Source organism: Abramis brama (assembly GCF_963993115.1).
Source record: "Abramis brama genome assembly, chromosome: 10".
Classification (NCBI taxonomy): domain Eukaryota; kingdom Metazoa; phylum Chordata; class Actinopteri; order Cypriniformes; family Leuciscidae; genus Abramis; species Abramis brama.
The window spans coordinates 31,795,471-31,867,559 of record NC_139972.1 but is presented as its reverse complement, the minus strand read 5'-3'; the positions used below and the strand labels follow the sequence as shown (position 1 = coordinate 31,867,559).

The following is a 72,089-nucleotide window of genomic DNA, read 5'->3' as shown; positions in this document are numbered from 1 at the left end:
TCTCCCGATATTTTCGGGATCATCTTATCTTATTCATGCTTTGTTTTAATTGTTTTAAGTTTTAATTGTAGTGCAGCTTTCAGAGCGTTCACGTCCGTAACATTGTTTCTTCCTCATAAATGCGAACACGAAAAATAAAATAAAATGAATATATTATGTTCTGTGAAGAGCCAACCCTTCTTCATCCAGTGGGTATATTACTTTTGGTTTGCGCAGTGTAATTCATAGAATTACTAAAACATATTTTACCACCTAAAAGTTAAAGATTTTTTGTGTCACATCCGGACCGTAATGCAAGTGTATTTCCCTCATATTAAATATAAAACGCATGTGTATACTGATATTTTTCTAACGTCTGGACAGAGATGGCAAAAGTACTCACTTCTCGTACTCAAGTAGAAGTACAGATACTTGTGTTAAAAAATACTCTGGTAAAAGTAGAAGTACTGATTTAACTTCTTTACTCAAGTAAAAGTAACAAAGTACAGGCATGGAAATTTACTTAAAGTATGAAAGTAAAAGTAGCCTTGCGAATGATAATCATTTTTTTTATGCAAAGCTACCTGGACCACACAAATGTTACTAGAGAGCAAGCTGATAAACTTAAGTGGATTTGGAAAAAAGGTTCTTTATATGCCATTGCCTACATTTTAAATGGATGTCTGCCAATAGGCCTAAAACATCACATAGCCTATATGATTATTGTGACAGAGACTGGGACTCCAGGTTAATGAGATTCTGTGAACTCAATTGTGAATTCAATTGACCCTTCGCTAAGCCACGCCCGAAAACCGCCACAGGCCAATCGTGGCTTAGCAACCGTAACTAGGCGCGGGAGGTCTGGCAAGCTTTCGAGCGAGAGGGAAACATGCCGCGTTGTGCGTATGGATTGTGCAAATCTGATACCCGGTATCCTAAAATTTTGGACGGGGTGGTGGATTTTGTTCCCTTCACGAAACTTAAAACCCAAGGGGAGAAATGCCGGGCGTCATCTTCATTTATATAGCGCTTTTAACAATGTAGATTGTTCCAAAGCAGCTTTACATTGATAATAGGAAATTAAAAGTAAAGTGTTTTGGCTTTATAGCAGCTCTAGAATAAAGTTATTGTCCAGCTCGTGGATCAAGCAGTGTGGTTAAAGGCAAGACGGAGGCTCACTGACATAACTTAACGGTACTTAAAAATATATTTCAGCATTTTGTTAATCGACGGCCAAACTAGTAACGTTACCCCAATCCGATCGCGACTCTCCCGGTGTTAGTTCTAGTAAAAGTAAAAGGTAGTTAGTAAAAGGAGGGAACATCAGGGGGCTTGCCGGAGATCTCCAAGGAAAAGTTTGGTATGCAAACTTAATCAGTTCATAACAGTAGTCACTATGTGATCCACGACGTGTGAGCAGTAACGTTAGCCTGGCGCACTACAAATATAAGCGGGAGAATGTTATCATTGCAAAGTGGTCAGGCTAATGTCTTGTGTTTATTCCACGATACATATGGATAAGCTGTTTGATTTATAAATATTAGAATATTTTCACATTTCACTTACCCTGCTGTGCATGCACAAAGCTGTTCCTCAATTTGTGTGTTTCCCATTTGAATGGTCAGCGTATGAGGCGGCTGCTGCTTGCGCTGAGACCTAACGTTATAGACTTTAGCTTCAATTTTGATGAAATTATTCTCTAATCGTTTGCATATTATGTCGTGGATATAGCCCTCGAATGCATACTGCAGTCTTGTTCTCTCAAATTTTCACCTGTCCGCTAAAAATGACTAATTATCTCCTTAGGAATGTCTGAAACCAGTGCATACATACTGTAATAGACGTGCCAGGCGCAAAAGCTTGACAGGCGTAGCAACAGTAACTAAGGAGGGCGGGGCTTAGCGAAGGGTCAATTGTGATTCTGTGAGAATTTACAGACCCAGTTTCTCTTTTTTAAACTTCCCCTTAACATTTAAAGGAATCTACATGTAGGCTATGTAATGATTTTTCCGCGAATGAATGCCGCCGAATCTATCGAGTCGTCTTGTAGTGATGGGTCAAGTGCAACTATATTCCCATTCAATTGTCCTTCTAGTTAATTTATAGCATCAAATAAACATGGATGAACATAAGAGGGAAAGATGTTTTTACGCGCAAAGACGTCGGTACACTTCGTTTTTCAAGTTTAAATCCTCCAATGTTAATCTACTAACTCTCCTGACTGCTTTGTCGGACAAAAATGATCTCAAGCTGTCTGGCGGACATCTCGACATGGATGAAGGAACATCACCTGCAGCTCAACCTGGCAAAGACTGAGCTTCTCGTCCTCCCTGCCAATCCATCTCTACAACACGACTTCACTATCCAGCTAGACTCATCATCAATCACCCCATCAAGGTCGGTCAGAAATCTTGGAGTAACGTTTGATGACCAGCTGACTTTCACAGATCACATTTCAAAGACAGCTCGATCATGCAGGTTTGCACTGCACAACATCAGGAAGATCAGGCCTTTCCTTACTGAGCATGCAACACAACTTCTCGTCCAGGCCCTGGTCATCTATAGGCTTGACTACTGCAATGCTCTTCTGGCCGGACTTCCATCATGTGCAACTAAACCTCTACAAATGATTCAGAATGCTTCAGCTCGTCTTGTCTTCAACGAGCCCAAAAGGGCCCACGTCACTCCTCTGTTCACCTCTCTGCACTGGCTACCTCTCTCTGCTCGCATCAAGTTCAAGGCATTGACGCTTGCTTACAGATCTATCACAGGCTCAGCTCCCTCCTACTTTCACTCACTCCTACGAGCCTACACCCCTACCAGAAGCCTACGATCGGCCAACGAGCGACGTCTCGTGGTTCCATCACAGAAAGCCACAAAATCTCTTTCCAGAACATTCTCATTCACAGTTCCATGCTGGTGGAACGCTTTCCCCACCCTCATCCGGAATGCAGAATCCCTGACAACATTCAAAAGACAACTGAAAACCCATCTCTTCCGTGAGCACTTAACCTCTTAAAAAAACAAAAAACAAAAAAAACCTTCCCTTTCCCTTTAAAAACCTCGCTTATCGGGCTTATGCTACTCTGAATAATGCCTGAACTTCGTATTTTGAGCACTTCTTGCGTTGTTTTTGCCTCTTCATGATGACTCGCTTAACTTAGTCCTAATCTGTAAGTCGCTTTGGATAAAAGCGTCTGCTAAATGACTAAATGTAAATGTAAAATGGTGGATTATGATTGGTAAGATCGCCTGTCAATCAGACTCCCTGCGAAGGGTTGATGACGCAAAAATAATAACGACTCCACTTAAATTATTTGAAACTAAAGTAACGAGCCAATTTTTTTAAATGTAAGGAGTAGAAAGTACCGATATTCATGTTAAAATGTAAGGAGTAAAAGTAAAAAGTCGGCACAAAAATAAACAGTAAAGTAAAGTAAAAATATCTGAAAAATCTACTTGAGTACAATAACTAAGTATTTGTACTTCGTTACTTCCGATCTCTGCGTCTGGACTCCTTTATTAAGGGAGTATGGATGTATAAACAGACGTTTCAATATATTAGTATTAAACGCATTTTCTGATATTTATATTTCAAGTTTTGACTGTAAATGTCACGTCCATAACGCTGGAATTGCGCAATAGTAATGTAAAGATGTGGTAGTGTGACCTACGGGTGTCATATGACAAAGGTCTTGACTTTAGAGTACTCGACTACGCCACCTGGGGCCTTTCACACCAAGATGTACTTTAACTAGACCTCCAGCACCTTGATTTAGACAAGAGGGCTCTCACACACAGATACTGAATTAATGACAGAGACGTGGTATTTCAGTATAAAAGTATTACAATATTTATTAACAAATAATTCAGTAAAAAGCAGTATGGAGTTTGTTTTTCAAAATATTTTGAGGCGATACAGATTAGGCCCCATAGGCCAGCCAGAGGGGGGTAGTGGCTGCCACCAGAAATATCAAAATACAAACAAATAATGGTTTCAATGGGTCAGCTGTTCGGAGAGGTTACCTGTCCTGGAAGAGGAGTGAGACCGACACACCACCCATGCTGCTGGTTTTGTTGCCTATTCACACCGACACACACACACACACACACACACACACTCATAGGCACAGGTACTACAAAAAGTGATCACTGCAAATAGTGAGGTGCACGTTACCACTACAAATACTGGGTGCAATGTGTGAAGAGGAGGACCCAAATCCGGCGACCTGCCCCACGAAGCAGCTTCAACACTCTGGTTCTCCGGAGAGAAGGAAAGCTTGGTGTTACTATTAACCCTAAATGGCTGGATCAGGAATAAGCAAAGCTAGATGTTAGTATTATCACCATACCATAGCAAACTACTGGGGCAGCCAATACCACACCTGTTACTGACACACAAAAAAATAAAGAAAACAAAATAAAGCAAGAGCTACAATTACATTAAATTTGCAGGAGGCAAAGCAGCAGTGACAATCTTTCTGAAGGGAGAAACAAACACAATTAAAATCCATACAGTAAATACAACCTAAACCAGTATCAATCAATGATAGATGATACAGGTACAATAACCAAGATTTCCTTTTACCTCTAGGAATACAACACTCAACATAAACGAAAATGGGACTCCCTGGTTACCTCCCCCGTATGCAAACCTACATGAAATCACACACAAGCATAGTTCACATACAAAATAGCCCATCATGCATTAAGGTTATTGATTAGTCACATTCCCAAGGATTTACAGGGAAACATGGTTATATTATAGTAGATCAACTTACTATAAACATACATATACAAACACGTTACATGGCGAACATTACTCTATTGCTGTGAGCCATACGGCCAATGTTACCTCAACGCGTCTTCCAACAGACAATGACAGACCGCGCGCACACAGCGTCTTCCAGCCAAGACCTTCGGTGGATCAACAATATGCTACCCGGAAGCGTACACAGTCAAACATCTGTTGTCAAACAGTTACATTTTACACACAGCTAGCTAGAATAACGTTTGCAATAGAAATGAGTATACCTTTCATAGGCGACAGCACAGCGCACACAGTGTAAGGAGGACATACGAGCCAAGGGATTACTTAGTTTTCCACCCGATGTGCCAGTTTTATACAAAGTGCCATTGACGCTATTGAATGACTAGCCACTTGCAAGCTAACTGGAGGGCGTGGCTGAGGGGAAGAGGGATACGGTGGGAACAAGGGGACAAACTTGCTACAGCCGTTACTCTGCCGGTTACAGTAGCATTAGCATTTTTATTTAAAAGAAAGAGCGTAGCCTATGCTTGTATGTAGACCTATGGGCAATTTATATTCACAATACTTACTAAAATATAATTAATATAATTTTTATTGCATTTGTATTAGTTGTTCGAAGAGTAAAAAAAAAAATCCGTCGGTCTTAACGCAAGTTTACAGCCGGCAAGTCGGTCGGACTAAAATGGAAAAAAAAATAATTAATTGGGTCGGTCCTAAATTGACAGGGTCGGTCGGGTTACGGCAAACAAGAATATTTTTAAGGATGGCCTAATAGTTATTTGCAACTTGTGAAGCTTGTGAACATATTAGCAACACAGCTAGTAATGACAGCGTTCGGTTTTATTGTTGTCATCAATTAATACACGTCTTAATTACATTACATTACATTTGGCTGACGCATTTTAACATTAATACATTATGTTGTCAATAAATTACCTTTATCGGTAAGTTTTGGCCACTGCCTGACATCATCTACCCAATGTTCCCTTTCACCAGACATTTTCTTTCATGAGAAGGATCCGCTTTCATTGAAATGTCATTAGAGGGCACCGGCAAGTGTCACACCGTTACACTTCACAGGCACGCAGTAATGGCGGCAGGCAAGATGGCGGCGCCCATAGAGTTCGCGGCGGATTTGTGTATAGGGTTGTTCGGCAGGTGTCAGACCTGAATTATTTACTTTCTCCACTAAATCGTAGGCGTTCCACCCAGCCCTGTCATATAAATCTTTTGAAGCCCTATTACAGCAGGTCTTCGGTCTCTGGGGCAGCAGAGTCTGATGACCTGGTTACGCCTGTTTCTTTAGCCGCAGCTGTTGAGACTCCTAGGGCCTCTCCTTACATGGTGACAGCAAGTAGTGGTGAGGATGTGGTAGTTTCTGATGACTGTATGCTGCAGCCTCGTTTGAGGAACTCTGAGAAACTGGCGGAGTTGTGTACTTTGTTTGGGCATTTGCCAGATGAACGGGCATCAGAAATAACGTCTTTGTTGTCTGCTTTTCCTTCCTTGTTTTCAGATACACCATCATGTACTCATTTAATTGAGCATGATATTGATGCAGATGCCGGTGATGCAGAACCGATAAGACAGCGGTTCTATCGGGTATCACCAGACAAACAGTGACATCTAGAGGCAGAGGTGAAGTACCTGTTAGATAATAGGTTGGCAAAGCCCTCCTATTCAAGTTGGGCTTCACCCTATATATTGGTCAGTAAACCTGATGGGACATATAGGTTCTGTACTGATTACCGTAAACTGATTAACATCACAAAATCAGATTCTCTTCCACTCCCAAGGGTTGAAGATTGTGTTTATCGGGTAGGATCTGCCAGGTTTGTGTGTAAATTTGACTTGCTCAAAGGTTATTACCAAGTCCCTTTGTCATCTCGGGCTCAGGAGGTTTCAGCCTTCATTACACCATCTGGTTTGTATTCCTACTCTATTATGAGTTTTGGTTTACGCAACGCACCAGCCACATTTCAACGACTTATGAACCGTGTCGTTTCAGGTTTGCAGGGGTGCGCTGTGTACCTCGATGATGTGGTTGTGAATAGCGATGAGTGGTCTGAACATCTGGACCGTATTCGCGCTCTCAACTAGGCTTGTGGACGTTCGCCTCACTGTAAATCTAGCTAAGTGCGAGTTTGCCCAGGCCACAGTTGTATACTTGAGGAAGATCGTAGGGCAGGGCCAAGTGAAGCCGGTCCATGCTAAGGTGATGGCTATTGATAATTTCCCTGTTCAGACCACCAAACCCGAGTTGTGGCGCTTCTTGGGAATGGTAGGGTATTATCGTAGCTTTTGTTCCAACTTTTCCACTGTAGTATCCCCTTTGACTGACCTGTTAAAGGCTAAAGTTAAGTTTGAACGTTAAGTAAGTTAGATCAGTCTTTCCAGATGCAGGTTGATGCTAGCCATGTGGGAGCTGGTGCTGTGCTCCTGCAGGGTGATGAGCAGGAGGTGGACAAGCCAATACGTTTCTTCTCTAGAAAATTGAATTGTCATCAGTTGAATTATTCAACTACTGAGAAGGAAACATTGGCGTAAGTATGGGGTCTGCAACAGTTTGATGTGTATCTATCTGAGGGCACTGTTCCTATTATCGATTACTCAGATCACAATCCGCTTACATTCCTCCACTCTTTAAAGAGTCCTAGTCAGCGCCTTATGCGCTGGGCTTTATTTTTACAGCCATACAATTTACAGATACGGCACATTCGGGGCGTGGACGATGTCATGGCTGACGCTTTGTCCCGTGCCCCGGGTGGGCTGGAGTGACTGTGTTTGTCTTGTCCTGTCTTTCTCTCTTAATGTTTCTCCACTCTCTTCTTCTGCCTGGTCTCCTAAAATGTAGCTTTCCAGGTACCAGGATTTGCTGGAGCCTTGGGTGTGGGGGAAGGTGGTTGGAGCTGCTGGAGGGTAAAGGGGATGGGGCCTGTGGACAAAAGAGTTCTTCTATCCAGGTCATGTATATGGGCTGTCAACACCCCTGGACCAAAGTTAAGTGCTCACTTTTAGTTCATGGATTATTTTATTTTTTTATTCAAAATTGTTTGTCATTTTGTTGGGTGCGGAGTTTTGAAGGCTTTAACAGAGGCCTTTTAGGGGCCTCTGTCTTAAGGGGTGGGGTGTTACGGACCTGCCGGACTCCTCCTCCACTTTGCTTTTTTCCTGTTTATTGCGTCTCCCTTACAGGCGGGCGAAGCACAGGTGTGGCGTGGTGCGTGTGATTGCTTCCTGGATCTTGGGCTTTAAAATCTGGTTGTGGGAGGCCGCCGCTTCTCCTCCTCTCCTGCACCTTTTTGGCGTTTTTGTTTCTTTATGCACGACACCTCATTTCTCTTGTTGCATACATTTTTATTTCCCAACCTAACATCTATACTGACTTTATTTAACCTACGTTGTTAATTCTTTATCTTTAATAAATATATTTCTTTATATGGCAATTCCGCGTGGTCTTCCCTCTCTGGTTACATAGCCTAGAATAGGCAGGATGTAACATACCATTGTAGCAATTTGCAAGTGAACTGAATCGGTGACAGCAGATCTCAGGTGGTAGTACTCGACTCACTGAACTGAGAGCAGAATCTCTCCGATATGAACAGAGTGCGCTGTAGTGTACAGAGGATTTGAATGACGCTTCTTAGCAGACTGCATAACAACTTCCTGGAAGCTTAAGTCATTAGTCTTTGTGTATACATAGCCCTCATTTTACCGTTGTCTCTTGTCTAGCTTTGTTCCCTGTAACCACTCTTGGTGAGTGTTAGGTTTTGTTCAAGTCCTTGTTTATTTTGTTGTTTATTTGAATAAAACTGGACATGGGTTCTCACTGCAACCTGCCTCAGTGGACTTACATTACAAGAACTGACCTCTTTTTCAGAATAGTAGGCCACAACACAATTTCGCTTATGAACACAACACCCATCATATGAGTCTCCTTAAACTTTGAAATCATGCCAATTGCTTCATCTACTGCATCTTTTTACTAGATTTAACATTGTATCATAAACGTAACACATAAGTTGCATTGTGATTCCTCTGTCAATGAGTTTCACAATGAAGGGTATGTGTAAATGTATCTTTAATGTGGCTTCTGTGTCTTGGAGGTGTAAAGTGGTTGTTTAGGAGACTTTGACAGTCTCGATCAGATTTTAATTAGATGAGTGAACCCCTCTGGGTGCCTGTCAGAGCACAGTTTAATATAAGGATGAGGAGACAGTTGAGCAGGTTTAGATGATGTATTAATATAAGATCAATCCACAGAGGTACAGGCAGGGGCGTTGGACTGGGGGGGTAAAGGGTACCGAGTACCCAGGGCCCGAGGCAGGGGGGGGGCCCCCTTAGAAATCAGTTTTCTATACATACATATACATGCACTAACATTTGTATAGCATTTATGTACAAATAAAAAAGTTCCTGTGCAAAACTAAACTTGTAGTTAGGCACTGGTTTGGTATAAAAAAAAGTCATTTTCATGCTGTGCAGGGCCCCACCACCCTTCTCGAATCAATGTAAATGGTACGACCCGCAGGTCAGGTGCTTCTGCTGCAGACCTGCGGTGAATCAGTTGATGAGACAGGAGCTGGAGTGAGCCGTGATAGGAACTAGGAAGACAGGGGAAGCATGTCTTTCCTTAGGAAAGGAAAATCAGGGGCTCAAAAACGAAAAGAAAAGAAGATTAAAGAGAGAAAGGCAAATGAGGGCAAGCAGTTGCTCACTCAGTTTTTTTGAAAAGAAAGGTGAGCTCCAAATGCATCATCGAGCATTGACATTGTTTTAACATAAATGTCTACTCCAGGTAGAATAGCATGCATTTATGTTCGTACTCTATTTGAATAATATACCAATACTTTATAGTATCACACCCTACATAGCGAGCAAACAATGTTTCTGGGTAAATAACAGGGAGTGAGAAGCAGACGGAGGCGGAGCTGGGAGCTCAACACACTGCCACTCCAGGCAGCTGCGCAGCTTGTCTCCTCTTCTGCTGCAGTTCTCCCCAGAGTCAGAAGTTTACATGAAAACACTGTATATTTCCCTCCATTGTCAAAATCTAACACCCGCGAAAACACAGATTGTTAGCGCCTATTTTACCGCATTATTATGCAAATTAGCTTGCGCACGCTCTTACATTAAGTACAGGATTGTTCTCAGTTTAATGCACATCTTAATGATTGAAAATTACTTATTTTAAAAACGTAATTCAAAGACTGAATGTCTAGTTTGGCGGTTAGTGTACCCTGTGATTCTATAGTCTGCATTTATTTGAAACAGACAAATAATCATCAATTAACTTGTACTTTTGACAATAAAACAAAAATATATTAATCAGAGTGTGCTTATTTTGTTTACATTTTAAGTGTTTTTATGATAAAAATGCAATACCCCACCCATTGGTATCACTATGGTATTTGGTACGGGGGCCCAGCAAGATGGTTTGTACCAAAGTCCTTTTAGGCAAGTCGTGCCACTCGGCCGCCATCTTGGCAACGCCTCCGGGCAGCTATTTCGGACTAACAAGACCAGGCTCCTATCTAAATGAATGGGCAGAGAGTCAGAACTGCACTTTCACTGGTCACCGGGACATAAAAACTGCATGTATAGAAACAGCAGTAAAATATGATAAAAATCGCTGAAAAAGTTTGATGACTTTGCCCCAAAATAAGGTTTAAAACGCCTTTTTCCCCACAGGTTATACTTTACTACGCATGCGCAAGGGTTCACGACACCAACTTCATTTACGTCTCTATCCAGAATGCCGTGTTGTGCAATAATCAATGTCAATATTGTTCTCCATTATTTAAATATAAGCAGGTTTGCACTTTATCAGTAATAACAATGTATTGTATAGATCAGTTGTTTTAACTATTCATTCAAATGAATCGGTTCAAAGGAGTCTTTAGTTCGCGAATTGGACGTGTCATACGGTTGTGTGATTTGATTATCCCAGCAGTTAGGACATGGACATCCCACAAGGTTAGTGTCATCACAGAAAACATTACATCACTGGATAGGTTTTTTCGTTTATTTAGAGAGTAATTTTATGTCAGCTGAATGTGCGGAACGCATTTCAGAGAAGATAAGGCAACGTATTTTAGCACAATTCACACCCAGCGGTAATTCAGGAAAAACAAAATCTCAGAATGCTCCACATGAAACTTTGGTCTTCCGACCTTTTACCATAATGTCGTTTTATTTTGATTAATATGCGTGCGGGAGAGAGAGGAAGACAGCGCTTAATTTGGAGACGGTAAAGTCTTGTTTACACTTTCGCCTGGCTCCGAAGAGAGAGAGAGTGCGCGCGCGCGACCGGGGCTCTCTCTCAGCTGTCGCAAAACCTCCACTGTGCGCATGTGTCAGTGGAACCAGACGATAGGCTTAAATGTTTCCCGGCTTGACTTTTAAAAGCAGATGACTGGCTTTCCAGCGGGAGGGGCGGGACATGTGCATACAACCGCCATCTTTGCCGTTACGGGTTTTCCTTATATAGTTGTATTGAGGATTGAGGAAGTGGCATGTCTCTTATATAAATTGTCTCTGTTTGTACCCAGGGCCGAAAATTTGGTGCTACGCCCCTGGGTACAGGTATGTCACAGGTAGGTATTACAAGCAGTAGAGGAATTAGTCTGGAAAACAAGAAACACCATAAAAGGATAGTGAATAACAAGGTTAAGATGGGCATACCATATTAAACATCCATTGGTACATAAAGGCAGCCAAAGCATACTAAATCCTCATTAGTGACATTTCTCCATAGAATATACAATTCAATAAAGGAAAATAAGGCATCACATTGTGAATTATAAACCATAAGCAACCATTTAAGATGATAAACATCACTATATGAATAAGAGAGCACGTCAGATTTACATAACTCATCTGGTATAAACAGCTCAAAATATTGAATTAACATTCCAAAGGAATTTCCATCAAAACCAAAAAACAATGATATACATCTCAATAAAGAAGAATAATCACATACAGAACAGTGTCACTAAGCTAAACTAAGAGAAACAATAGCTGAGGGCATGTCTGGACATGCGTGCGTGAGGCAGTTATACATAACTAAACATTTCGATCTCTATAAACTCTATAAACTCAAACATAAGACAAACATGCTTACTTGTAGGTCAATGACTAACACCTCAAGGTAACTTAAGCAGCAAATATCACAGGTAACAATGTCCCCTCAGCGATCGGCGCAACATAACTGTTCAGCAGGCAACAGCTACTTCACTCGAGCGCTCAGTCCGAGAACGATTTTCGGTGTCAGAATAAAAGTCCTCTCTTAAAGGAGCCTTTACAACAGTGGTTCAGAACAGGTTAGTGTTCAATGTTACAAACTGGTTTACTGATGTACTTTTTGTAGATTGTTATTCCAATAAAACACATCATGACCCAGTGTCGCCTTTTCCCTATTGATGGTTGCCACAGAGATTATAGCAATAATCTTGACTTCCTGCACTCTTAAAACAAATATGTTGAAAACAACAAAACGTGTCGTTTTCAACACATGTTCTGAGTGTGCTCAGGGACAACACATGTGTTAAAATACAACACAGAATATGTGTTGTGAAAACACACAGACAAATGTGTTACTTTAGTTAACACATTAATGTGTCCTTTTTGTGTACATCTAACACACCTATGTGTTATAGATTTATTTTATTATAAAATATTATTGAAAAAGCTAAATCAGAATACAATATGTACAGTTATCATGAAATCACACTGAAGCATCGAATACGGTTCACATACTGTTTATTTTGCTTTTTTTTTTTCTGGTTTTAACATGGAATTCATACTGTAAAAAATACTTTTGATAAAAAAATAAGCATTTCAAAACATTAATCATATAAAACATTCATCAAACACTTTAAACAAACTGTTTCAGACATTTCGACATTCTCTCCTAGATTATTTGTTCTGCTTTCATCAATTTGACAGAATACATCAGCTTTTTTCAGTGTGTCCAGACTCTACGATAGGGCTTGAATTAGAGTGAGCTCTGCTAAGATGTTTAGAAAATGAATTAAAACTATAATATGTTCTGAGGCAACCATTTTTACTACAGATTAATGTTAGGTTTTGGCTATCAGAGAGTGCATGTACTTCCCTTAAATGCCAAATCAACTGTTTTGTTTCAACAAAAATATTTTGCAAGCACTTTGGACAGGTATACATGGTCTGTTTCAATTAGGCACGAGACTGCAATTTGGCAATCAATTCCATAACCTTTGATCGTTTGCAAGTGGACTGGGACAAAGGCAGGTCATATACATACTCAAAAAATGAGAAAACTGAAGACAGTTGGCATGGATATTGAAGATTACACAGCCAGTAGAATTTGAAAAGTTTGTCTACGGCACAAGTGAAGTTTTTAACATCAAGTGGAAAAGCAAGAGAGTCATTCTTTGCCACAATTACATACTGGGCTTCATGTCCTGAAGAGCCGATGGAAACCAGCTGAGGTTGTGTTGACTTTAGAGACCCGTTCATGCCTTCTCGAAGCAAAGACGTCACAATGGTACCAGCCTATAGAAATGAAACAATGAAAAGCATCAGAAAATGTTGTTGGATGTGACATTTTAACTTTATAAAAAGCTAACAATGCATACCGGCACCAGTTCCAACAAGTATGAGAGAGCAGAATTGACACAGCATTTACTGCCGGCGACGCTTCTCCTAGATGCCGAGGGTGGAAGAAGGATCCTTAACATAGTGTAACACAGCTCATCTTGATGGAGTAAAGATGCAGGTCACATAAAAAAGATTAAAAACAAAATTCTGTTTGAAATGATTACCTTTAAATCATGAATTGAAGGATAAAATGTACATGTCATTTTCACATAAACCCAATTTAGAAATGAGTGCACATGCTACAGAAATAAAAGAAGAAAATCTTACCATCCTGCTGATTTTCAGCTTTCTCCAATAAGTGTCTGATGTCCGTTTTTTTCTCAAAGGATGCTATTTCCTTGAGTTTTGGGATAATCGTCCCCTCCCATTTCTTGATAAACATGTCTTCTTTCCCATCTGTCATCTTGGAAAATTCAATGTCCACCTGCAGTGCATAAAACAGAAACAAAGAAATTATTAATATTAACAAATTATGAAACACAACCTTTGTGTAAAGTTCTCTGCAGCTTAGTTTAACATGTATTACCAAGGCTGAAATGTCCAGAAATCTGGGATATTCCTTGAAGATTTGACCAACAGTTGTTGATTTCGTCATTATCCATCTTCTTTGGTAACTGAAGGTTTGGTCAATTGCAGTCTTTATTGACGATGAGTTCTCTGGTGAGGGTCGCATCCTCTTCATCAAGGTCAACCACTCAGTGGGCACTGTTTCATCAGTAATCGGCAGAGAAGGTTGGTCTGTAGAAAGACGTTGTTTCAAATTGTAGATCCGCTGGCTCTGTTGAAGTTTCCGTCTGATGTTCCGTAGTCTCATTTCTATAAATCTACTGTGTGATGGCCCATCAAAAAAATGCTCCTGACATGAGAAATGGACAAATAAAAAGTTCAAGTATACTTCTGCACTGCCAAGAAATTTCATACTCATAAATTAATAATATAAAAACATCCTTACATGTCCTTCATTTTCACTGAATGGGACACTTCCTACTGTGAATACTTTTCTCCATATTTCCTTCCCGTCTATGAAGACAGTCGCGAGAACACTGTGTAAAATTGTCAGAGTAAACGTGATTTGACCCTCGTCTTCCATTACCTAGATAAAAGATATAATAACACCATATTATAATGCCGTAATCATACAAGAGTCATAATTTAATAATGAGAAAATGTAAACGTTAAGTGTATCGCGTTATCAATACATTTTAAATAGTCAGTGGCAAGCAAGGTAGCACAAAGTGGCGCGCTTTTAAAAACCAAACAACACTCATCACCACAACCTTCCTTTTAACCACTGCATATTTTTTGGTAAAATGACTGTTAGGAGTTCAGACTTAAGGTGCCATGTATATTAACCTTTAAGTCTTTTTAAAAACAATTATTAGCAGTCATACCCAATAAATAAATACCTAAACAGCTTTGCAAAGCGTGAGAGCTCGCTTGCCAATAGGGCTTGGGCGTCGTGACGTCATACTTGGCGTGGCGGCCATGTTGATGGCCTCGCGAATGTAAACATACAGCAAGTCGAACGAGGAGAAGCAGAGTTGGGAGAAAGAAACCAGTAACCGGACCAGTAACGTTATGTGGACAAAATCGGCAAAAAAGTGTAGATAGTAACTTAGCTGTCAACCCTACAAAACTGCAGCATTAACTAAGCGAGTTGTTAAGCTAGATCTAACGTGACTTTGCTTACAGATTGGCGTGAAATCGTGCTCTCACAACAACCACGCTGTTATCTTAAAAAGGCCAATATCACGCTAAGGTTGCCTTCAAGTAAGCAAAACGATGCTTTGAAAACATCTGTTTCGCTGGAAGGGCAAGGGGGTAGCAACAGGACAACAGTACAGAGACTGACAGGTCCGATGGAAGGGCCAACATTAATGTTATGAGAGAGTAAGGTATTAAAATACGGGATATTTTACAGGAAAATTTGTCCACATACTGGTCCCTGGTTTCCCTAACGTATCCCGGTAAATTCCACATCCTTTTCGGGATTTTAACATCTTTTTTCTTTCTCCCAACTCTGCTTCTCCTCGTTCGACTTGCTGTATGTTTACATTTGCGAGGCCATCAACATGGCCGCCACGCCAAGTATGACGTCATGACGCCCAAGCCCTATTGACGCTAACTTAACACACAAAACATATTCGGCTACGGAACATGAAAACGGCATAAAAACGGTTAAAACAAACAAATTATATTTCCTGGACATTTAACACAACTCTTTCTCATGCTAGGTGGAGAAATATTTATTATTTCACACGTTTAATTATATTCACTCACCTGAGGCAGACAGACGCATTTCTGATGGCTGGCTAGGTCGGCGTCGGTTGGAAAAGAACGCCACTGCGCAGGCGCAGCAAGAACATTCGCGTAGTCCCAACAGTTGTTTTCCCCCAGCGAGTTAAAATGCTTTATTCACATTTGCAACATGATACATAAATCCAATCATTAAAGTTGACATCGCCCGTTGAGTATTTGCAACAGAATATGTGCCTTTTATATAAACATGTACTACTAAACGTGTTTAACACAGTAATTGTGTAAACAGTTAAGGACAATATTTACACATCATGTGTCTGTAGTAACACAAAATGTGTTACAAATCCTTTTACACATATTTTGTGTTCATTTTTAACACATCAATTTTAAGAGTGTGTCAACACAAATGTCTAAAGTATTTATTCCCTCGCTAACTTTTAAATTCTCAGTCTAAGAATTTGCATTTAATGTGTTGAATAAGTGGCACCTGTGTTGTTTAGTGTCAGGTAAATGAATATGATTTGGGAGGACTGAACAAAAATTGTTCCAGTGCTAATTTCCCTTTTACAGATTTGAGTAATTATTGATTTGAACACTTATACTAGCAAAATGTATATACTGAATGTGTGATAAGTCACTGAAAGGTCTGCCAAAAGCTTTAATATAAAATGCAATGTAAAACAACAGTTGCTGTCGGACATTAAGGAGCTGATAAATATTGTGTAAAATGTAAAGTCAAGTCAGTGACATTTAGTGGAATTAAAACACAAGTCTGCAAAATAAAATTTGACAAAAAGTGTCTGCATTTGCTGTTGAAATTAAAATCAAAAAGACGATCAGACGGTCTTTTTGATTATAAATGTTATCTTTTGCATACCTGGTGTTTTACGTGACGTGCAGCAGAACTCATACACACATACGTGGCATCTGAAGTCAGTGTACAAAACACAGCACAGAGATTTATACACATCCAGAGAGACTGACATTCACTCTTCAGGTGATAAACTCACATTTTTGAGTCAATTACATGTTTTTACAATTAATAAGCAGAAACATTCCTACTGTGTTGATTCGGTTTTGTTGTAGGGCAAGTTTAATGAGTATTTCACTGAAATAACAATTTATTTAAAATTCATTCAAGGGAAACAAGAAAAGTAAATGGTAAGAATAGAAAGAGGTTGTTTTTGTACTGCCTTTGTATAACCATTTTTTGCAGATTTAACAATGATGTGTTCTGGTTCTTTGAGTTTAAATTGGAAAATTTGTAGACTACAGATTGGATGTGAACTTAATTTGCACGTCTCTCTTCCCATAAATCATAGTTACATTATTATGTTTTGTCGGCTGCTGAACTGAGGAAGACAAACACAGAGGAGATGAATAACTTTAGAGTGAACTTCACAACTGAAACATCTACAAACTGCACAACTCAGTCTTTTGAGTTAATGGACAGTCTGGACATCTGTGGATACACCATTTCTTTGTTGTTTGGTCTTCCAACACACTCCTATATTATATGGCTCATCATAACAGGAACAGAAAGTGGAGTTGCATCAGAGTTCTTCAACCTCAATCTCTCTGTTTGTGAGCTTGGTAACTGTCTGAATAGTTTGATCAGTGCACTGTCATTTTGTTTTTTTAGTCTCTCAACATTAGAATCATTTTTACTAGGTTTTGTCATCACTGGCCGTCCTCTGTTTCAGTGTCTGATCTGTGTTGAGCGTTACCTGGCAGTGGTTCATCCTGTAACCTTTCTGAAGTACAAACCTCTCAGATATCTGCTGCACTGCAGCCTGGATAACTATTCTTGGCTCCTGTTTTCTGTGCCTGTTATTTTCTGACTACTTAGAACTTACATTGTTCTTGTCGGGGCAGTTCTTCATCTTCTTCTCCATCCAGTTGTTTTTTGTTGTGGCTGTTCTCAGAGCTCTGAAGCAGTCAGGACCAGGAGAGAGAAGGAGAGAGAAGGAAAACTGCATGAAGAGAAGAGCATTTAATCTCATTCTAATAACTACTGTGAGCATGACTATTATGCATGTCCCATATATAGTCATAGGAGTTGTTGCCATTCTGAAAAAACAGATTATTAAGGCACTTTGGTCCATTGGTTTGATTTGTTATGTGCTGGCTGGTTTTGTTCAGCCTGTTCTCTATCTGCACCGGGCTGTAAAACTCCCTCTTTCTTCGAAATAATAGAGTGTTTGATTCTACCAGAATGGGCAAGTTAAAGCAGCTTAATGATCCCTCCAAATATTTATTTAGCTGTGTCCAAGAATTAACACAGCTTTTTGTGTTTTAAATGTAACATGCTAAGTGTGTAATACATTGTGATTCCTCTGTAAACACTTTAGTCTCACATTAAATTGTTTTTAAATGTACAGTATGACTACATTTTTGTGGAACATATGCTATATATCCAATATTTTCAACATGCTGATTCTTAAAGTTTGCTTTTTTTATTTTTATTAATGGATTCATTTAAATAATTTAAATAGGGCCTAAACATATAAGAACACAACACCTCAAATACATTCTAAAAATGTAAACATAAGCAATGACTGTATCTCTGTTAATGTGCATATTACAGATTTTCTCGATTGTTTAAACACTATAACCAGGCTTTTGAACTAAAATTTAAAAACCATAATGCCATTTATCAAAAATCACACCCATTTCCCTAAACTATAAACACTATTCCCTGTTTTGACACATGAGTCAGATTTGTTGAACTGTCACTGCAAAACTCTACACACATATCCCTTCATTTCTCATTGCCTAGACCATGTTGTCATATAGAAAGCACTAGCATTTAATATTGTTCACTCAAGTCAGCACAGCTTCAGCTCAGTTAGCACACAATTACCCAGGTGGAAACACTAAGAGTCAAAATTGAACACACATCAATCAGATCCTTCAGTAGATTGATAAAAGGGCCCAAATCAGTTTATTGAGTTTTGGAACAATGGATCCAGAAAGACATGAAGGAAGAGATCGAGGAGGGATAAGAAGGAGGAGGAGGAGGAAGGGCAAGGGTAAGAAGACAAGCAGTCTCAGATGAAATTCAAGCCACTCTAGTTGCCCATGTCTTTGTCAATGGTATGACTATGAGGGAGGCTGGGTTACGAGTAAGGCCAAATTTGAGTCGCTTCACCGTCGCCTCGAGAACCTTCAGGGAGGTGTGGTGGCAAACAAAATTCTATCATTGAATAAGAGACAAACATTTCCAAGAAAAGGCCAGCAGTCGTACAGTCACACAGTGTGGCTGCAGTGACAGTGAAGGGAGGGCATCCTTTCTCCTTTATAGTCTCGACTCCCAGAATGTTATCTTTCTAGGCCAATGACGGTATTTCAACCATACGTGGAACATTCTTAGACGTGTTCATCATATTGTCTCCTTGAGTGGAGGCCCTCACTCCAACCAACACTCTTTACCATTCCAATACACTTTCATATTAGAATATGGTTTGTGTGTGCTCTTTTACTGTCATATGATGGTCACACACATCTTAAGTAAATATGAAAAAAAAAAAAAAAATTAGAGGAGAGAAAAAAAAAGAAAAAATGAGTAAAACAGCCCTTTTTTGTGTGTGTGTGTGTGTGTGTGTGTGTGTTGTACTGTGTAGTACATGAATGAATAAAAATGTGCCAATGTATCCATTGGTTGTGTCTTTTGTGTTCATCATGTGAAAAGGTTTGTGAGGGGGGGAACCACAAGCAACATAACTTACCAGTTTTGGAAATGTTGTTTTGAATTTATTGCACCAGTGTGTTAGACTATGTTGTAGTGTGTGTGATTTTGAGGGCTTGTGTGTGATGTCTGAGGGCAAAGTTTGGTTTTTCAACAAGAGTGAATGGTTTTGAGTCTAGAGCTTCATTTTGACCTGAAAATAGGATGTTTGGGGAATTGGGTGAGACGTTATGGATTTGTGTTTACAGTTTTGAGAATACGAGGCATAGTTTCAAGAAATGTGTTTAAGCAATCGAGAAAAACTGTAATCGCTCATACATTTATTCTGTGGGACTTTTTGTGTCTGTATGTCAGCAGTGTTTGAAATCGCTGCCCGTAATTATTCTTGAGAAAACTATAAGTTTTGTCCATTTGAAAAAGCTGTCAGTCAAATGTGCATTAAAAACAGTAAGCATCTCAAATAGTCGTATATTATTTTCTTCTTGAACTATTTTAATTTCTGATGAACTTGAGTATTTTTAACATGTGGAATTTGTGGATGTGAGATTACGAGGGCACACAGATTCAACTAAAATAATGATGTGCAAGGATAGATCATCTGTAGCATTCCATAAATAATAGGAACTGGAATTGTTCATTTTAATTTCATGGTGACTTCAATGTTGTTTTTGGTTGCCACTGTCATTGTGGTTTGTGCATTAAAAGATGAAGTCTATGCTCGTCCATATCAAACTATTTAACATGTTCATGGGCATGATTAATAAAATTAATAAACCCTTTGAATATTTGTTGTTTTGTTTTTTCTCAGTAAGTATGGTTTACCAGGTGACTATCTATATTGTGTGTGGGACGGGGAGGTTTTGTCGATGACCCAGTGTCACCTTTCCCTTATGCAGGCTTTCCACTGAGAATGTTGCATTAAACTTGACATCCTATCATAACACAGATGATTAAAGAGTTTGTTTCTCTCCTTTTCAAATGCTTGGTATAAAGATATGCATATTTGGTGTTGATTGAGTGGCAGGTGTGCTGGCCAGTGTCAGAAATATGGATCATTTCTTTAAAGATTTATGGATTTGATTTTCTACTGTATATATAAAAAACACATTAATTTAGCTGGCGTGAGTCCCAGTTTTTCTGTGAAGGCCAGCTTGTAAAATGTGGCTTGTTGCACAATTTTAAAGTCAAATCAACTCAGTAAAGTCTGGAGAAATTAAAACAAAAAAGATGGTCCTGTTAAATAATATACACACAAGACAGCAAATTAAATTTGAGACAAAAGTTGTCAACCAAACACAATTTAGTGTTCTTCCTTCTAAAAATTTTTTATCTGAAAATCACTGAGCTTCTAGTGGGATCCTTACCTGGGAACTCAGAAGGCCTTGGATTCAGTGCTAGAATGAGGACAGGAATTTACATTAAAAAAGTTAAAGTTATTGCCGGATAATAAGTATTCTGATGAGGCCACCATACTTACTTTTACTTCATTAGTTCATTTCCATTGCATTGTTTCCTGCCTATGGCTCCAACACCTACTTATTCAATTTGGGACACAGGGAACAAGTTATGTCCAGGAGTAAAACAAAACAAAAAAACATGAACTTTCTTTTATTCCTCATGCTCTTCAATTGTTTTATAAATGAATTGATTGTGTGATGTCTGATGCATTTTAGGTTGTTTCTAATAGGAAATGTATCGGTGCTGTAATGTCCCACAAAGATTAATGAAGTAAATCTTCTTTTAGTCCAAGTGCATTTAAATTGCTTTTTTATTTTATTTACATATGGTTGTTTGAGTATGTGTTATATTTAATGCATTTCAGGGTGTCCTGCTAAAAGGAAAAGGAAATGTTATCCTTTTTTTTGTGCTGCAATATCCTGCCTTGTTAAACTTAAAATAAAACTGAGAACTAGACAAAAAAAAAAAAAAAAACTTCTCTTGATTTATGTTTGTAAGTAAATGTCAATAAAATATCACAAGCTTTCAATTTACTTTATGTTTAAATGAAAATAATCAGACAGTCTGTTTTTTTTCTCTCTCTCAATCATTTTATGATTTCAATATATTTGCATATCTGGTGTTTTATGTGACGTGTAGCAGATGTCGTGCTCATATATTCTTGTGACAGCTCTGAAGTCAGTGTTCAGAACACAGCACAGAGATTTAAACACATCCAGAGAAACTGGACATTCACTCTTCAGGTGATAAACTCAATTTTTTAATCAGTTTCTTGGTTTAAGCCACAACAATATGGAAAAATGTTGCTGTTTTTCAATATTGTCAAAGGGCATGTTTTGTTTAGCAGTTTTAGCTCTGTTTACATTGGAAACTTTCTTGAAATACATATTGGTTATACTTCTCTTTTTTCCTCTTTTTCATATGATCTGTGGGTTACTGAACTGAGAAGACAAACACAGAGGAAATTAATAACTCTACAATGAACTTCACCACAACTGAAGCATCAAACTGCACAATGCATTCAATTGGGCTAATGGACTGCCTGGAAATCTGTGTGTACAGCATCAATGTCTTATTTTGTCTTCCTACACACTCCTATATCATATGGCTCATCATCACAGGAAGAGGAAGTGGAGTCGCATCAGAGTTCTTCAACCTCAATCTCTCTGTTTGTGAGCTTGGTGTCTGTCTGAATAGTGTGGTCTTTGTATTGTCACTGTGGTTTACAACTCTTTCAAGTTTTGAACTATTTTTAATAGGTCTATCCCATACTGGCCGTCCTCTGTTTCAGTGTCTGATCTGTGTTGAGCGTTACCTGGCAGTGGTTCATCCTGTAACCTTTCTGAAGTACAAACCTCTCAGATATAGAGTGATCTGCTGCACTGCAGCATGGGTAATTAATTTTGGCTCTTGTTTGAGTTGCATGTTCAATTTAGCCTCACAAAACAGATATATACATACATGGCTCTCGTCGCTGCAAATGGTACTGTTCTTCTCCATCCAGTTGTTTTGTGTTGTGGCTGTTCTCAGAGCTCTGAAGCAGTCAGGACCAGGAGAGAGAGGGAGAGAGAAAAAGGAGGAAAACCACATGAAGAGAAGAGCATTTAATATTATTCTAATAACTACTGTAAGCATGGTTATCCTATATGTTCCAAGAATAATCACAGGATTCTCTGAAATCCGGACATCAGACAGTACTCCGACAACCGGGTTTACTGCTTTGACTTGTTTTATTATGGCTGGTTTTGTTCAGCCTGCTCTTTTTCTGCACCGCACTGGAAAACTCTCCTGCCTCTGTTCATCATAAAATTTGCAGCACTAGATTAAGTTAAGCTTGTGCAAATTATTGATAACTTTTGATAAAGTAGAAATGCAACACATGGGCATGAGCACATTTCTGATGATTGTGACTACAGTGCAAATACATTTGTCATCTGTCACAATAAATAGTATGTGTAAATGTACCTTGTCATGGTATATATCTCATAATTTAATAAATGCTGAAGATTTGCATATTAGGTCTTTCGATTTCATTTTCAGATGTATAAAGATTGTTTGTGATCTCGGGACATTCATTGTTCCATTCATCATTTCTCCTTTAAAAGCTTGATTGACATTTGATTATATTTTCTTTTACTGTATATGAACCATTATACCACATGAGTTCAAACTGAGGTCATACAATAAATCAATTTCTTCGTGATCCCATGTTTCAAACTTTAGTGTGTAATGTTGTTAGAGTATAAATAATATCTGTAAAATTATAAAGCTCAAAGTTCAATGCTAAGCGAGATATTTTATTTAACAGAAGACGCCTACAGCGAACGGCCGATTTGTACTACATCCCTCTACTTCTGTTATGAATTGGAAGACTCAGTAGGATCCATTTGCAACTTTTAATGAAGGAACGTCAAAACAGGCAAGGGTCAGGCAACAGCAAAACAGGGTGATCAGAGAACAGACACAGAGAGTAGTCAGGTCACAGGCAGAAGTTCAGGGCAGGCAGCAAGAGACAATAATCCAAGATCAATCCAAGTCGAGACAGGCAGCAAACAGACAGAAACGAGATAACAATCCGAGGTCAATAAACAGATCAGTAGAATAGGGGAACCCGCTCAGTGATTACAGTACGTGGCAAGGCAATTCTTCGCAGTGATCTTCTGTTTGAGTGTGGTTTATATGGAGTGTCTGAATGAGATGCAGGTGAGTGCGCAATCAGTCCCAGGTATGAAGCATTATAGGAATTGTAGTTTTGTGAGGTGGTGGCTGAAATGGGTAATTGCATTTCTCAACAAAAATAAATAAATAATTGCATTGTTTAAAAAAAAAGATATATTATAAATATTTTAAATAACACAAAACAACTAAATGGTGGTAGGTAATAGGCCTACATCTGATTTCATATACTGCTTTAGTAAAATAATAATAATAATAATTCAGGGCTCTGGGTCATGTTACAAGTGACAGGCTAATGCAAGTCCAGCGATTCTCAGCTAGCGTTGTAGTTATCTGGTCGGACTCGTTACACCAAAACTGTAAGTTTTATTTCTCTTCCAAATAACTGCTTAAGCTGGAGAAACTCAGCACACTGCTTTCAATATGCTGTTCAATATGTTTCAAAAGTGGAGAGTATTGAGTGTTGAGTGTCTGTTAATTTTTCCCGTGTCTCAAAATGTTTTAAATGTTTCATGAAGTACAACAAAATGAGAAATATATCTTGTTTTTTAATCACTCTCATTGCCACAATGTATGCAAGCTTGTTTCCGCCACAATTCCGTCAGAATTGCGAGATATAAAGTCAGAATTCTGACTTTATTTCTCGCAATTGCAACTTTATATCACGCAATTCTGACTTTATGTAACCTAGCCCACTTAATGAGCTCACAGGTAAATCATGTTTATAAAATAAACCAGCAGTCAGGACTTTGGTATAAACGCTTTTACAGAGCAGTTTTATTTAACAAGTGCCTTATAGACATAAAAGACACCTAGTCATCAACAGAACAAAATAAACCAACCCAGGCAGTACACTGAAAGTGGAGTGAAGAAATTAATACTCAAAACAAACCATTAATTCACCACAGCATTTACCTATATGTGACACCCTCACACCAAACCACTGCATCCAATGAAAGTAAACACCACACGTGCGCCCACTGTCCCTCAAGTGCACCCACCTGGGAAAAGAACAAACAAAAACACATTTAAACAAACAACTCCACAATCCTTCATTCCATTCTCATTTCCCTACAAATGTCATCAAAGAGGGACTCACTCGACATTTGCTTGTCACACTTAAAACAGTTTCACGCGAGTTCAAGAACTCATTAAAACCTCATATTAGATAAAGACAGTAAGAAACAAAACTCTAAACAGATAACAATCGGTGCCAGTCCTACAATAAAAATGCACACATTAGTACATTTATAAAACAAACAATTTAATAACTATCGATTCGGCTAATACCTTGTTTTAGTAACTTGTGCTTTCCACTGATATATTAATCATCAGCCCCGCTCATGCAGAATCACAATGCTGCAAACAAACAAGGAACATAACATTACACTTAGAAAATACTAACTAAAACCATAAAAGCAGTTACTACCTTGTTTTAGCAGTTTGCATTATACACTGAATCAGCTCGCCCCAGAACAAACAAAGAGCCCAGCTTCCCATTCACCTTCTCGTCTACTGATCGTTTGTCTCACTTTAAATATGTTGTTTCACCTGGTCTTAATTGGTGTGATTATTAATTCTAACACCCTTACCAGTCATGCCCCACACAATTCTTCCCCAGGTCCTAGTGTCCCCCTCTCTGCCACATTTATAACACGCAATTGCGAGTTTATATCTCGCAATTCTGACATCGTTTCTCACAATTGTGAGACATAAAGTCCAATTCTAAGGGAAAAAAAGACGGACTTTTTTTTTTTTTACCTCAGAATAGTTTATATCTCACAATTCTGACTTTAAAACACGTAATTGCGACTTAATTTCTCAGAATTGCGACTTTATATCCCGCAATTGCGACTTTATATCTCACAATTGCGACTTTATATCTCACAATTGCGACTTTATTTCTCTGAATTGCCACTTTATTTCTCACAATTCTGACTTCATATCTCGCAATTCTGAGAAAAAAGTCAGAATTTTGAGATAAAAAGTCGCTATTATTTATTTATTATTCAGTGGCAGAAACAAAGCTTCCAACAATGTGTTTTGAAAAAAGGAAAGAAAAACTTTAAAAATCTTTTCGTTTTGGTTGAAGATAATATTTTAACAGTGCAAAAGTGGTCCACATTTCATTGATACTAATTGTATCCGAACGAAGATGCAATGCGAAGTCAAGTGGCTGTTTATGCGAAGTTCTACCTGTTTACAAATATGATTGTATTGTTGTACTGTTTTTTTTATTGGATTAAAAATAAATGTGTTTATTTAGCATGTTTGTTTTGTCCATATGTAGTGCTGAGTTCCCCAATTGATAGGCCATGCAGGTCCCAGCTGCTACAATGATTTTTTATTTTATTTATTTTTTATAACCGTAATTAAACTACTAAACTATACCTGTTTCATCTCCATAAAGCACTCTGACTCTGTAGGCATTATTGTCCGACTCGAAATGAACACCGTTACTGAGAGTTTCTGATATTATCATCATTCCGTGAGATGAAATTGTCCTGAGAGACTGAACGCGAGCTCATGAAGCTCCGCCCCCTGTGCCGTCCAGCAGCAGCTCATTTGCATTTAAAGGGCACACACTAAAACAGCGCGTTTTTCTGAGCCCCCAAAAAATGACAATTTAAACATGCTGTAAAAAATGATCTGTTGGGTATTTTGAGCTAAAACTTCACATACACACTCTGGGGACATCAGAGACTTATTTTACATCTTGTGAAAATGGGCATAATACGGGACCTTTAAGATTATGATATTGTGATCTATCTATGTGTTGTTTTTTACCTGGTGTCAAGTATTCTTATAACAGCTGTGAAGTCAGTCTACAAAACACAGCACAGATTTATACACATCCAGAGAGAGTGACATTCACTCTTCAGGTGATAAACTCTTTTTAAATCAATTTGATTTGACTTGATTACACCTTTCCATTCTGCTCTTCTTCCTTTAGATCAGTTTTAATTTTATGCACCACACTTTCAGCATCTACAAACTGCTCAACTCAGTTCATTGGACCACTGGGCATTCTGGAAAAGTGTACGTACAACTTCAATTTCCTTTTTGGTCTTCCACTCCTATGTGATCTGGCTCATCATGGTAGGAAGAGGAATTGGAGTTGCATTAAGAGTTCTTCATCCTCAATCTCTCTGAATGGTTTGATCTTTATACTCTGTTTGGTTTGCAAATCTCAGGACATTAGAAACCGTTTTAATAGGACTTACCATCCTATACACAAAATAAATATATTTGAAATACATTTTCAGGATATATTTTGGAATATATGCAAATATTTGATATTGGCCCAATACATATATTTCATACTTTTATTTCATATATTTTTGTTATATTTCAGAATATATTTCAATGTATTTGAATATTATATTGAATATATATATATATATATATATTTGACACTTTTGGGGACCCATACAGAAAAAAAATACATTGAAATATATTCTGAAATATAACAAAAATATATGAAATATAAGTATGAAATATATTTATTGGGCCAATTTCAAATATTTGCATATATTCCAAAATATATCCTGAAAATATATTTCAAATATATTTATTTTGTGTATGGGATCAGAGTGATCTTCTGCACACATGGATAATCACACATGGATCCTGTTTGTATGGCATGTTTACTATTCACAAAACATGGTACATGTATGGTTTATGTCAATGCAGCTGCTACTGGTCCTCTCCATCCAGTTGTTTTGTGTTGTGCAAGTAAAATATATGTTTATTTAGAGAGCTGGTCAGATGCAGGGAGAGTGATGATGAGTAGTAGTCCGGTATGAAGGCACCTTGGCAGCACAGGGACGCTGAGGACAAACCCGATCTCTCCGGTAACGATGAAGATGATGACGATGATGACGATAGCAGTCCGGGGAAAACGGAGATGGATCGAGACCGGAGACCGGAGACCAGGAAGTAGACGGCGTGAATGACAGGAGTGCAGGAAACGAACGACACACGGGAACATCCACAACGCTCTGACAAAGACAAGGTGACAACACTGGGAAACTCTCCTGCCTTTGATTTTACCATCCTCATATCATTGTTTAATGAAATAATGATTCATAATGAATCAAATAATATTACACAAAATTACTAAGTAACTTTTTTTCTGATATATTGCTTTTTCATGATATTATGCTACTTCAGATGTTGCCTTTGCAGTGTAAAAATGTTACTATCCTCTGTGCATAACTTCATAACTAATAGTTATTATTATATTTACAAACAGATTTAAGTTTATTCTGCACTATTTTTTTTATTTTATTAGTAAGGTATTTTCCACACATATATTTTACTATGTTTAAATAATATCATTAACGTATTGATAGTCTACCACGCATTTAGCATTTTTAACACTTTAGAGATGCACAGATGAATGCCATGCATAAATGTAAATGTAGGAATCAACAGGGGTTAATTTAGGATAATCAAGCTTTTAATGTTGTTTATACGTCTATGTGGTGTTTGTAATATGCTTTAAGACAAACCATGTGTAAATTCATTAGTCAACACCATTGCTGAGTATTTTCTCCTTAAAACTGCAGTGAACCAAAGACAGTCTCAAAAACATGGTTTGAAATCGCTGGTGTTTCTGACGTCACAAACTACCTTGTAACCAATCAGGTCAACGAGTGATCGTCAACGAGTGGATCTCTGAGCTGGTGTGAGTGAGTGGAGGCGGGGCTCATTTGCATATTCATAGAACGGGGTATACTAAATGAGGCAAGGGTGTAGAGTTATATTCAAACCTATTTTAAGGCATGATGAATTCTCTTTCACAGGAAAAAAACATTTAAATATGTCATTTTGGTGATCAAAGATGAGTTTTAAGGGATACAATTATTGACTACAGGGGGACTTTAAGATTTAGTCAGTCAAAACAGTTTTGAGGTTATCACACTGATAAAAATAATTTTGTGGTGAAGTAAATACTACAGAAAATTTAATTTCAACATGAAAAAGTAAATTCTATATTAGTACTCAATTCAAGCGAGTAGAAATTAAATCGTAAATATCAATGTTATAAAATTAAGTAAAATTACTCAACTTTTCTGATACTGGTGTTCGCATTATGCATTCTCAATTTTGTCACATTTTTTGCATACAGTTTTCTGTAATGAAATCGTTAATCTGGTTTTAATTTTAATTTTAATCATTTAATTTATTTATTTAAATTTGCCAGAAAATGCCTTCCATAGCTGCCAGCCATTTGACCCTTTTTTTACGATTTTTTTTTTTTACAATGAAGGTATATGATCGTGATAATTCAGGAAATACCTGTAAAATAGCAGTGTTTTTCAGTTTATTTAATTTAGGATGTTTTAGTTTTTTGGGGGGCTGACAGTCATTTGACCATTTTATCATTTAACTGTTTTGTTACTGTTTAATTACAGATTATATTTAACATACATTTTTATGTAATTTAAGAAAACAGAAAATATACTGTATGAAAAATACAATAAAATTTCTGTATAAAAAATGTGTATTACTGGAATTTGTCATTAATGCCACAATACCTAAAATAACAGCTGAATTTTTACTTTATAGATATTATTTGTAATTTTACAGTGTTTTGAGTACAATTTAAAATTAAAGAAAATGATAGTCAAAAAATCACAGTTATTTTCTGTAAAATTAGGATTTTTTTTTTTTTTTACAGTGTATGCTTTCCACTGGGGCGAATTAAGTCTGGTTTCTTGTTAGTGTCACGTGAACCGCCGAAGCACGCACACAGTCTGCTCCAGTCCAGAGACACGAGTCGGCACGTATTAGAAAACGTATCGGACCCATTTGAATTCTGCATAGAATGCTATATTTTAAAGCGATATGGGGGAGATTATGAGGAGAAACTGCGGCTTTACGGGCTCAACGGCTCTGGCTGAGCTGTGTTATAAACTGAACGCTATTGGCTATTATATTTAAAAAAAGGGGAGGAGCTGTTCGGTACGTCCCGCCCTGTCTTCCACCACAAACTGACTTACGTTGTACATTTGTTTGTTCTAGTTATTTACACAGATTTATTGTTTATTCTGTATGCGTAATTCAGATATGGGTGGCATGAAGAATGATTACATCAAACTTGACATTCTGTCATAACACAGATATATAGTGGGGTTTTCTTTGTCATAGTTTTTAAATGCTCAGTCTAACTATTTGAATAACAGGTGTTGAATGAGTAACACCTGACCAGTGTCAAAGACTGAATCTTTGAACGTTCACTGATTGTATCTGCATACACATCATACTACAAAGATGCTTACTGAAGTTAGACAATTTTCTGCATGAATGTAAATAATGGTTGACATATTTATTTTCTTCAAATGTTTAGTTAGTCATTTTAAACCCCAGTTTTTATTTTAAAGTGCCCCTATTATGTTATTTTAAAGGCTCCTAATTTTGTTTTGGAGTCTCCTACAACAGGTTTACATAAATCAAAAGTCCAAAAACATTTTCTCACATTATACATTGAACATCACCACATTTTTCAATGATTCTCAAATGGACTGGATGGACAGTCTCTCTAAATCCCTCCTTTTTGCGAGCTACTCTGCTCTGATTGGCCAGATGGCAGATGCCCCCCCCAAAAAAAACAAATTTTTTATCTGAAGTTTATTCATATCTGGTGTTTTATGTGACGTGTAGCAGATGTCGTGCTCATATATTCTTGTGTCAGCTGTGAAGTCAGTGTACAAAACACAGCACAGAGATTTATACACATTCAGAGAAACTGGACATTCACTCTTCAGGTGATAAACTTCTGTTTTTGATTGAATTTCTTTCTTTTTTTTTACCACCAACAATAATCAACCGTGTAATTGTGTTTATCTGTCCAAGGGTTTTGGGGAAATTGTAATTGTTTAGAGATATTGAATTAAAAGAGACTGTATATCATTTAATAATGAAGTGCTCTGGTTATTTGAATGAAAACAAAACATTTTTAGAATTCTAAACTGGATGCATTAAAAAATATTCAAATCTTACTTAAACCTGAGTGAATGAACTCAGTATAATTCACTGGTTCATTTACGCTTCTCTTTTCCAGTAAATCACAGTTGCAGGATATATTGCTGAAGACAAACAGACGGAGATGTTCAAGGAGATGAACAACTACACAGTGAACTTCACCACACCTGAAGCATCTACAAACTCCACAACTGATTCTTTCTGGTTACTTGAAAGTCTGAGAATTTGTATGTTCAGCATGAATCTCCTGTTTGGTTTTCCTACTCACTCCTATATTATATGGCTCATCATCACAGGAACAGCAAGTGGAGTCGCATCAGAGTTCTTCAACCTCAATCTCTCTGTTTGTGAGCTTGGTGTCTGTCTGAATTTTTTGTTTTATATAATGTCAGTTTGCTTTCAGAGAATCTCAGAATTACCACTCTTTTTTCTAGGCCTATCCCTCACTGGCCGTCCTCTGTTTCAGTGTCTGATCTGTGTTGAGCGTTACCTGGCAGTGGTTCATCCTGTAACCTTTCTGAAGTACAAACCTCTCAGATATAGAGTGATCTGCTGCACTGCAGCCTGGATAACTATTCTTGGCTCCTGTTTTCTGTGCCTGTTATTTTCTGACAACTTAAAATTTACATTGTTCTTGTCGGCGCAGTTCTTCATCTTCTTCTCCATCCAGTTGTTTTGTCTTGTGGCTGTTCTCAGAGCTCTGAATCAGTCAGGACCAGGAGAGAGAAGAAGAGAGAGAGAGGAGGAAAACCACATGAAGAGAAGAGCGTTTCAAATCATTCTAATAACTACTGTGAGCATGACTATCATATATGTCCCATTTGCTACAACAGGATTCATTACCATTCTAACAAACCACTATATTCATGAACTTTGGACCACAGGTTTTTTCTGTTATATACTGGCTGGTTTTGTTCAGCCTGCTCTTTATCTGCACCGCACTGGGAAATTTTCCTGCTCTTGTGCACCATGAAATGGTGATATATGATTTAGTTGTTATTTAATCATTTAAGATAATTGATAAATTAATTGGCTGTTAAATTAAATCATTTTATGCTAAATATAGTTATTTATTTTTTATTATACTGGAAAATTATAAATTCAGTTTTTGGAGCTGATATATTGCTTTTCTTTTTCCTGTCTAGCCTTAAAGGGCCACAATTACAAAAGACTTATAGTTATAGCTTCATGTGGTGGTTTTGGTTATGTTATATGTTACATCTCATTAAAAAGTTGTAGGTATTTGCATGTAAAATATAGTTAGAGCACACATTCTCGTACGTTTGCATTGAATGATAACATGCTATTGACAACATGCATCTAAAATGCATTTTACGTATAAACACTAAGTACAGTTATCTTCAAATAATATGCTGATTTTATTACATGTAATCAGTTATATTAATGAAATACGCCATAACATTTTAAGTTTTTGCCATTAGTCTGTTGTTTGTTTATTCAAATAAAAAAGGTTATCAATGACCAAGTGTCTCCTTTTATATTGGCTATAACAGTGATTCCAATACAATTTATATAAATATATATATATATATATATATATATATATATATATTTATTTATTTATTTATTTATTTTTATACATATATTCTATAGCTACACCTGTACGCTGCCTATTACCCAACACTTTTCTTAAGGCTGAGAATCGATTCATAAAAAAGTAAAATGTGCAACAGACAGAAGATATGCATATTCCACTATTGGTTAAGAACGTCTTGCTCCATATACAGGTGCTGGTCATATAATTAGAATATCATCAAAAAGTTGATTTATTTCAGTTATTCCATTCAAAAAGTGAAACTTGTATATTATATAGACTCATTACATGCAAAGTGAGATATTTCAAGCCTTTATTTGTTATAATTTTGATGATTATGGCTTACAGCTTGTGAAAACCACAAAATCAAAATCTCAGAAAATTAGAATATTACATGAAATCACACAGTAATTACACAGTAATCCCATGGTCATTGAACCAGGTTTTGGTTATTTTGGCAGTGTGGGCAGGTGCAAATCCTGCTGGAAAATGAAGTCAGCATCTCCATAAAGCTTGTCTGCTGAAGGAAGCATGAAGTGCTCTGGAAATGTCCTGGTAGACGGCTGCGTTGAGTGGACAGCACAGTGGACCAACACCAGCCGATGACATGGCTCCCCAAACCAACACAGACTGTGGAAACTTCACACTGGACTTCAAGCATCTTGGATTGTGTGCCTCTCCATTCTTCCTCCAGACTCTGGGACCTTGGTTTCCAAATGAGATGCAAAATTTGCTCTCATCAGAAAAGAGGACTTTAGTCCACTGTGCTTTATTAAATCCAGAGTCAACGCAGCCGTCTACCAGGACATTTTCAGAGCACTTCATGCTTCCTTCATTTTCCAGCAGGATTTGCACCTGCCCACACTGCCAAAAGAACCAAAACCTGGTTCAATAACCATGGTATCACTGTGTAATTACTGTGTGATTTCATGTAATATTCTAATTTTCTGAGATTTTGATTTTGTGGTTTTCACAAGCTGTAAGCCATAATCATCAAAATTATAACAAATAAAGGCTTGAGATATCTCACTTTGCATGTAATGAGTCTATATAATATACAAGTTTCACTTTTTTAACGGAATTACTGAAATAAATCAACTTTTTGATGATATTCTAATTATATGACCAGCACCTGTATATCCAATAATTTCAACATGCTGATTCTTAAAGTTTGCTTTTTTTTATTTTTATTAATGGATTCATTTAAATCATTTAAATAGGGCCTAAACATATAAGAACACAAAACCTCAAATACATACTAAAAATGTAAACATAAGCAATGACTGTATCTCTGTTAATGTGCATATTACAGTTTTTCTCGATTGTTTAAACACTATAACCAGGCTTTTGAACTAAAATTTAAAAACCATAATGCCATTTATCAATAATCACACCCATTTCCCTAAACTATAAACACTATTCCCTGTTTTGACACGAGTCAGATTTGTTGAACTGTCACTGCAAAACTCTACACACAAATCCCTTCATTTCTCATTGCCTAGACCATGTTGTCATATAGAAAGCACTAGCATTTAATATTGTTCACTCAAGTCAGCACAGCTTCAGCACAGTTAGCACACAATTACCCAGGTGGAAACACTAAGAGTCAAAATTTAACACACATCAATCAGAACCTTCAATAGATAGATAAAAGGGCCCAAATCAGTTTATTGAGTTTTGGAACAATGGATCCAGAAAGACATGAAGGAGGAGATCAAGGAGGGATAAGAAGGAGGAGGAGGAGGAAGGGCAAGGGTAAGAAGACAAGCAGTCTCAGATGAAATTCAAGCCACTCTAGTTGCCCATGTCTTTGTCAATGGTATGACTATGAGGGAGGCTGGGTTACGGGTAAGGCCAAATTTGAGTCGCTTCACCGTCGCCTCGAGAACCTTCAGGGAGGTGTGGTGGCAAACAAAATTCTATCACTGAATAAGAGACAAACATTTCCAATAGTCTTTGATGAGGTTTATTTTCTTGCAAGAAAAGGCCAGCAGTCGTACAGTCACACAGAGTGGCTGCAGAGTGTGACAGTGAAGAGAGGGCATCCTTTCTCCTTTATAGTCTTGACCCCCAGAACGTTATCTTTCTAGGCCAATGACGGTATTTCAACCATACATGGAACATTCTTAGACGTGTTCATCATATTGTCTCCTTGAGTGGAGGCCCTCACTCCAACCAACACTCTTTACCATTCCAATACACTTTCATATTAGAATAAGGTTTGTGTGTGCTCTTTTACTGTCATATGATGGTCACACACATCTTAACCCACTGCGCATAGACACGTCGAAACGACGTATTTTCTACGTCGTTTTTGCACATCCAATTTTGCTCCCCTTGAAGGTGCAGACTGTGACGCCAGATGACGTCTTTTTCCGACGTCTTCCGCACGTCTAATGTTGACGTCCGTCCACAAAAGTTTGTTTGTGGGAAGAAGGAAGGAGACAGGGTCGGCTTGCTGTGGATCGTGTGTTTTATTAGATACTTTTTAAAAACAATAATCGCGCTCAGTGCACTCAATCAAAACAGCGGCTTTATTAGGCTTCTCCTCATGAGATGGCACACAAACACACACACCTTATTCTTGCTTTCCCTGGGAATCGAACTCGTGATCTTAGCGTTACAAGCGCCAACGCTCTACTGTTTGAGCTACAGTATCTTAGTACCTTTGTATGCGTCTCCAGTTATCACCTGATGCTGAGACGATCAAATGGAGTTTTTGGAAAATGATCTTAAATAATTATAAATAATCTGTAGGCCTATTCGAATATGTATTAATCATGTTGATAATGCGCGAATGAGGCGTTTAGCGCGGCGCGGACGAGCGAATGAGGCGAATTGAGCGTCTGGCGCAATACGCGCGAGTGATTTGAGGGTGAGAGAGCAAGAGAGAGTGAGATAATTCTGTTTAGTCCAGAGGATATATCGCGTTTAGGCTAAAAATAAGTTCGGCGCTTATCGCGGTTTGGAAAGAAACTGCATCTTGCAGTACATTTTAAACAAGGAAATAGAGATTTGGCATGAAACGTGGATGGAGCGAATAGGTTCAGTACACAGCAAAATGACATGACAAACTCTTTTTTTTTAAATGCCGTTTATTGCGTAAAAAAAAAAGTAATAGTCATGTAAATTTCCTGCACCTGTCATAGACGTCCAAATGACGTCCAAAAAAATTACCCAGTTCAAAGGTCCAATGTTGAACGTCAATATGACGTCTAAGTTGGGTCATGGTTGGACGTCCAAATAGTGGACCTAGTTTGGACGTCGAAAAAAATTACCCAGTTCAAAGGTCCAATGTTGAACGTCAATATGACGTCTAAGTTGGGTCATGGTTGGACGTCCAAATAGTGGACCTAGTTTGGATGTCGAATAGATGTCCAGAATTGGTCATGGACCGACGGACCCAATATAGACATGATCTGCACGTCTATCCGACGTCCAATGTTTAGTGGGAAGTAAATATGAAAAAAAAATAAAAATTGGAGGAGAGAAAAAAAGGAGTAAAACAGCCCTTTTTTGTGTGTGTTGTACTGTGTAATACATGAATGAATAAAAATGTGCCAATGTATCCATTGGTTGTGTCTTTTGTGTTCATCATGTGAAAAGGTTTGTGAGGGGGGGGAACCACAAGCAACATAACTTACCAGTTTTGGAAATGTTGTTTTGAATTTATTGCACCAGTGTGTTAGACTATGTTGTAGTGTGTGTGATTTTGAGGGCTTGTGTGTCCTGTCTGAGGGCAAAGTTTGGTTTTTCAACAAGAGTGAATGGTTTTGAGTCTAGAGCTTCATTTTGACCTGAAAATAGGATGTTTGGGGAATTGGGTGAGACGTTATGGATTTGTGTTTACAGTTTTGAGAATACGAGGCATAGTTTCAAGAAATGTGTTTAAGCAATCGAGAAAAACTGTAATCGCTCATACATTTATTCTGTGGGACTTTTTGTGTCTGTATGTCAGCAGTGTTTGAAATCGCTGCCCGTAATTATTCTTGAGAAAACTATAAGTTTTGTCCATTTGAAAAAGCTGTCAGTCAAATGCGCATTAAAAACAGTAAGCATCTCAAATAGTCGTATATTATTTTCTTCTTGAACTATTTTTATTTCTGATGAACTTGAGCATTTTTAACATGTGGAATTTGTGGATGTGAGATTACGAGGGCACACAGAATCAACTAAAATAATGATGTGCAAGGATAGATCATCTGTAGCATTCCATAAATAATAGGAACTGGAATTGTTCATTTTAATTTCATGGTGACTTCAATGTTGTTTTTGGTTGCCACTGTCATTGTGGTTTGTGCATTAAAAGATTAAATATGCTTGTCCATGTTCAAGGGCATGATTAATAAAATGTCTTTACTGTTTTTAATAAACCCTTTGAATATTTGGGGTTTTTTTCTCAGTAAGTATGGTTTACCAGGTGACTATCTATATTGTGTGTGGGACGGGGAGGTTTTGTCGATGACCCAGTGTCACCGTTCCCTTTTGCAGGCTTTCCACTGAGAATGTTGCATTAAACTTGACATCCTATCATAACACAGATGATTAAAGAGTTTGTTTCTCTCCTTTTCAAATGCTTGGTATAAAGATATGCATATTTGGTGTTGATTGAGTGGCAGGTGTGCTGGTCAGTGTCAGAAATATGGATCATTTCTTTAAAGATGTATGGACTATGTTACCCTTAAAATGATAACATTAACTTGGATCTTGTTTTTTTATTTTTTTTATTATTCTTCTTGTGCAGAACTCACAATGTACACATTACATTTTTGTTGCAATTTAGTTGTAGTTGGGAGTATTTATGTGCATGTTTATGTGTGTGCGGTCAAACTGTAAACACAAAACAATTCACAATTAGTATCCAGTAATGTTCACATCACCACATACATACATTACTCCAGTACAAACATTATAACATCAGCTTTAGATAATAAACAAAGTAAAAGTATATATACTTATAAATCAAAGATATCACCTACAATGCAAATATCATAGGGGGAGACCGGGGACAGTTGCAACATGGGGATGGTTGCAACATGTCATTTTTCTCCAATCAGAAACAAGCTAGAGTGATGACACTCATACTGAACATGCACAGTTAGACCCCCCACCAAGAAGACAGTAGACATATTCAACATCTGCTGCTGCATTTATTGAACAAAACTTGTTTTGGAGGTATGAAAGTACATTTTTTCATGAGATATATTTTTGTCATACTGTCCTGAAATTTTGTATGAATTAATAAAAACTTACTTACTGTAGTTTGAATTATTGTTGTGTTGACTTCTAAGTGACATGGTTAGCATGTGTCAAAGTCAGTGTGTCTAGCAGGCACATGATGTTCTGTCATGGCTGATCGGGTTGGGGACGGTTGCAACAAGTTATAAATTGCATGTTTAATAAAAGTTTGTTGCATTGCAAATTGTTCAATTCTTCCTGTCTGACACTGAAATATGGAGAGATTGAATAGCATCTGTAACACCTGCACACTGAATCTATGTAGGCCTATGTTCTACACATAAACAAAACAAAAACTCAATAACTGTTATTTGATAAATATGACTAAATAAATAAATATAATAGGCTACGATAATATTATTGAAATAAATAATACTATAATATTATAGTAGGCCTAAAACAGTTAATATTTTCAGAATTCTATGTTCATTGAGACAAAAAGCTTAAGTTAATTAATGAAATTTAAGGTATTTTTAACATGTTGCAACTAGGGCTGGGCGATATGGAGCAAAAAATATATCTCGATATATTTTGCTATATCTCGATATACGATATATATCTCGATATCTTTACAGGAAAAATAACCCACCAAAAACTACTGCAAAAACAAATATGCCAAATACCACAGTCTTTTTTTTTTTATTGAAGTGCAAAGAGGTAGGCAGTTCATGTAGGAACAAAGTGCTTCTGTGACATTTAAAAAAAAATATCCCTGTATACAAAAATAATAATTTAACTGTAAAATAAAGGAAGAAATAATACATATTGCCTTCTTTTCATTCAAAAATAAAACAACTCAACTCAAGGTAGGCAGTGCATATAGGAACAAAGTGCTTCTGCGACATTTAAGATAATAAAAAATCCCTGATTACATAAATAACAATAATTTAACTGTAAAATAAAATAAACAATACATATTGCCTTCTTTTCATTCAAAAATAAAACAACTCAACTCAAGCTCATCTTTGCATTAACTCTGTTTTGCATTAACTCATTAACTTTGCATTAACTCAAGTTTGTGTAACTCTTTTACATTTTAATATTTTGAGCAAGGAATACCAATCTGTCTACTGTGTCAGGCTTAAGTGCAGCCCTTTGACAAGTAACTATATTTCCACTGCAGCTGAAGATCCTTTCAGAAGGGCTGCTAGTGGCAGGCACACAGAGGTACATTTTTGCTAGGGTGCTCAGTGCTGGATAGGCAACCTCATGTTCCTGCCACCATTGTAGTGGATCTGCCTCACTCTCCAAACATACAGACTGTAAATAGCTTGACAACTCATTCTCAATGGACTCGCGAGGTGTAAATGAAGAAGAGTAAGGGGTTGCATCTAGGACAAAGAAGCTGGCTAGTGTTTTTTTTCTTTTTAGCAATGGGGGACACAGGATCTGCTATGGCACTCTCTTGTGCGGACTGAGGCACAGCTTTGTCAACACCTGCAGAGCTCCCCTGATCACCTAGCAAACTCTGTGCTTCACAGATGACCCTCTCTTTCAATGCAACCAGTTTCCCACTGCTGACATATTTCCCCCGAAACCATGGGTCTAAAGGAAGCAATGTCCAGCAAGTCACTGGTAGAGGGCTCTGAATACTTTTCATTTAAGTAAGTCAGGATGGTGTGTTTGATGGACTTTGTTAGCTCAGGAGCAAAGAGACTGCTGTTAAAGAGGTGGAGCACAGGTCTTTCGTATGAGAGTGTCACATGGCCCGTGTGATATGAGGGTCTTGCATTCCATGACCTGTAACACAGTAAAAGCAAAAATGAAATAAATTGTTTTTAAATGTAGTTTAATAGCTCAAGCCATGAATTCTCTCTTAATTTTGTGACTGTATAAGTATATATGTATAGTTTCTTTTTAATTTGTAATAAAGTTATTATTTTGACATTGTACTTTTTAATTATTCTGCAATACACTGTTTTTTTTTTAAAAGACCAGATTATTTGCCACACCCCCTTCCACCCAACCAAACATTTCACACCCAGGCAGTCCCAAGCAGACTAACCTACATGTGCACACAGACAGACACACACACACACACACGCCCATGTAAGACCAGGTATATTGCACTCACCAATCGCCAAATGTAGTCTGTGACCAAAATATTGCATCCTCTGGCAGTTGTTGTTTTGGATTGCGCAGACATATATATGCGCAGACATAGATATTCGCTCCATTGTCAGTGGTAATGGCCACGGGTCCATTTGGATTTAACATCCAGGTTGTTGTTCCGTCTCTGAGGGCCTCTGCGATATTTTCATCCGTGTGATCTTGCGGGAAATAAGTGGTTTGAAGGCATGCGCTTTTAATCTTCCAGTCCAAAATATAATGTATAGTGACGCACATGTCAGGCTCGCATGTCCTGCTGCTCCACATGTCTGTAGTCAGGGTATAGTAAGTAACCTTCTCCAATTCAGCAGCAAGCCGCTCTCTCTCCGTAGTGACAGTCGCGGGAGTTCTTGTCTCGCAAAGTAATGCCGACTAGGTAAACTGTATCTTGGATCAAGTGTTTTTAGCATACGTATAAAGCCACGTTGTTCAACGGCGGCAACGGGTGCCATGTCCACCGCTATATGAAATAGACTTGTAGTCAAGGCCGCCTAAACCGAGACCAAGACACTACCAAGACCAGAGGGTATCGAGACCAAGACAAGACCAAGACCAAGTCGAGACCGAGACCAAGACGAGACCGGAGGGGAAAAAAACAGACTAGTGTTGAAGCTAAGCAATAACTTGTATGAATTCAAGAACAGCAGCATAGGGTTCAGCCGCAGTTTACATTCAATACATATTAGACGGTATTACTTCAACTACACAGGCAGAACAATACAGAGACAGACCATGTCATGTGTGTGACTGTGAGCTCACTGTAAATGTTTTTGCAGACTGGGTGAGATCAACTATGTGTAGCAATTGCATGACGGCTGTTACTGCACTATTAGAGGACTGAGACTCCCTTAACTTTTGTGTACTGTTGAGGACTGACATGACTGGTACTGACTGGTTCATCTGACAAAACATCAAACACCTCCAACACCATCTTGCTCCTCCAACAACTGTCTAAAGAATGAGAAATATGTAACCAATTGAAATTATACTTAATGTGTAGATGAAATCGTAACATCAAATTAAAGATACACAATTATAAACTTGGATTAGGCCTAATGTTTAGTCAACACAACGGAGATATGCAGATGATATTTAAAAGACCATTTATCTAGTCTAACACCATCTTAAATACAATACTGTAATCAAACAACACACACACACACACACACACACACAGAGAGAGAGAGAGATATCAAAGTCACAAATTCATCTAAGCAAATGCCTGCCTGTCTCTGCCGATTTCGGAGTCTCCAAATGAATCCATTCTGCAACTTTTAAATATATAATTACATTTTTAAAAACGAAATTATAGGCTTAAGTTCAGGATCCGAAAGTTGGTCGTTTTGTCGCTATGGTTACACACACACACACACACACACCGTTGGCGGTGCGCTCAAAGTCATCTGTCAGTTGTGCAGTTACCCAAAATCTCCTGAATGAAGTTAAAACCCATCATGTCACTGATATGTGTTTTTTAAATCAAGTGATCAAAGTGCTCGTTGCCGCTGCGATCAGTGGCCGCGGATAAAGTGTTTTCTCGTGTGGCTCGCGCACACGGCGCACTGTCTTCTCTCGACGCGCGCTTCAATCCGTTCCGCTGCGGATAATAATTTTGCATTATCGAACGTTGTGTTGTCGTGGATATTGTAGTATTGTATTGCTAAATCCCCCGACCACTATGTCGGTCTGAGACAGCGAGACCTAGACAAGACCGAGAGGTCCGAGACCAAGACAAGACCAAGACCAAAGATCATCAAGGCCGTGACAAGACTGAGACCATGTAAAAGCGAGACCAAGACCGGTCTCGAGACATACATCACTAATATGAAATGCCACTGACTCTGTGATGCTACACCACCTTGCGCTCTTTCTTTCATATTCTACACTCCGCGTTAAAGATTTGTGGAGTGTTGTCTGTGTAGTGTTTGGAGTGTGTGGAGTGTTGCCAGAGCTAGTGGGTTTAGTGGCCGGGATCCTTAGTCTGGTGCACTCCTCGTATGCGAGCTTGTGCCTTGTCTGTAAATGGTGGAAAAGGTTTGTGGTGCTAGAAGCTTTGGTTGGCACCAACTTTCGGCATTCATGGCAGTAGACATCTGTCTGCTGTCCGTCCGACGCCTTAAAACCGAAGTATCTCCATATAATGGAGCCAGTTGTCCTTTTTTTTTAGACGAGTTCTGTAGCCTCCGGGCTGGTTGCGGGCGGCGCCATGATGAATGAGACAACACGCGAGGGGAGGGGGAACAAAAGCAAGAAGGCGAACGGGCGCGGGCACAGAGAAGGCAAACAAGCAAAGTGGCGAAATCAGAATTAAATATAAACAATATATCGATATATACGATATGTCAAAATCCATATCGTGTTTAAAAAATATCTCGATATATTTTAAATATCGAGATATCGCCCACCCCAGTTTCAACCGTCCCTGGGTTGGGGTTAGTTGCAACATCTGGCTTCTTCCATTCAAATAAATACTGTGAACGATATATCATATGTAATCATCTTTAAATGGTATGGGTAATTAGCAGACAGATGCAAGTTTAATATATACAAATTTGGTTGGTCTAGTCCAAATAGTCTCTGAGTAACTGAGGCCTTGTCCACACGGACACGGGTATTTTTATAACCGTGACCTTTTTTACGCGGTTCGGCCATTCGTCCACACGAAAACGCAGTATCAGGTCACTGAAACCGAACATTTTTGAAAACCCCTGCCAGGGTGAGGATTTTCAGAAACGCCGGTTGCAGTGTTGTCGTGTAGACAGTAAAACCGGGGTTTTTGCTTCTGATTCAGGCTTCTGATTGGCCAACGTGGCTTTACGATCGCCGCCTGCTGGTGTGGCATGCTCTTGACAGCACGTGATGGCGTGTTTTTTGCGTTTTCATGTAGGCGGAGATTTCTTTTAAACCCAGCATGTGTGGACATGATTTTTTTTTAAACGCAGGAGGAAAAACTCCGGTTATAAAAATACCCGTGTCCGTGTGGACTAGGCCTGAGAGAAATGCAAAAAGTGTTGCAACTGTCCCCGGTCTCCCCCTATATTAGCATGAAACAAAATCACATATGTGTGATACAACTGTTACAGATTTCTAAAACAGTCGCTGTATTACAAACACGTATTAAACTCTGTTTAGCAAATAAATGCAACATATATTGCATAAATATTTCAATAGGAAATTTAAACTGTAAATATCGAACCAAACATAATAAACAAACTAATAGCATTAGGCGTTTAGGCGCTAACCGCAAATAGCAACCTACATAGTGACTTTATCAATACACTTATAACAACAAAATTTACTCACCACGCTGGGAATATATAGTTTAGATTAAGGGTTTTATCTGTAATTGTTATAGAACATTAGAAAGTCTGCATATGAGCATCAACAGGACTTTCACACTCAGATCGGTTCAGTTCAGGTTTTTTTCTACTTGCGCCGCTTCCTAGGCGATCACATGAGCCCACAGAATCAACGTCCTTAAAGGGGCAGCACCCTACAGACTATTTGATTTTCTACTGTATATAAAAAACACATTAATTTAGCTGGCGTGAGTCTCAGTTTTTTCTGTGAAGGTCAGCTTGTAAAATGTGGCTTGGTGCACAATTTTAAAGTCAAATCAACTCTGTAAATTCATTGCCATTGCATTGTTTCTATGGCTCCAACCAGGGGCGATTCTAGGATTTTTTCAACTGGGGGGCACAAGAGGGGCCACAATTAATACAGAGGGGCCAATCTTATGTTGTGTTTATATGTAAAACTGTAGATATCCAAATCATTTAAAGTTCAGTAAGATTTAAAATCCTCTATAAACAGTGATAGCTTATTTATTTTTAACGGCATTTATTCAATGCTGTAAATAAGAACAGCCAAATTCAATTTGTATTAACTTTTCACTTTTCAGAAGTGAAAAACTGTAATAAATACAAGAATCCAATCTGTGAATATAGAGTACAACTCACAAAAATAATCAAACAACATTAGGTTATATAAACTTTACACAAATCCTCACAACCTTAAATGCTTGGGCAAAAATAAATAAATAGAACAGCCTAATTTATACAAATGCATAAGTATGTTATTCATATAATAAATACACAATCAATTAATATATGTTTAATAATTAAATACAATAATAACTTGTATCCACATCCTATTAAATTTGCATAGCAGCATTTGCATTGATGAATAGACAAAATCTAAATATGCCAGGGCTAATTAGCCTTGTGCATATATGATTGTATACTCATATATCCATACTTTCTGTTAGAGGTATAGCTACTTTTTCAAAAGGGTATAGTTTAACTACATGCAAATTAAATTAATCTTATAAAAACAGTTTATAATAGCTTAATTAGTCCAGTGTTATTTTAGTATTATTTATTTATATATAGGCTATTATACATTTTTAGTAGGCTAATATTTTATTTACATGCTATTTATATTTATGTTTTTTTTTTTTTTGAGAGAATGTTTCTGGATGTCATGACGTTTTGTCACTTCTGTGAATTCTATCTTCATAGAAAACATAAACAACATTACACACTTAATTTGAGACTCAAATTGTTCACTTTGCTTGACACAAAAAAATAGCCAGATTGTGCCACACAACATGGCAAAACTACAAGATATTTGAAGAAAAACACCATCTATTTTATGTTTCAGACAGCAAGAAAACTCAACATCAAATATCTTCATAATAGATATTATGAGAAATTATAAGTGCACGGTCTCTTATAATTTCTCATAATATCTATTATGAAGATAAGTCCATTTTGAAGTGTTTAAAACGAAACAAACAATATTCGTAGATTCTCCTCTGCTCCTGTGTTGTTTTGTGCTTGCACCGCGTCATGCAGCTCGTAGCTCGTAGACTCTGATCAGAGGCGCCGGTGCCGCTTCTTCCGTCGCTTGCAGTTTGTATATTAGCTAATGTCACAATCATTTTATGTCGCAATCATTTTTTATTAACCTTTTTAAGTTTAATTACAAATCTCATAAAGTCATTATCGAGTCATGCGGTACGACACTGATTTAATTTAGAGTAACTTATTCGTTCTCAATTCAAAGTCAAGTAATTTTCTTCATTTATTTGAAATCTTTAAATTCGCGTGCAGTCACGTAACTCAAGTTGACCTCCACCTCTGATATTTACAGCTTTAAATTAAGGAAGATATATTTTTTTAAAGCATTAGATAAACATAATAGCCTACGATTTGCTTCGGCATACAGTTTGCAATATCAGTTGCGTATCGGCCGAAAAAAAATCATTACACAGGAAAACCCTGATTGTGAGCTAGGGGCGTCACCACTTTTGAATAAGAAACAATATCAAGACTATAAAACTCATCAAAAAACGCGCACACACTCAAACCACCTGACTGCACATCACATTTTTGACTTTATTGATTCTGCTTTTATTCGTAATGCAATGGACCGGTGATGGTCAACGGGACATAAATTAATCCTTAAAGGATGGGACTTTATGGGACATTTGCACAAAAAGAATAAATAACTTACCATAGCCTATTTTATAAGTCACATAGGCTATCAGTCAAAAAATGCGCCACGAGTAAGAAAAAAAACATATAGGTTTTAGCCTCGCTCTGAAGTCGCTTTTTTTTTTTTGAAATTTATTTCACACACACACAAAAAAAAGTTGCAGACAGTTCTCCACTACGGACGTGAGCGCTCTAAAGCGGCACTAAAAGAACGTTTTAAAACTTTCACAGAGAGCGAAAGCACAAAGCCTGTCTTTAAATTTAATTTCGTTTTGTATTAATTGCATCCTAATTTTAATCGATGTTTCACCAACAAATTGTCTGGGTTTAATAAGTATAGGCTATTAGAAAATAGATAATCAGGACACGGAGGCGCTGGCGAACCTGGAGCTCGTCTCATAAATGAACCGAAACTCAGCGTAGGCCTATAAGGTAGCCTATTGCCTCACAGACCTGAGACATATAGATAGCTTGAAATGTCTACTTTTATCCAGAACAATTCAAAACGAAAGAAAACAGACTGCGCTGCTTATGTAATTCGAATGAAATGTGCATTTCTCTCTGGCGCTGCGAAGATCGCGAGTCGTCAACTTCATCTGTCTAGCCGACACTGACATAAAAAATAACTGTTTTATTAGTAAACAATTAAAATGTCTCCTGCTATATTTAACATATTTGCCTGTTCCATACAAAACACTGACAGTGGGGTTTTTGACTGGGTTTTTTTTTTTTTTTTTTTTTTAACACTCTGCGCTTAGGTTTTAAAAAGATAATTTAACATATAGGGACTAAATAACATTTTTTTAAATAGTCCACTTAAAGTGTTTATTACAAATAAATGACTAAATGCTAAAAATTAATAAATTTTAATGAACAAACATATACGTTGCATTCTGGCGCGGATTAATGCACAGGCTTGCCTAGGCTGCAGCCTAGGGGCCCCACGTGTGCAGGGGCCTCGGATTGGCCAGACCATTTTTTTTAATTATTTTTTTAAATTTGCTTAAGCGCAAAGGCACTGCGCCCGGATTCCAGTTTTGGATGGGCCAGACCAATTGTGGGTGGGCCTTAAATTAAAAACCTTATCCAATCACTGTTTAACCTAATAAAAATTACTGACTATACTGTTATATTATCTGTGCGTATACATAATATAGATTTTAATAGCTTGATGCTCTTTAAATATTTTGTTGCATTGTTAAAAGTTTCGGTGCATAGGACGGACCTATCCGCGATCGCTCTCCATGGTTCTGACCAAAGAAGAGCGCTTTGGAATCTCCATTACGCTTCATATGCATCATACCTGGGCTGCGTTTCCCGATAACGCTGTCTCTTAGCGCGCCATGGAGACTCATAGGTATAACTTAACTAAAGGTATACTACCACTAAACGTATACCATTACTAGGCGTCTTCAGGGCTATCATCCACTCGCGAGGCAGAGGCGCTGAGAGGCAGAGGCGCTGGCGCCCTCCTAGCAACGGCGCTGGTCACGCTAGCTGCGCTAGCCGCGCTGGTATCCTGGGGTGGCAGAGACGAAGATGTGCTAGGTGATGTGGATCTCAGCTCTCTTCATCTCCTGGTTGCAGCGATGACTCCGAGACTGTACGTGCGTGTTTAAGGTAGCCTACCTAAACAACGACTGTTGCAACAGGGCCGAGGGCTGGGTTAGAAAATATGTGTCATCATTATGTTTTTTTAATTTAATCAATGTTGATTATGAAAGTGAGCATGTAGCATGAGAAAGATATTAGCCTATACATCATGAGATGCGCAATGTCTGGAGACATGGAGTGGGTAAAACATGATTTTGACCACTTCATTTAGTCTTGTTTTGTAGAAAGTCTCTTTTTAAAAGATTTTCGTTTTGTATAAATTGTATCTTAATTTTGATCAATGTTTTATCAACCAATTGCCTGTATTTAATAGATAAGAAGCAAATATATAGCAGACAATGTAATAAAGCGCCGGCACAATCGCATTGCACGTGAACTGCAGGGCGCCGAAACTCAGCTTGTGCCTCACAGATTTGAGAAATATAGGCTATCTATTATGGAAGGCTTGAAATGTCTACTTTCAAACGAAAATATTCAAAACCAAAAGAAATTGGCTATTCTCTGAATATGTCATCTGAAATGTGCATTTCTCTCTGGCGTTCATGGCGAATCCGCATCGTCAACTTCATCTTTGCAGCGACACAGAAAACACCAGTATATTAATAAATAATTAAATGTCTCCTTGATTTTTAGACACATTCATAATCATTACTTTTACCGGTTCTTTGTGGCAAGCTTTATGCGTGCGTTCGTGCGCTTGAATGCGGCTATATAAACGCCCTATATAGCCTAAGTAATTAAATTAATATAAAGGGGCGATTTGTCCACGAATGGCTTAAATGAACATCTACTAATCAACTAGAAAAAAATTTAGTCGGAGGCAGCCCTTATTCCACATATTTTCGAACCAGGCTCAGGCCATTCTTCTGGGTTGAGCGAGCGACCCTGAGCGGAATGAACGAGCGGAGCGGAATATTCAGAAATGCGCTCTCCGCTCACGAGCTCTGATCGGAACAAACCCGAACCTCACTGTCTGCTGAACTTGCGCAGAAACATCAAAATAGACATAGCCAGCTTTTTAAAATTGTTCTTAAAACATTTAGACTATTTTAGCACAAATTATGAGCTTATTGACGATTTTTTATAATTCTTGACTAAATTAGAATATATTAAAAGTTTTTTTTTTTTTTTTTGAAGAATAGTTTTGGGTGGGCCTGTTGAAAAGTGCGCCGCGAAAAAAAAAAAAAAGACCCTAATTGACCCATAAGAAAAAAAACAAGAAAAAAAAAACAAACAAGCAGGTGATTGGGTAGATGTGAATTACTTGAAGGAATGTAAAGAAACACTGTAGTGTTGGCTCTCTCAATGTGTGTATGCCAGTTCACCGTAGTTGCGTGTGGACCATGTATGGCACTAAATACATTTTTAGGGGGGGCCTCACACAAAGAACAGCCTAGGGGCCCCTGACCACCTTAATCCGCCCCTGGTTGCATTTACAATTCTGCAAAAACACTTCCCGCGGCCCTGCATCTGTGTTCTACAACAACTACTAGCATCGCTGAACCGTTAATTATTCAAAAGCAAGCCGAAAGATATAATTTTAAATTTTGAGTGACAGACAAGTAGAAGGGTGGGGGCACATTGGGGGGCCAATCAGTTTTCAGGAGGGGCCAGTGCCCCCATGGCCCCTCCCCTGTCTACGCCACTGATGTCCTGTGATGTGTGTATTACTAACTCAGTAGATATTTATATGGGGCTAACTGACTAATGAATTAACTGAGAATTTAACAAATAAAAGAGTTTTGTTTGTTATGTTTGGAAAAATGGTGCACAAATGATTGTGATTTTTGTAAAACCAATTAAAAAAAGAACTGCAATTGTTTTTCCTGATATATTAAAGTTTCGGTTGGCTGTATGAACTAATGTGAAAACATTTAAGAATTCTGCAGCGTTTTGAAAAAATGATGCATGTGATTTGCAATTTGCATGAAATTAAGGAACATTTACAACATGTTTAGGACAGTAACAAAGTGTTCAGATCACTGTGTTAACTGTTTAGAGAACTGTGACCTGAGTTTGGAGAAATGTGTCAAATCGATTGAGAAAAACTGTAGTCATTGTGCAAATTGTAGACAATTACTCTTTTGCACACATGTGCCAAAACATGCAATTTGCTTAAATCATTAAGAAATTCACATCTGATGTGAACAAGAAACGAATTGTTTTATTCGTTTTTAACTTATTGTTCTGAAAAAAAAGAAAAAGAAAAAAAAGTCTCGTTTGATAATTGAGCCAAAGCGACTGAGAAAAACTGTAAACTCCTGCTCCCTAGTGGCTAAACATGAGAACACCAAAGGCAGGTCCATTGTTGACCTTCAGAGGGCGCTTTACGGCTCAGAAACCGAAGCCTTCAGCCGTGTAACTGGGGGAAATCGGTACACTATACATTATAAGCGTTGAAATCTATCAATTACAATTGCTGGTACTTAACATATAAAGGGAAATCCTTATCAGTCGCAAACATCAGTGATTGACCCATTCTGCCATTCAGCGCTGAGAAAAGAAGCGCGTGCCACGTGACAATAACGAATAATGATAGGCCTACTGAAAAGTAAAATTGCAAATAGACAGAGTTAAAATAGGAAAATTATTATTTAGATGCATCGAGCATAACCAGTCAAACAATACTGTGAGATAATTTTTTATTACGTTAATAATTATTTTATTAAAACCTAGTTTTCTTATGTAACAATGCTGTGTTTTTATATTTTTATATATATATTTATTTATTTATGTATAGCATTGCATCTGGTGTTATAGTTTTCTCGCATCCAAAAAGAGAAGAAAACGAAGAAAAAAATAAAAGAGAAAAAAAACCCCTCTAAATTTCGACACATCATCGCGACGTCATGTAACAATACGGAAGTGAAACTATCGAGTCTGTACTTGAAACAAACTGTTGGTGCTGTACTGTACATGCACGACCACATATTCTGTCCCGAAAAAAACTAGTTTAAACTAATAAGCAAATGCAGAAAGAAGTGTTTCCATTCAATTGTCTGGTGTGTGTTATTTTTTTTTTATTTTTTTTTGCATAAAGCTCGAGCAGGTGTATAAAAACAGCAGTATATTTAGTTGTGTGGTGTTGCTTTAAAAGGAAGAAGAACAAGAAGAATTTATTCTGTCTATGGTCTGAAGCTGATGTTATGGATCAGTACTCACTGCTGAGAGTCATTGGCGAAGGATCTTTTGGTCGAGCTCTCTTGGTTCAGCAAATGAACGAAGAGAAACAAAATTATGTGATGAAGGAAATACGACTGCCAAAGGTAATGAAATCGGAATAATAATAATAATAATAAATGCAGTCTGTTCGTGCATGAAAGAGGTTCTGTGCTGTATTGTGTTGATGTTATACAGATCTCATGCGTGTATTATAGGCTGAGACTGGGATGAGGAACAGCAGAAGAGAAGCAGTGCTTCTGTCCAGAATGAAGCATGCAAACATTGTGGCTTTCAAAGACTCTTTTGAAGGTTTGTCAAGAGTGTTTTATATACTTCACAAGATCAAAGGCTGTAAAAAAAAACACATGGTCTCTCTCTCTCTCTCTCTCTCTCTCCAGCTGATGGTCATCTGTACATTGTGATGGAGTTCTGCAGTGGTGGAGATCTTCTTCAAAGGATACGGCAACAAAAAGATGTTCTGTTCTCTGAGGACGTGGTATGGCAAATATGATAGTACCCTTCTCATATTAATTCTTTAAAGTAGTCAGGTTTATAACACAAGAATTGGTCTAGTCATATTTCAATATGAAATTCAATATTATATATATATATATATATATATATATATATATATATATTATATACAGTATTTGAAATATGTCCAGACCAATTCTTGTGTTGTCCAATTCTTCTTTATATATACACACACATATAAATATATATATATATATATATATATATATATATATATATATATATATATATATATATATACCCTATTTTACCGCTATTCATGTTTTTTATATTATTTCCATAACAATTAAGCACATCCCCCCTCCCTCATTCGCATTACTGTAATGTAAACTGCAGAAGAAACAGCAATATGTTATTTCATTTGTACATAATAGTTGTATTTTTACTACTTTTAAATTAATTTATTCTTGTATAAAAACAATACAGTATAACATTTTAGTAAAAATGTAATTCCATCGAATTACTAAATGAAAAGTGCAGTAATGAGAATATAATAAGAGCATTGCATATCGAGTAATAAGAATGTCACACATCCAGTATAACGGTAATGGGAGAAAAATAAGAGTTTTGTGGGGAAAAGGTGTCTTGAAAATAATGTCACAATGCATAAAATAAAATAAAAATGTACATTTTATGTAAATATATTTTCTTTATTATTTATTTTGGGCAAAGTGTGACCCAGATAACTTGATAGTAGATTTTAATGATTAGAATAATTAGGAAATGTGTGTTTTGTTTTGTTTTGTTTTGTTTAATGTCATCTCTCGGTTGTAGATCCTGAAGTGGTTTACACAGATGTGTCTAGGCACCAAACACATTCACGACAAGAGAGTACTTCACAGGGACTTAAAATCAAAGGTGCGTCACTTTGTGTCTGGTAACATTTTCAAAGTTTTTATTTATAATTTATTTTACAAAACAAATGGAGTACAAAGAAAGGAAGCCTAAAGTGCAGTATTTATACTTTTTGTACATTAAGCTTTCAGCCACAACTATTCAAAGTCAAAACACAGGACTGTAATTACACCAACCACATCAATATGAGATTCAGGAGGAAATTGTGATCATCAGATAATTTTTTTCCGTCATTTTCAATAGAATATTTTGACTAAAACTTTAAAAAATATATGGGGTCAATGACATGACTCTCATTTTTGGTCTGGATCTATTATTTTATTAAAAATACAGTTTACATACAATAACTTGAGATCATCTTCTATGATGAGCATGTTTTTAATTTCTGAATTAAAATTCATTCTTATTTTTTATTTATTTATTAGGGCATAAAGTAAAAAATGTCAGGGTGATACAACTGTCCTGATGTCACAATTAAGAAGAAAAAAAACGTCACTACAATAATTAAATTCTTGAAAAGAAAAACATATTATCATCTTTTATTATTATAACCAGTGTTGGGGAAAGATACTTTTAAAAGTAATGCGTTACAATTTTGCATTACTCCCTGAAAAGTAACTATTTTAACTATATTGTTCAATAACTATATTATTTTAACTATAATTAGTCAACTATATATATATATATATATATATATATATATATATATACTAATTGCATTACTTAGTTACTTTTTATGGAAAGTAATGTGTTACATTATTTTTCTGTTACTTTTTCTCACCTGAGCTGGGCTTGCTTGTTTGCTTTTTAAATTACAATTTTTTAATTAGTTTAATTACAAAAAAAATTATATTTTTGGCAAATGTAAAGGCCCTTCCACAACAAAAGTGAACTGAATAAGACTTAGACTGAAGGAAACGCAAATTGACTCCTGTACAGTAGAGGGCGCCGCTCAAGCAATCCTTTCAGCTGTGCTGACATTCTGGATCGCAGAAGAATGAAAGTTCACTGATTTAATCAATTTTGAGGAATACTGAAAGTGTTTTTGAGCAAGTGAGATGAGTAAATGCATGTTCACATTTAGTCTAGAGCTGCAATAATCATCATGTTCACACACAACGCCTCTGCACTTACTCATGATTTCTCTCAACCTGGGGACACGAGAGCTGTCAGTCAATACATGAGAAAACAAAGTAACTTGTGTTACTTATTTGAAAAAGTAACTCAGACATTTTGTTGTAAATTTAAAAGTAATGTTAACTAGTTACTTGAAAAAAGTAATCTGATTACATAACTCGCATTACTGGTAATGTGTTACCCTAACACTGATTATAACTTGGAAAAAAAATTATATATATACACTCACCTAAAGGATTATTAGGAACACCATACTAATACTGTGTTTGACCCCCTTTCGCCTTCAGAACTGCCTTAATTCTACGTGGCATTGATTCAACAAGGTGCTGAAAGCATTCTTTATAAATGTTGGCCCATATTGATAGGATAGCATCTTGCAGTTGATGGAGATTTGTGGGATGCACATCCAGGGCACGAAGCTCCCGTTCCACCACATCCCAAAGATGCTCTATTGGGTTGAGATCTGGTGACTGTGGGGGCCATTTTAGTACAGTGAACTCATTGTCATGTTCAAGAAACCAATTTGAAATGATTCGAGCTTTGTGACATGGTGCATTATCCTGCTGGAAGTAGCCATCAGAGGATGGGTACATGGTGGTCATAAAGGGATGGACATGGTCAGAAACAATGCTCAGGTAGGCTGTGGCATTTAAACGATGCCCAATTAGCACTAAGGGGCCTAAAGTGTGCCAAGAAAACATCCCCCACACCATTACACCACCACCACCACCAACCTGCACAGTGGTAACAAGGCATGATGGATCCATGTTCTCATTCTTTTTAAGCCAAATTCTGACTCTACCATCTGAATGTCTCAACAGAAATCGAGACTCATCAGACCAGGCAACATTTTTCCAGTCTTCAACTGTCCAATTTTGGTGAGCTCGTGCAAATTGTAGCCTCTTTTTCCTATTTGTAGTGGAGATGATTGGTACCCGGTGGGGTCTTCTGCTGTTGTAGCCCATCCGCCTCAAGGTTGTCCGTGTTGTGGCTTCACAAATGCTTTGCTGCATACCTCGGTTGTAACGAGTGGTTATTTCAGTCAAAGTTGCTCTTCTATCAGCTTGAATCAGTCAGCCCATTCTCCTCTGACCGTGAAAATCCCAGTAACTGAGCAGATTGTGAAATACTCAGACCGGCCCGTCTGGCACCAACAACCATGCCACGCTCAAAATTGCTTAAATCACCTTTCTTTCCCATTCTGACATTCAGTTTGGCGTTCAGGAGATTGTCTTGACCAGGACCACACCCCTAAATGCATTGAAGCAACTGCCATGTGATTGGTTGATTAGATAATTGCATTAATGAGAAATTGAACAGGTGTTCCTAAAAATCCTTTAGGTGAGTGTATGTCTACACTGCTAATTAATATTTAAAAAAAAACACAAAAAAAAACCTTTGTCTGCCAAACCAAAGTCGTGTGGTGCAGCCAATAGCAAAAACTTCAAGGTTTTGGATAAATAAATAAAAAAGTCTTAACATCTACAAGATCTGAGACCTGGTTTTAGTTACAGTACTGTGATTGGCTTTTGTAGGCCAGTGTTTTCAGATCAAAATTACAGTCTAAAAAATGGAAGTTGTGATTTAAGTAGAAGAGTCATTAATGGATTAATGATGCATGCCTGAAAGTCAATGCTAGTTTCTTTCCCATTTCCATTGCAGAACATTTTCCTGACAGACAGTGGAACTGTGAAGGTGGGGGATTTTGGTTCGGCTTGTACTCTTAACAGGTATTCAGCCAAATGTGTGTCATTCGTTTACAATTCAGTGCAAGAACACAGCCATGTGAGTGACAGGTTTTGATATGCACTGATTTTATATGTATTTCTGCAGTGCAAAAGCATTCGCTCAGACATATGTGGGTACTCCATATTATGTGTCTCCAGAGATATGGGACAACAAACCTTACAATAATAAAAGGTACAACTTTCCTGACAATAATTCCCACCAGCTTTACATTTGAAACTACATTTGGACTAATATGCGTGTATATTACAGTGACGTCTGGTCTCTTGGCTGTGTCTTGTATGAACTTTGCACCCTCCAACACCCGGTATTTTCCTCTTGACATTCTCAAATTGCATAGTTGCAATGGCTTTATGCATCAGACGGTGTATAGAGTTGCACTTCTATAGTGTGTTTTAGATTATTAAGGAACTTACCCTAACATTTCCATGTATTCTTTTACTGTCACCCGTCCCTTCATCAGTTTCAGGCTCGTAGCTGGAAGAGTCTGATCTTGAAGGTGTGTCGAGGGGCGTACGCACCTTTACCCGGTCACTTCCCCTATGAGCTACACTACCTCATCAAACACATGTTCAAGACTAACCCCAGAGACAGACCCTCAGTACACACAATCCTCAGCTCTCACCGCGCGTCCCGACTGCTGCAGAAACACCTGACGCCAGAGGTACGTTTTGAAAACACTTCAATGTTTTATGGAGCGATTCAGAAATCATGATGAGCAAATCAGATTGTAGATTTCTTAAAGGGTTAGTTCACCCAAAAATGAAAATTCTGTCAGTAATTACTCACCCTCATGTTGTTCCAACCACGTAAGACTTTCGTTCATCTTCGGAACACAAATTAAGTATTTTTGATGAAATCTGAGAGCTGGATCACTCCTTCATAGTCTGCTAGGTAATTGCTTCTGCCAGCCCAGAAAAGTTAGTAAAGTCAATGTTAAAATTGTCCAGGTGAGTGACTCAACCTTAAGTTTATCACCTCTGAGTGAGTTCACGTAGTGTAACTGCGCAGCGCTTCTGGGTTGTACGTCAGAACGTAGGCTCACTATTGGCCGACGCTGGTCATGTGTGTGATGCTGGCCAATAGTGAGCCTACGTTCTGACGTACAACCCAGAAGCGCTGCGCAGTTACACTACGTGAACTCACTTAGAGCCCCACACAGAAGATAATGAATAGTTGAATAAAGTCGTTATTTTTGTTTTGTTTTTGCGCACAAAAAGTATTCTCGTCGCTTGATATACTTTAGGTTGACCCACTGTAGTCACTTGGACTATTTTAACGATGTCTTTTACTTTAATAGTCATTGTAACAAAATTCCAACCAATTTCTGTATGTCTCAATCCAGTCAGCAGCTTATAAAAACAACCAAAAAAAAAATTTGCTTGATTTAAATCCAATAATTTATAAACAAAATAAAAACTATACATCAAGATAGAAGTCAAGATTTAAAAAACTGCTGTGATCATTAAAGTGCATAAGTAAGAATATAAATAGATCCAAGTCAATAGATAACTTAGTGTTAGAAGAATACTGGTGGCAAGTATGTGATTTTCAGTGAGATTATATATTCATAATTTTCATTAGATCATAATTTTGACTGAAACTTGATTATTAAGGGTCAATGACACGATGCTCAATTTTGTCTGTATTTATAGTTTAAAAACATAAAAGGTGAGTAAAAAGAATGCAAAAGTAATGTAACGCACTACTTTCCAGAAAAAGTAACTAAGTAACACAATTAGTTACTTTTTTAGGGAGTAACACAATATTGTAACGCATTACTTTTAAAAGTAACTTTCCCCAACACCGGTCGCAAAGTAAGTACTTCAGAATAAGTATCTACTCTGAGAGAATGCAATTTTTTTTGGAAATGGCTTTTCAAAACTACATTAAAGCGCCTGAAAATAGGTCTAATAGGTTAGACAAACTTAGTCCCGGTCACGTTGGAAGTTACCGAGCTGGAATATGCAGGAATGAGAGTATAGTTCCTAGCCATATCAGCCTAGAAAATCGCAACTTTTCATTTTCCGTCGGTCTTAGTACACGATGTAACTACAGAAGAGTCAAGTTTTAAATAGGAAAAATATCGAAACTCTTTGGTCATTTTTTTGAGAGAGATGCTAATGGTCCTGTCCGGTTCAATGATCTATGCTAAGCTATGCTAAAAGTGGTACCATCAGACCCGGAGTTCGGCTGAATGGATTTGAAAACGGTAAAACTCAACTGTTTAACTCTGGGGGAGTTGTAAAATGAGCCTATTTCCAAAAAAAGTGGAGTATCCCTTTAAACACATGGATAAACTATATTTGAGCTTTTTCTTTTCTTTATCACATTACTTAAATTACGTTGATGATAATTTACAGCAGCTCTTAATTACTCTCTTCTTTTTGCTGGGCAGAAAAAGGAACTGGTGGGAGAACGAACACGCCATTGGAGAAAAGAGGAAGGAGAGAAAGTGGCCATGTTTTTAGGCCAGAAGAGTTTATTGACCACATCTACCACTGAAGGTACACTTGCTGCAAGTTAATATTCCTAATTTTAGTTCAAACTTCACCTGTAGTGAATCAACCTAACTGTTTAACTAACTTATTCATTTGTGGTCAGGAGCTTTGCAAGTAGGACAGTCCCGTATGGAAAACAACCGCAGTGATGACCCAGCTTCTCGTAAGAGGTGGGCAGTCGGATCGTGTAATACAGTGCTGGGGGTCCTGGGAAATGCTGACATCATTTCCACTGGTAGCATGGACACTGCAGAACGGCCTGACCTCATTTCAGGTACAGCAACACATGGCATTGCAGTGTTTTTTGTTCATGTACCATGGTACTTTTTTTGAAAACCTTGGAGTGCCATGTAAATATCACGGTATATGAATATAGGAGTCATTTAGCAGCAAGGTTTTACCGTATGATTCCATCACTGCACAATGGTACCACCACAATTCCTTTTTGTCTATGTATGGAAAATGAATTGAAGTGAATATGAATTGAATTCTTGCTAAATATAAGCTAAATCTCCATCATTGATAAAATGGCGGTTAGTAGCTCAGGGTAGCGCTTGTAATGTACGTGTGAATAGTGTCAGTTCTTGCATCCTCTGATTGTGTCACAGGGGCCGAGAGTGTGGAGACCCAGCAGAGACGAGTGAGGAAACAATGGGACAAAGATCCAGCGGAGAGACTCCTGAGCGTTCTGGAGAAAGCACAGCTCTGCCATGGCTTTGAGACGTACACTATACACAGAGACGGTCAGTCTGCTCACATCACATACATCAGGGAACAAAGAGTTTATGACATTAATAACAGTGGAGTGAACAGCTGACGAAAGGCCCTGATATACTTTAAGCGATATCGCAGAACGAACTGGTGTGACGACGTCATTCTGAACAAATTCAGGCCCAAACGAAGTTTATTTTTTGTTCGTTTTGGGAGTTCGAAACAGCTTCCCAAAGCGAACTTTCTGGAAAAGCTACGGCTGGTAAACACCTTTGAACTACCATTGGTCAGTGGTGATGATGTAATAGGTGGTTGTGCCTCTGAGGCTCCGCCTTCTTAGACGTGGAAATCTTCTCCGGTTCATTTCTTCCGTTGAGATCAGACGTCCGCTAGTAAAATCAAACACCGCAGAGCCGCTTTATAGTACAAAATATAGCTGTAATTCTAATTAAATGAGACACTGACACTGTTTGCTTTTAAAATATCAATCGTATAAAGCAGGGGTGGGCAAACTACGGCCCGCGGGCCACATACCAGTTAGGCTGTTTAGTCCGGCCCGTCGAGTATTTAAAAAATTGTCTTAAGATTGCTTTCATTTTGCCTTTTCCTTGTGATACTTTGCGTTATATATTGCGTTGCATATATTTGACAATTGGAATATCAGATATTTCATGCCATAGCTAACAAATGTAAAAAAGGAAAAATGACATAAAAGCAGATCATCATTCATTCAGCGCTGTTGTGGCTGCGGTGTCACATAACAAGCAATGACGCGTCACCATGGAAACCAAACAGACAGCGACTTAAGCGCATAGACCTGTTGCACGTTAATGTTTTTTCCTTTTTTGGAAACTCACAGAGAAAAAAAATGTTTGGTAACCGCTTGCACACCTTAGTTTTTCCTTTGATTTGTCTGCTATTTAGTTTCTTTGCTCCTCTGGATTTGTGGATGTATCCTGACTGATTCCGTTTACCGACCTTTATCGCCCGGCTTTCGAATACACTCCCCTGTCTGCCATGTACAGAACCCGGTTTTGTTCATTAAATGGTCTGATCTGCCTTTGCTTTTTGTTTTATTTTATTATTCTTAAAATAAATTTGTATATTCGTTTATTTCGTTTTTTTTCCACAAATGTATGACTTTTGGAAGTGCAAATTGATTGCCATATGCAGTTTTAATAAAGTTGAATTAACCTTCTGTCATTTTTACTCTTCTAAGTGTACACTTGCAGGTGTTTTGTTTCTAATTTACTGTTAGGCCCATTAAATAATAATAAGGATAAACAATATTTAAAAAGTATAGGCTATAATTATCTAACATCTGACTAATTAAAAATTAACCTCAAAACATAACATGCTAAATGGGGGATATTTAGCATAAAAAATGTATTGTCAGAATATCGTCTCTCAGTTGTTGAATTTCGCGCAGACATTGCCACAACTTAAATGTCTGTTTGCTCAGCCCGATCTCATGAAAGTGCGAATACCAAGAATTGTATTTGTAGTGCTTAAGATACGCAGTTTTCGCGTGCATATGATACGCACTTTATGGCGTGTAATAGGCACACACTCCGCACTACTAATCCTAACCAAGGGGTTTACAGTGCGTAGCATATGCACGCAAAAAAAACATTTTTGGCGTATAAATGGCACAAGAAATTAAATTTGTGGTATAGATACACACTTTCATGAGATCGTGTTTCATAATCTGCTACTGGGCCGGCCCTCTGTCAAATTTTAAAACCCAGTGTGGCCCTTGAGCCAAAAAGTTTGCCCACCCCTGTTATAAAGTGACTTTACTTGACTGGAGGGCCGTGAACTTATATCGGGGCCTTTAGGGAATTACATACAAACAGACCCTTGACTATTACTTTTTAGAAAGTGTGTGCTACACAAAATCATATTATCTACACAAATGAAGACCATATGTTGTAAACCTCACTTTAATCTCAATTTAGTCTGCCATTAGTTTTGAAATTGGTAATATTTTGACGATTAGAAAAAAAAAACACTTTTAATTTTATTTATGCTTATTTCTGACATAATATGATATATAATATATAATATATACATAATATATACTCATGTATATTACACTACCGTTCAAAAGTTTAGGGTAGGTGACGTTTTTTTTACGTTTTTGAAATAAGTGTCTTCTGCTCATCAAGGCTGCATTTATTTGATCAAAAATACTATAAAAGCAGTGATATTGTGAAAATAATATAACAATTTAAAATAACTATTTCTTTTGTAATATATTTTAAAATGTAATTTATTCCTGTGATCAAAGCTGAATTTTTAGCATCATTAATTCAGTGTTCAGTGTCACATGATCCTTCAGAAATCACTCTGATATGCTGGTTTAATGCTAAAAAAACATTTCTTTCTTCTGAAATTCTTTAAGGATTCTTGGATAAAAAGAAAGCTCAAAAGAACAGCATTTATTTGAAATAGATTTTTTTGTAACATTGTAAAAGTTAAAATGGTAAAATTGTATATCAGTTGTAATGTGCTTGCTGAATAGAAGTATGAATTTATTTATTTCTTAAGAAAAAAAAAAAATCTAACTGACCCCAAACCTTTGAGAAAATCAGTGTTTACCCTTTTAAAAAAGCACATTTTATAGTTTTTCATTTCTGTCTGACATTTTAATTTGCGGCCTACGCAATGGGTTTAAGTCCCATTTCACTCCCTGTAGGTGTTTGATATTGTAGATAAATATTATCTTTTATCTTTTGACATATCATGTCAAGTTTGCATGCATGCAATGTGGTCAGATATTGCCTACCTACACTGTCTTAGTAAAATCCCAAAATGTTTTTTGTGAGTCAATTTCTTAGTGACCTAAATCTGAATCTGATAACATCTACAGCAACGTGGAGTAGAGAAAATAGTATTTTATTTCAATGCATCAAACACAAAATATCAAAGCAAGCAACATTCATTTTAAAGAAAGATACTGTAGCCCAAGCTCACTTTTCAAACAAAATAATGAATAAAAATAAAACTTTTTTGTGAACAGTATGTCTATTTATTGTGCTATTTTCTATTTCTTTTTATATGAATCTAAGTATTTATAAATAAGCTAGAAATTTACTCTAATGCTGTATTAGTTAACTTTAAAGTTAAAGTGTAACACATTTTCTCAGCAGGTTCTTTAAGCCCAGAGCCTGGAGACAAAGTGGACGGCCCTGAGGAGACGATCACAGACTTCAGTCGACTGGAGCCGCGCTCAGATGATGAAGACACGTGAGTTTTTCCTGTTTTCCCTCTCTCAGTACTGTCTCGTATCTCCATTATTTCCTATAAACCTCACATTACTCTCCTGACTGCAGGGATTTTGAAGAGGAGTGTCCGTATGACTGGATAAATGAACTGGAGAAGATGGTGGAGGAACACTAGCAACTCAAGTGTGTTATTGCACATGTAACAATTAGTATTTGATTTTGAAGATTCTTACATAAAAGACACAAGACTGTCACGAAAATATAACAGTAAGTGATTTCTAATTCCAAGAGCCTGTTGTAGTTTATTCATAAGACAGAACCGCCTTTCATATATAAAAAAAGACTGTTCTTTCACGTGGGATCAAACGTGTTGAGTGTTGTCATACTGTGCTGTTTTTATGAGCCAACAGGTCAACATCTCATTTGTAACGTAACAATGAAGGTGTCCATGGTAACACATTTGTGTTTAATAACAGAAATCAATCAATGTCTCATTCTCAAAAATGCATTTATGATAAGTTAAGTGACTAAATACTAAATAAACAATAAAGAGAAGCATATGAATCTCACCTGTCAAGAGTCAAGAGCAGATATATATGTATATGTATGTATATATATATATATATATATATATATATATATATATAGTTAAAACAATCCGAGCACATGAAAATAATGTCATAATTATTTATTGTATTTAATTATAAATTAAATAAACTTAACCTGAAAAGGCTCCATATTATGTAAATTGTAATTTCTCTTTTTTCTTTTTAATTTCATTGTGAAGTGACATTTAGCCTCTTTCTGCTGTCTTTTTTTCCCACTGTTTTGATTTTTTTTTTATGAATATAAAGTTCAAAAGAACAGCATTTATTAGAATATATTTGTGAAACAAAGTCTTTAATCTCACTTTTTTTTTAAAAGAAAAGAAAAAAAAAAACGTACTGAACTTACTGACTCCTATATATAATGTATAAGCATAATGTAACAACAGCTGTAGAAACACATCTGAATCCACTTACTAATCCTGGCACACTTTTTTAAAATTTGGTCAAGAAGGTTGTAGAGAGTGTGTCTCTTTTCATGACCACTAGGTGGAATGCAGATAGTGCAGATGGAAGCTGTTGCAGGTTTTGCTGTTGCTGGGAAATTTATGAGCTTCTAAAGACTTCGTAAATAAGATTAGATTTTCACCATGCGGAAATAACCGCTGCCTACAACCTGATGAAGATATGTTCCAATGATAAGTTCATCCTCCCCACATCTTGAAAGGAAACCCTGTCATTGGCTGACAGAATGCAAAACATTTTCTCACGTTTCTGTAGATTTCATAGTATTATTGTGAGCCTGTGAGGTCACAGATATACTGTCATTCTTAGGTTGAAATTACTTTCTGCAGCATACTGCAGCATATTTAGTTTTATGGGGCACATTATTAATATTTAGTTGTTTGTTTTTTCTTATATGATCTGGACCAATGTGGAGCTGGTGTGTGCTGTACTGAATAATAACTGTACATTATTTTATGTCTTTTACAGTAGATACATTTTGCCTATATATTATATATAGGGGTTAGTTTTTATTAATTATTCTTTTATTTAGCAAGGATGCATTAAATTGGCCAAAAGTGAGTGCTAAGACTTTTCACAAATATATTCTAATGAATGCTGTTCTTTTGAACTTTATATTCATCAAAAAAATCTAAAAAGTATCACGGTTTCCACTAAAAAATTAAACGGTACAACTGTTTTTGACATTAATAATTTAAAGTGTTTCTTGTTTTGTTTATAGAAAACAAAACAAATATTGTACTTCTATTTTGGTGATAATGCACCTCATTTCTTATTTTGTTTATTGCTTAGTTAGGTGGACCATCCAAGTATGAGTGTTGATATTAGATGAGGAAAGAAATGCTCAAACCTTGCACTTGAAAACAAAAACCTGTTCAAACCTGTGTATAAATCCTGGTTAAATTATTCACTAAGGGCTCTCATGAAAGGAATGCTGCCACACTCTTGCCAAGGCTGAGAGGACTCAAAGTCAGTTTGCAGTTTTGCCAGCTCTGCTTGATTTACGAGTGGTCTCGGGCTGACTGTCGAGGCGCTTGGTGTGCAGATAAAAGACCCCAGTTGTGTTCTTAAGGAAATGCTGGGCCAGCGTTGAAGCCTTATCTGGAAGCCACATGGAGTGCCTCAGGGACCAAGTCTAGGCCCTCTAGCCATTTTTAATTTTCCTCGTTTACCTCAAGTTGAAGCTTGATGTCTCATGAGAGACGAAGATAAACATATAAGGATGTGAATGTAAATATGATAGTAACCCATAAACTCATTCTGAAAGACCCCTGTTCCTGTTATTGTGGTTTTAGGCTGCTCTATTTTGGCTTAGATGCTTAATAAAGGGGACAGTTGTTACAACCCCGTATGACTTTGTTTGTGGAACTCAAAAGGAGACATTTTCAGTAAATAGGACTGTTCTGTTCTTTTTCATTCACTTGCAGTACAATGAATGTGGAAGGAGCCCTTCATTTATGATTTCAGATGATGGCCTCCACAGTCCTTGGATGGAATGAATTATATTTAGCGTAATTTAGACATTATTGTAAGTGAGTTACGGTGAAACAGACAGTGTCTAGCCAACCAATGACTCGATTAGAGCTCAGTCAGAGAAGAAGAGATGGTAGATATTGTGCACTTCAAACTGTTCTGAAAACAGCACTGCAAGGTCACCTCTGTGTTAATATCTATCTATATGTTCTATATCTCTACTTTTCAAGCAGAGACTACTGAATTACATTGAAGGAGATACCTGAGCCTTAAAATATCAAGAATTGGGTTTGGGATCTTTTGACTTTGGCCTTACATCTCAGAGTGGTTACATCATGTCCTTAAGCAAAGAAAAATACAGTACAACGAAGTATGCGGTGAGGTGGGAGGGTGTGTTAGTTCTGATAGTTCGTAGTCATAACAAATTAGCAACATTATTAACACAATGGATTGTTCAAAAAGAATCCATTGTTCAATCCTTTCAGAACAGTCCAAAATCAATTCATTGAGAACAGTCCAGGAAAAATAATTGTCCATTTTGGTTTCACGGTCAATTTTGGTATCAACTTTAACTAAATGAACCTTTGTACAGTGAGAAAATGAAGGAGAAAAAAAAGAAAATCCTCTTTTTTTGTTACATAAAATGTAGCATTATAGTTTCAATGCTGGTTTGTCAGTATGCCGTTCCTCCACTGAACGCTGCCCACCAGCACACACACTAGCCAGTGCGCCGTTAAGCATTTCCTCTGCAGGATGGAGACGTGAAGTCATGTCTTTCTAAAGAATAACAAACAAATCAGTAAAGAAAAGTTACATTGTTTTAATTGTTAGGCTGCACAATGCTCACACATTGCAGACACACAGTGTGTCTGCTGACCGGTTTTACACTCTCTGATCCTCTGTTGCATTTTGTGCAAATGTTCCCCGCTTTAAATAGTTCGTAGAAACAGAAGCGTGGGGTCTGACCTTGAAGTGATATTATAACGTGAATAAAGGTGTGAAACCACTCAAGGGCTTTAGAGATGTTTTTTTCTTGTTGCTTGCACGCATCTTTAGTATCAACAGTTTCTAAAGGATATCCTGTAGCTTCTCTTCGCTTTTCATCAGTTTAATGCATCCTTGCTGAATAAAAGTATCAATTTCTTTAAAAAAACAAATCTTTGAATGGTTCTGTATATGCCTGTTATCTATATCAGCTGTTATTACACATTATACTACTTTATACAACATCTCTTTCTCGTTTGTCTCTGTCAGACTTTATTTTCTGCTCCACACCTCTTTCTCTGTCTCTTTGTCTTCCTTATGGATGGTCACACCACTCTCCCATTTACTGTCTGTCCGTGTCTGGGTCAGACGCCACAGGAAGAGGATGAGTCCAGCAGATGGACACTGACCTACTGATCTCCGCTTTCTACAGACTCCATTAAGCTCTCTATTTATTTGTGTCACGACTTCTGAAATTGCAGACACAAAGCATTTATAAAATAAACTGTCTGCTCAGGTCTTCCTCTGGAAATATTGAAATTGAACCTGAGTGTTCACTGGTGAATTTGGTCTGTTCATAGTGCTGCACAAATCCTCAAAACTTTACAGATGCTTAAATAATGTAAAAAGTAAAAGAAAAATCTAAGCATTTGTGTTTTTCAGCAAGGATTCTGTTGTTGTGTTTGTTGCTTTTGCATTATGATATTATTTTCATGACTTTAACTCTTTCCCTGACAGTTTCTATCAACACTTAAAGGTGCTCTAAGCGATGTCACACGTTTTTTAGGCCAAAACATTTTTTGTCACATACAGCAAACATCTCCTCACTACCCGCTAGCTGCCTGTCCCCTGAACACACTGTAAAAAAACGCGGTCTCTCTAGACACCACAGGCTCCACAAACGGCAATAAAAACAAACTGGGCTCACCCGCACCACGAAACACAACAAAACAGTGTTCCAGCCAATCACCGTCAAGAAGTATTTGAGGGTGGGGTTTGGGGGGTTAGTTCGCGTACACATGAAGGGGGTGTGGAGGAGAGAGAAGCATGAAGAGGGAAGTTTGAATTATGGCCGACACACGACCAAAGAGACGACGTTTCGATGAACAAATTGCAAAGAAGAGGGACAAGGATAAGGAACGCGCGAAATACCGAATTTACATCGGAAAAACTCATCTAGCCCTGATCACCAGCACTATATAGAGCCACACACTCCTTCAGTCATTAGCCGCGTTTCCATTGCAGATTTGCGCTATTTGCTATTTTCTAAATGTCGATAAAAAATGTTTGCGAAATGATGGCGTTTCCATTAACCGGTGTTATGCGGCTAAAACTCGTTCTCTCGCGATAAGTCATTCTAAAAATCATGGCGACAGACACTGGTAGGTTCACATATATCGTAGCCACTGCACTACCCGTTATTTATAATCGAAGGAGACGCTTCGCATTATACAAGCATTCATGGCAAGGCAAGCCCCCTATACTTGTGAGCGGCCGCATATGCAGTTTTTCTGGGAAGTTATAGTGCGTGATTTCACAGAGGACCTGTGGATTCATAATTTCCGGAAGAACAATGCAATCTGGCCTCTTGCAACACCTGCTGCATCATGTCGGTGCAGAGTACAGGGTAGTGGTTGAGACATTTGGGGGTAGAAAAACAACTGTCCACTGGTGTGTGTATGGTGTGTGCCAGGCTATATGCACAAAACTTATGAAGCAGTACATTACTTTGCCAAATGTGCAGGAGGCACAACAGATTGCACAATGCAATTATGAGGCCCACAGAATACCTCGTCTACAGTGCAATTGATCAACGTGCAATTGATCATATATATATATATATATATATATATTTACATTAAGTGTTGTGGGTGCTATGTCTTTAAAAAATGCAACAGCTGAAATTGGGGGGACCATGATTTCATGCCTACAGTAGCATGCTGTATTTTCCATAATATATGTGGAAACCATAAAAAGACATCAGAAAATTAATTTATTTCTATTTTTATTCTTCTTATGACACAAGTAAAAAAATTGTGTTCGTCCCGGAGCCTGAACCAATGTTTGTCCTGGAGCTCAAAACTGCACTCGCCATGAGTATGAACCAGAAGCCTGAGCCCACCACAGACCCAGAGCCAGAGTTTGCGGAGTCTGACCAGGTGTGAGCTGGTATTGATGTTCATCTCTGAGGGAGTGCTGGTGAAGTTTGACATCTTCGCTGGTCAAGCCCCGGCTCCAATTCGCCGCTGGCCGAGCCCAGCTCAAAGTCATCATTGCCCAGCCCCAAGTTTACTTCCTCGCAGATGGTCCCGCCCAGCCTCCCACTCCCTCCTTTGCTGCCAAAGACAGCCAGTTCCTCGGCCTTGCTGTCTCTTTTCATCCCCTCGGCGCGTCCAGTGGCTCTACCGTGCTGCTCGGATCCACCTTGGGCTACCCCAGCTGCTAGGGCTACCCAGCTCCACATCTAGCCTCTTAGCCCTGGGGCCTCGTGTATAAAACTTTCCGTAGTTTTCATCCTAAAAGTGTGCATACGCACCAAATTTTTCAGATTTATACAACCATGTGTACGCAAGAACCTGCGCAAAATTCCCTTTATAAAACCCAGTCAGTGGAAGATTGTGTGTACATACAACTCCACCCTGTCTCCTCCCTGAATTAACTATATATGGAGCTTACAACGCCTAGTTTTTCTATGCATAAGGTCTGCATAGTCTCCTTCATCTGCTTTTAATTTTCTTACCGTTTCCTACTGTCATTCCTACTGCACATTTACTCGCATTACTCACAAAGTTTATACATCAGGCCCCTGGACTCCACCACGGCCCTCTGACCCATCAGCTCCTCTAAAGCATAGTGTTTCAAACACTGTAAAACATTTCTAACCCTCACAAATCAAAAATTTCAAGTGACCGATAACATCTAAATTTTTCAATTGGCCCAAGTGAAATTCTTGTTGCAATAGTCTGTTAACATTGGCTCAATGAGAAATAATACGTCATTCTAATTGAAAAATTTAGATGTTATTGGTCACTTGAAATTTTTGACTTGGGGATGTAATTTTTTTTTTACAGTGAAGAGAGGGTCAAAAACAGGTTAGAAAATAGCCTATTGCTTCCAAATTAGGATGTTTTTTGATGTACAAATCTTGATAACATTTGATAACAAGTGGACCTCAGAGAACAATATTACATAAAAAAAAATGCATTTCATGATTCCTTTAAATTTATGCTGAATTAAGTTTTTATACTGGTTTTGCTGTATTACTGTTTTTACTGTAATACAACTGTAAAAAACAAAACAAATAATACTCTATTAGAGTAATGAGAATTATCTTGAAACTTGCCGCTCTTAAAAAAAAAAAACACTTGAATAAAGGTGTGAAACTGTTCACAGGCATATGAGATTTTTTTTCCCGCTACAACTGTTGCTTGCTTGAATGTGTAAAATCAACACGTTCGAAAGGATATCCTGTAGCTTCTCTTCACTTTTAACTGTTTCCTGAAGTCTTACTCAACAGTAAGATTATCGTGTCCCACATTATATAACTTCACAGGTGAATAAATATTCTGTGCATTAGAGCACTGATTATTAGAAATACACATGAAAAAAACAGTTTTCTGTCACTGCTGAGGGAAATTCACAACTTTTGGTTTTATAGGAATAGTTCTTCCAAATTCTGTCACCATGTACTCGTCGTCATATCATTTCAAATCTATATGACACCTGACACAGAAACTACACATTCTACTAACTCCAACTATAAGTAAATTTGCAACTACATGTCAACTAACTCTCATTAGAGTATTAGGGCCCTATCTTGCACCCAGCGCAGTTGACTTTGTACATCGACGCATGTAGGCCTATCATTCCTATTTTGCACCCGACGCACAGCTGACTTTTCCCTCCCGTTATAATAGCAATCCGCCATGGAACAAGCGCGCCTGCTTTTAAAGGGAATGTGAGATGACGCTCTGATTGGTTTATTTCACGTTACGCCCAAACCACACCTATGAGTAATGTAGCTACTTCAGACCAACCCATTTTAGAGATCCGCCCTCAAAGTTACTTGTTTCGCGTTTGATACTTGCGTTTCAGATCGTTAAAATTGGGCCCTTAGACTTAGGGTTAGTAGAACAAGTTGACATGTAATTGCAAAGCTACTTATAGTCAGTAGAATGTCTATTGGGGGAGCATAAAGTGTTAGTAGATATTAAAACAGGCTACAAACACTCTAATGAGAGTTAGTTGACAGCTGCATTGCAAAGTTACATATAGTTAGTAAGAGGACTATCAACAGAACTTTGAAAAATCTTTTTTTACAGTATATATTATGTTATACCTGTTAAAGACTTCTGATTTCTGTTGCATTGCTTCTGTTTTCTTCCTGTGTTTGAGTATGTTTCCGATTATATTTAGCAGCTCCTTATTTATCACTGAATATATCTAGCCTTGTGGTTCTCTTCAGTTTGTCGGTTTTGCTAAGGAGTTCTGGTTGCTGTTTATATTATTTGTATACATATGTGCTGGTGCATTTTTTTTTTTTTTTTTACTGTAGTATTAAGTTACTGTTAGTATTACAGTTTTAATTACAAATACATTAACAATGTACTTTAAACAATAATTGTATCATGTATCAGAATGTGAGGTAAGATGTATCAGATTATATCTCATGATGCTTAATGAATAATGTTTGCCTGTGTTCATCAGGTTAAGAACACTGGGACCTTCCCATTATCACAAATCACAGTAGCAGCATAAGTCACAGATCCTTTGTAACTATTTATATTGCTCTGACATTGTTATTGTCTCGCTCTATTGTCTTTGAGTACCGTTTCTGGACCGGATGGTTCAAGTGAAAATGGCGCGGTGGGATTGGCGTTTGCATGCCAGTGTAATGCATCCTGTGTTCGCTACCCAAAGGTCGTGTGCGGGTAAAAATGGAAAGATGTTAGAGGTACAGGAGGGTGCGTTTTTACCATTGTTCTCCATCTTGTGTCTGAAACGCCTGTCCACTGCTGCGAAAAGAAATTAAACGTTCCATCTGTCTTTCAGTCTTCCTTCCTTTCCAGCCCAGAATAGACTAGCGTGGCCTTAGAAAAACCCTCTCAAGTGCTGTCAAACCACTTGTTTAGTTTAGGGCTTACATCATCGTTAATTTAATGCATTCAGTTCATTGTTTTTTAAAAGTTAGAAAGACAGTTTTTTACAAGAAAGACAGTTGTTGTTTTTTTTGTTGTTGTTTTTTACAAGAAAGACAACGTTTACAAAGAAAGTTTTGGTATTTATATAGTAAATTGTCAATTTATTTTAAATTGAGAATTGGTGTCTTAAATATAAAATAAAATAAAAAATATATATATATTCTCTTTTATATACAATGTGTTATAATTGAACAATGTCGTTCAAAATGTGAAATGTCCAATAGAAGCATTGCATTTAATTATTCATAGCCTATTAAATTAAATTATCGGTCAAAAATGTTCATTGACAGATTATAACACCATGGATTTATAATGTACACTGTGTAGTTTTTTAAGTATTTAGCTAAAATCAATGTCTTTATTCATAAATATGTCATTGGTGTAAAAATACCTCTGCCGATGATCTGACTTATCCTCGTAAGCGAAGAATTTCTTATCTTTATTTACACTGGACGGGTATGTCCAAGGAGGCTTCCATGTCGTTCCGCCATTTTGAAAAACTATAATAGCAGACAGACATGGGCAGTATTTCAATTAAATGTATTTTAAATACGTATTTAATTACTTTAGTGTATTTTGTAATTTGTATTTTGCAGGTGTGGAAAAAATAAAATGTAGTTTGTAACAAAATATTTTGAGGGAGTGTTTTTAGAGTATTTCAAATACTTAAATACTTAAGAAAAATCACCATATGCTTATCACCATAGTAAACGATTTTGCCATATTTTCGGTCTGATGTTGGCAATGGCAATGTCCAGGTTAGATGCACGAAAATCACGTGACACCCTGTAGACCAGGCTCCCTCCAAGAAGTGAATGAGTTTTGAACACAGGAGAAGAAGTGGCGCTGCTCCTCTTAAAAACGGCATTAAAGGGTTAGTTCACCCAAAAATGAAAATTCTGTCAGTAATTACTCACCCTCATGTTGTTCCAACCCCGTAAGACCTTCGTTCATCTTCGGAACACAAATTAAGATATTTTTGATGAAATCTGAGAGCTGATCACTCCTCCATTGGCTTCTAAGACATTATAACTTGCTGGCCTAAAACATTTATTAAAGACATCGTTAATATAGTCCAAGTGACTACAGTGGCTCAATCTTAAGTTTATAAAGCGACGAGAATACTTTTTGTGCGCAAAAAAACAACAAAAATAACGACTTTATTCCACTTTTCATTTCCTTCTCTCTGGGCCTCGAGTTTTTTCACGTAGTATAACTGCGCAGCGCATCTGTGTTGCACGTCACACGTAGGCTCACTATTGGCCGACGCTGATCATGTGTGTGATGCGTGTGACGTGCAACACAGAAGCGCTGCGCTAAAACACTACGTGAACTAACTCGAGGCCCAGAGAGAAGGAAATGAATAGTGGAATAAAGTCTTTTTTTTTTTTGTGCACAAAAAGTATTCTCGTCGCTTTATAAACTTAAGATAGAGCCACTGTAGTCACTTGGACTATATTAACGATGTCTTTAAAGGTGAACTAAGTAACTTTTTTATCTTAACCGAACAGCTTCGGAGTCATTGGAATGGTTATATGACTGTTTTCGGGTTGAATGGTGGTCTTCTCACACCCCTCGAGCGCCTGTGAGACGAAAAACCACCCTTGCAACTTTGGGCCGGTGGGCCGCCGGCTGCAGCGTCAGGAAGTATCGCGTGATATCAGGTCTCGCGATGTAACAAACTGCTTTACGGCACTGCACACATATACTATCTAAACATTTATATGCTAGCCTTCTGTGTATTATACATACCTCAGTGGACATGGCTCCGTGCGTTCGCCGGGTTCTTTGAAAACAAATGCACATGACCAGCGGGAGAAGATGGGACGAGCCAATGAATTTTGACGACAGTGTTGTCAAATATTTATTCCGAAGCTGTAGGGGGAGCTCTATAGAGAAACCCGTGAGCAAAATGTGAGAAAACAGCGAAGAAATCGGCAAAATACATTTTCTGGGCCAGCAAGTTATAATGCCTTATGCCTATGGAGGAGTGATCCAGCTCTCAGATTTCATCAAAAATATCTTAATTTGTGTTCCGAAGATGAACGAAGGTCTTACGGGGTTGGAACAACATGAGGGTGAGTAATTACTGACAGAATTTTCATTTTTTGGTAAACTAACCCTTTAAGATTATTGTGGGAGTATTTTTGTATTTTCAAAAATAGTTTTTGTTGTATTTGTGCCCACCTCTGATAGCAGAAAAGGACAAAAAGCACTAGCCTACCTCAATGTGTTTCAACAACGCATTTTCGTTCAGAGCCAGCGTCACGTGACTGAAACCAGGAGATCAGTGAGAGGCGCTTGTCACTGCCCCGGCAAATTTGAAAGGCTGCACTGCACGGTACTTCATAATGCAGGATCATACTTATGCCGAGCCACAGGAGAAGGAATCCTCGTCGCCAAAAAAGCAAAAAATTTAATTTAAAAGGAAACGTGACCGGCGAATTCAAAAAACGAGGGTAAATATCGGGATAGCTTTTCCCAGGTGGAAAGAGCTAATGAAGGAGAAAGACTTTGAAAGGGACGCTGAGGTTGCCTGCGTTCTTCTCGACAGGTAAGTCAATGTTACGGTCTAAATTACAAGCTTTTTTTCATTGCTTGGTTGTGTAATGCATTATATAGGCAGCATAACAGTAGAACATGTATAATTAAACTCGATGAAGTGCTATTGGAAGACATGTTGTCATAGCTTCTTGGTACATAACGGCTACCGTAGTTGCAACACGCATTTGAAAAAGCGATGCGCTAGAGAGCACTATTCGTTTCTACCGTAGTTGCAACACGCATTTGAAAAAGCGATGCGCTAGAGAGCACTATTCGTTTGACTCCAAAATACAATTTCACTGCTAGATGGGAGAAATTCTTACACAGTGTACCTTTAAATTGCATGAAAGTGGGATTTCCTTATGGAAGTTTATGTGTAGCAATATTCAATTTGAAATGTAATATGCAAAATGACAATGCAATATGTAAAATGGCAATGCATTTCTGATTTTAAATTTTAATTTCCCCA

General features: G+C 37.6%; 4 protein-coding genes across 6 annotated transcripts; 3 read left to right on the top strand and 1 right to left on the bottom strand.

Moving 5' to 3' along the window:
* Positions 1-12,641: 12,641 nt before the first annotated feature.
* LOC311091434 (uncharacterized protein) lies at positions 12,642-16,028 on the bottom strand. The gene is made up of 4 exons (XM_084127374.1): positions 15,671-16,028; positions 13,658-13,814; positions 13,369-13,487; positions 12,642-13,285 (listed from the first exon to the last, which is right to left on the bottom strand). The coding sequence occupies exons 2-4, from the start codon at positions 13,791-13,793 to the stop codon at positions 12,947-12,949; spliced, it is 594 nt and encodes a 197-aa protein (XP_083983500.1). The 5' UTR covers positions 13,794-13,814; positions 15,671-16,028; the 3' UTR covers positions 12,642-12,946.
* A 5,746-nt stretch (positions 16,029-21,774) lies between these two features.
* Positions 21,775-22,602, top strand: LOC311090389 (C-C chemokine receptor type 8-like; the record flags this gene model as incomplete). The annotated part of the gene is made up of 1 exon (XM_084125646.1): positions 21,775-22,602. The coding sequence occupies one exon, from the start codon at positions 21,775-21,777 to the stop codon at positions 22,600-22,602; it is 828 nt and encodes a 275-aa protein (XP_083981772.1).
* Positions 22,603-27,436: 4,834 nt separating this feature from the next.
* On the top strand, positions 27,437-31,434 carry LOC311090388 (hydroxycarboxylic acid receptor 2-like; the record flags this gene model as incomplete). The annotated part of the gene is made up of 2 exons (XM_084125645.1): positions 27,437-27,486; positions 30,541-31,434. The coding sequence occupies exon 2, from the start codon at positions 30,586-30,588 to the stop codon at positions 31,432-31,434; it is 849 nt and encodes a 282-aa protein (XP_083981771.1). The 5' UTR covers positions 27,437-27,486; positions 30,541-30,585.
* A 17,874-nt stretch (positions 31,435-49,308) lies between these two features.
* On the top strand, positions 49,309-60,708 carry nek3 (NIMA related kinase 3). 3 transcript variants are annotated; one of them, XM_084126661.1, is made up of 14 exons: positions 49,356-49,477; positions 49,573-49,741; positions 49,853-49,946; positions 50,036-50,133; positions 50,946-51,029; positions 53,826-53,893; positions 53,997-54,083; positions 54,162-54,216; positions 54,373-54,573; positions 56,308-56,416; positions 56,514-56,684; positions 57,019-57,153; positions 60,271-60,370; positions 60,457-60,657. In XM_084126661.1, the coding sequence occupies exons 2-14, from the start codon at positions 49,622-49,624 to the stop codon at positions 60,521-60,523; spliced, it is 1,389 nt and encodes a 462-aa protein (XP_083982787.1). In that variant the 5' UTR covers positions 49,356-49,477; positions 49,573-49,621; the 3' UTR covers positions 60,524-60,657. The 3 variants fall into 3 exon arrangements, with proteins under 3 accessions (XP_083982788.1, XP_083982786.1, XP_083982787.1); XM_084126662.1 differs by having other exon boundaries at positions 49,309-49,741; positions 60,274-60,370; positions 60,457-60,708; XM_084126660.1 differs by having other exon boundaries at positions 49,335-49,741.
* The last annotated feature ends 11,381 nt before the right edge of the window (positions 60,709-72,089 follow it).

What these genes read in the sequence shown, in the direction of transcription:
- LOC311091434 (XM_084127374.1), bottom strand. Translation starts at nt 13,793, where the DNA reads ATGACAGATGGGAAAGAAGACATGTTTATCAAGAAATGGGAGGGGACG. An exon ending in AGCTGAAAATCAGCAGGATG is followed by an intron (nt 13,488 to 13,657) that starts GTAAGATTTTCT and finishes TACTCCATCAAG; the next exon opens with ATGAGCTGTGTTACACTATG. An exon ending in ACTTGTTGGAACTGGTGCCG is followed by an intron (nt 13,286 to 13,368) that starts GTATGCATTGTT and finishes TCATTTCTATAG; the next exon opens with GCTGGTACCATTGTGACGTC.
- nek3 (XM_084126660.1), top strand. Translation starts at nt 49,622, where the DNA reads ATGGATCAGTACTCACTGCTGAGAGTCATTGGCGAAGGATCTTTTGGT. An exon ending in TTTCAAAGACTCTTTTGAAG is followed by an intron (nt 49,947 to 50,035) that starts GTTTGTCAAGAG and finishes CTCTCTCTCCAG; the next exon opens with CTGATGGTCATCTGTACATT. An exon ending in GTACACTATACACAGAGACG is followed by an intron (nt 57,154 to 60,270) that starts GTCAGTCTGCTC and finishes ACATTTTCTCAG; the next exon opens with CAGGTTCTTTAAGCCCAGAG.